Here is a 66110-nt window from a genome sequence, read left to right on the forward strand (position 1 = left end):
GTCAACGTGGCTAAATTTAGATGCAAACGATCTTAACTCCACACAGTGCCTTCACTCCTCTTACGCCCCCTGGAAGCTGGGGTGAGCCCAGTGCACCGCCCCCAAAGGGGTCCTCACAGGGCGGGTCACTCTGGTACGGTGCACCCAGGCAAGCTGTGCCAAGCAGCTGTGGACAAACAGGGGACCAAACTGACATTTTTGATCCTACTCAGGAGAGGAATGGCAGGATCCCCGGATGCAGGAAGGGTGAAGGATGCAGGAAGGGTGATGCTGTGTCATTTAGAAGCCAGGAAAGGAGGAAGTGTGTGGCATTCTTAGAGAGTCATTAATTAATTAATTAATTAATTAATTAAATTGGTTCGTCTCTAAGGTGCCACAAGTACTCCTTTTCTTTTTGCGAATACAGACTAACACGGCTGTTATTCTGAAATCATTCATTAATGTAATCAACCCCGAGGCTATACCGCTCTTCAGACCCCATGCCAGCCTTGAGAGGAACTGTGTGCGTGCAAAGACTGACCCCTCTGCCTTTGGGATAGTCCTCGCTCATTTGAAGACACTTGATTTCCAGTACACCCAACAGACTCCTCGTCTGGATTCAGCAGAGTCCACTCAGCTGGTAAATTACCCTTCTGTCCAACAGGCAGGCCGCAACCGTAATAATTTTATCTTCAAGGGCTTGTTTAATATTTAAGTGACCAAATGCTGCTTATGTTAGATTTTCCCACTGCGGTCTCAGAGGGATTTTGCTGGATGAATGCTCTGAAAAGTAAGGGGTGGGGGGGATAGTAAAGGGAAGTAAATTAGCCCTGGTCTCCCCTTACCTCCCCTTCAGGGCCATAGGCAACGAGTTATATGGGCCCATGGTGCCCGTGCTCCACCAATATGCAGGAATGTGGGCCCGGCTCCCCCAATATTTGGGCTTATATTTTCAGACCTGTCCCGTCCATAGGATGGACTGGGGCAACCCCCCCGAAGCACGGGGCCTGGGTCAGTTGCCCCGGTCCGTCCTATGGACAGGACAGCTCTGCCTGGACCCGTTCTGGGCACCACCAAAGATTACACAAACCTGGTGCCCTTTGTTCAGGGCCCTAGATTGGGCCCAAATCGGACTCTTCCACACCTCCTTTTCCTGCTCCTCCAACTCTTGACTCCATGCTCCCCACCCCCGCACATTACAGGAAATCTTCCTGCCATGAATTGTGGACTAGGTACGACATTCAATCCGGGACCACTTCATAAACGAGGATCCCTAGGGACGCAGGAATAGGGAGACCAGACAGCAAGTGTGAAAAATCGGGACGGGGGTGGGGGGTAATAGGAGCCTAGATAAAAAAAAGACCCCAAAATCGGGACTGTCCCTATCAAATCAGGACATCTGGTCACCCTACACAGGAACAGTTAGAGTTTCTGCACACTGATATTAAGAAACAGGCCATTTGCTTTGGTGATTTCCTTCAGCTTCCAACCCCAAGGGTAACATATGCTGTCTTAACACCATGTCTACTAGCCGTTTGGCACAGGTCTTCCCTGGGTGGAGAGGGAGGGGGCAGGGAACAGTTCCGGTAACCCCCAGCAAGCAGCCAGCCTTAGGATCCAACTGGTCCCGGTTTCCAGAGGACATATGCTCTGTTTCAGTAGGAAGATCCTAGCACTTGGCTCTATGGAACGGAGTTGGTAAGGAGAATTTGCTTGTGCTATGTGCTAGCAAGTCTATACTGGGGACTCCAGTTTAACAGGATTCTGGACTGCCAAGGCCCCGTGATCCATGTGTGATGCAGCAGGGAGTGGGGAGTATGGACCTGGGAATGCTGTAGGGGAGTTTTGCTGGGACTGTCTGCATTGGGGATGGGAGACTTTCCGTGAGGGAAGATACCTGAGCATGTAACATGAGAGCCCAGGAGAGGGGTTGGGGCCAGGTGACACCTTCTGCCCGGGAAACTGGACAAAGGCTGGAGGAGCAACCAGGGGGAGGGAGTGTGAGACGGCCGGAGGGGGTTTCAGTTTGGAGCTGGCTGGGGAAACGGAGGGAGCCCCAGGACTGGGGTCTAAGCTCCCTGCCCCCCGCAGAAGGACTTGACTGAGGGGTCCTGGTTGTACCTACAAGCTCTGTTTGGGACTGTGTTCCTGTCGTCCCATAAACCTTCCATTTTACTGGCTGGCTGAGTCAGGGTGAATGGCAGGAAGTGGGGGTGCAGGCAGGGCCGGCTCCAGGCACCAGCTTTCCAAGCAGGTGCTTGGGGGGGCATTCAGAATGGGGGCGGCACTCCGTGTCCCGCGGTGGCAATTTGGCAGCAGCCCCGCCGCTGTTGCAGCAGCAGTAATTCGGTGGCGACTGCTTGGGGGGGGGCAAAATTGGTAGAGCCGCCCCTGGGTGCAGGGCCCTGACTCCCCCACACTCTGTGACACCATGCACACGGGAAGAGGTCCTCGTCTGTCTGGAGACCTGCCAGTCTCTTGTTCTGGCTAGAAGGCTGGAGCAGGGATTGCAACGGTGCGGGCAGGAGGCTGTTTCATCACTCTTCCGGCTCTTCCATAGATTCATAGATATTAAGGTCAGAAGGGACCATTACGATCATCTAGTCTGACCTCCTGCACAACGCAGGCCACGGAATCTCACCCACCCACTCCTGCGATAAACCTCTCACCTCTGTCTGAGCTATTGAAGTCCTCAAATCGTGGTTTAAAGACTTCAAGGAGCAGAGAATCCTCTAGCAAGTGACCCGTGCCCCATGCTGCAGAGGAAGGCGAAAACCCTCCAGCGCCTCTTCCAATCTGCCCTGGAGGAAAATTCCTTCCAGGAAGGGGTTGGAATCGGGGCGGGGCAGGGGTGGGAGGGGGCAGGGCCAGGGCAGAGGTGGAGCCAGGGTGGACCAGGGGCAGGGTCGAGCACCCACCAGCGCCAGGAGAAGTTGGCGCCTATGAGAATGGCCAGACTGGGTCAGACCAATGGTCCATCTAGTCCAGTATCCTGTCTTCCGACAGTGGCCAGTGCCAGGTGAATGAATTCAGAGTGAATGAACAGAACCTGGCAATTATCAAGTAATCCATCTCCTGTCATCCAGTCCCAGCATCTGGCAGGCAGGGGCTGAGGGACACCCAGAGCATGGGTTTGCATCCTGGACCATCTTGGCTAATCACCACTGATGGACCTGTCCTCAGTGGATCAAACCTTTGCAGAGCAATGTCACTGTTGATTAAACTTTGTTTTCACGGTAGAATTCAGCCTGGAGAAACCTAATCTTGTAACAAAAACTGGCCACACAGCTCCAAAAAAAAAAAAAAAAAATAGAAAAAGAAAAGAAAGAAAAGGTTTACCTTTCGTGTTGCCCTAAGAGTGCACTGCACACTTGAGATCGAAATCGTAGATGGGCTACGCAGACAAAACTACACAGGATCATTTTAGGGGACAAGGCAAAGATGCCACATTTATTATGATAAGAATTTGATCTATAACCACTAGCTAATGCATAATACTTTTACACACACACACACACACACACACACACACACACACACACACACACACACACACACACACACACACACACACACACACACACACACACATATATCAAATGTTCTGCAGCTGCTAGGCAGTTACCAGTCCTGAATATAGCTTGAGTTTGTGGCTTGGGTTCATAGCTTGTGGCGGCTAACTGACCAGGAAAGCCGGACACAAGGAAGGGCTGGGTCTCTGTTGGGCGTGCACCGATGCCCTTCCACGTTGACAGCAGAATGTTACCCTCCAAAGTCTTCCATCTCACCCATCTTTTTTGTAGGCTTTAGTTTGAAACCAGAGTCTATAGGGTTTGCTGTGTCACGCTGCCTCTGGGTCGGGTGTGATTGATCACCTGTCAATTGCAGACATGACTTTCAGCCTGGGGCCTGGCTTTGGTGTTGTACCTTTGTTCTTTTCTTTTTAGGGTGGACTCTTCTTGCTTTGTCAGGGCTGTTGTCTGCATCTTCAGCCTTTGGTGTTTACACTTTATTTCATCTGGATGGGCTGGGGCTGATTCCATCATCGCTACATACCTCATTCACACATCTAAACTACACTAATCAGATTACAGCCGGGTTTTGCAAAATGGAGCGAGCATTTTAAAATGGAGTTTGAGTTACAATATGGACAGGTGTAAGGAATGGCAAACAGTGAGCAGAAGTTACAATGTTGAAACCGTGCAAGTTTCAGTGATTTAAGCAGCAATTGGATTGAAAGTGAAACTCAATTAGCCAGTTATTGGAGTAACCGGTTTTATGAATGAATGTTGTTTCATTCATAAAATTTTGCAGATGAAGTTATATTAATAAAGTGATCAATTAAAAACAATTTCATTGATCAGTTCTACAGTCGCAACTTCTTGTTTGAGACTTTTCCTGTTAAAACACGAGATGAAATATTCAGGAGTTTCTTCAGCCTCTGCTTTTGCACTTGTAACACCGGAAAGGAATGGGCAGCATGCCAAGACTTCTGGAAAGGGAAAGGTTCGTTCATTGCCAAGTGAACAGCAACCGCTTGCCACCTACGGGCAGCACACTGGGGCGGGCAGGCGCCAGGCACAAGGCCAGTTGTAATACTGAGGATGCTCATCACAAACCGGGAGAAGGGAGCAGCGAGGCACAAGGCCCAGAGGGTGGAGTAGCAGGCAGTGTTGGGGGTGGGGTTACAGATCCAATAATGGGGGCATCACTGGGGGAGGGGGGCAGTAAAAAGACCACCCCCATCCCGTTCCATCACGCCTGGGCCCCCAGCCTGCCCTGACGCCTGCTTCCAACGCTCTCCAGTCACCACCGGCCACTGGTCTACATGGACAAGTGCATAGGGCAAAGGGCTGGGGGGGGCACCAGGGCAGAAGGCCGAGGGGTGATCCAGGGCACAGGGCAGGGGGGGATCCAGGTCTCAGAGCTGGGGGGGGCACCTGGGCAGAGGGGTTCCAAAGCACAGGGCTGGGGGGCGCAGCAGGGCCGAGGGGAGATCCAGGGCACGGCGCCGGGTGGGGCAGCAGGGCAGAGGGCCGGGGAGGCACCAGGGCAGAAGGCCGGGGCGGGATTGAGGGCAGAGGGCCGGAGGGTTCCAAGGCACAGGGCCGAGGGATGCACCAGGGCCGGGGGGGATCGAGGGCAAAGGGCCGGAGGGTTCCAGGGCACAGGGCTGGGAGGGGGCGCAGCAGGGCCGGGGGGGGGGGGCACCAGGACACAGGACCCGGGGGGCGCAGCAGGGCTGGGGGGCACCAGGGCCAGAGGGGATCGAGGGCAAAGGGCCGGAGGGTTCCAGGAAACAGGGTCAGGCGGGCGCAGCAGGGCCGGGGGGCACCAGGGCCAGGGGGGATCGAGGGCAAAGGGCCGGAGGGTTCCAGGAAACAGGGTCAGGCGGGCGCAGCAGGGCCGGGGGGCACCAGGGCCAGGGGGGATCGAGGGCAAAGGGCCGGAGGGTTCCAGGGCACAGGGCCAGGGGGGTTCAGCACGGCCGGGGGGGGCGCAGCAGGGCCAGGGGGGATCGAGGGCAAAGGGCTGGAGGGTTCCAGGGCACAGGGCCAGGGGGGCGCAGCAGGGCCGGGGGCGCAGCAGGCTGGTGGGGTCACCAGGGCACAGGACCGGGGGGGTGCAGCAGGGCCGGGGGGGGCACCAGGACACAGGACCGGGGGGGGGGCGTAGCAGGTCTGGGGGGGATCAAGGGCACAGGGCCAGGGAGGGCGCAGCAGGGCTGGGGGAGGGCACCAGGACACAGGGCTGGGGAGGCGCTGCAGGGCCGGGGGGGCAGCAGGGCCGGAGGGTTCCAGGGCACAGGGCCAGGGGGACGCAGCAGGGCCGGGGGCGCAGCAGGCTGGGGGGGCACCAGGGCCAGGGGGGATCGAGGGCACAGGGCCGGAGGGTTCCAGGAAACAGGGTCAGGCGGGCGCAGCAGGGCCGGGGGGCACCAGGGCCAGGGGGGATCGAGGGCAAAGGGCCGGAGGGTTCCAGGGCACAGGGCCAAGGGGGTTCAGCACGGCCGGGGGGGGCGCAGCAGGGCCAGGGGGGATCGAGGGCAAAGGGCTGGAGGGTTCCAGGGCACAGGGCCAGGGGGGCGCAGCAGGGCCGGGGGCGCAGCAGGCTGGTGGGGTCACCAGGGCACAGGACCGGGGGGGTGCAGCAGGGCCGGGGGGGGCACCAGGACACAGGACCGGGGGGGGGGCGTAGCAGGTCTGGGGGGGATCAAGGGCACAGGGCCAGGGAGGGCGCAGCAGGGCTGGGGGAGGGCACCAGGACACAGGGCTGGGGAGGCGCTGCAGGGCCGGGGGGGCAGCAGGGCCGGAGGGTTCCAGGGCACAGGGCCAGGGGGACGCAGCAGGGCCGGGGGCGCAGCAGGGCCGGGGGCGCAGCAGGCTGGGGGGGCACCAGGGCCAGGGGGGATCGAGGGCACAGGGCCGGAGGGTTCCAGGGCACAGGACCGGGGGGGGGCGCAGCAGGTCTGGGGGGCACCAGGGTCAGGGGGGATCGAGGGCAAAGGGCCGGAGGGTTCCAGGGCACAGGACCGCGGGGGGGGGCGCAGCAGGCTGGGGGGGCACCAGGGCCAGGGGGGATCAAGGGCACAGGGCCGGAGGGTTCCAGGGCACAGGGCCGGGGGGGTGCAGAAGGGCCAGGGGGGCACCAGGGCACAGCCACAGGGGGGGCACCAGGACATGGCACTGGAGGACTCTACGGCACTGGGGCGGGGAGCCCTAGGCTGGGGGCCCGAAAACACAGGGCCCCCAAGGGCAACCCGGGCACGGCCCCAGTGGAAGGTGTCCCCTCCATCCGGGTCTTTGTCCACCCGTGAGCCACTCTCATCCGGGTATTTGGGGTCGAAGCTAAAGCCCGGCCTGGAACGACTGCGCATGCGCAGCAGCAAACCGCGTTACCCTGCGCAGGCGCTCTGAGCAGGAAACGAGTCTGGCGCGGGAGGTGGGAGTGCTGCGCAGGCGCCGTGTGTGTGAGACCTGTGCTCCAGAAGACCGCACGCGCACCACGCCAGAGTGCTGAGCAGGCGCACAAAAAGGAGGTCCTGCCTAGGCGCAGTGCGTGTGGGCGAGCGCGGCGTACGGACGCGTACTCACGCGCAGGCGCCTCTCAAGGAGGCGGGGGGGGGTACGCGCGCAGGCGCAGTGCGGCGCTGGGCGCTGGGCTCGGGTTTAAAGGGCCAGGAGCGGCCCGGCCTGCGCTGCCCCCGGCCGGGAAGATGGTGTGTGGCGGCGGCTTCGCCTGCTCCCGCAACGCGCTCTGCGCCCTCAACGTGGTCTATGTGGTGAGCGCGGGCCCGGGGCTCCGGCGGGGCCTCCCTCAGCTCGGGGGCGGCCTGGGGGGAGGGGCCCCGCGCGGGGCCTGGGGAGCCGCCGCGCCCCCCCCCTTTGGCGGGGGCGGGGGAGGGGCCGAGAGCCAGCCGCGCCCCCCCTTTGGCGGGGGAGGGGCCGCCCCCCCTTTGGCGGGGGAGGGGCCGCCCCCCCTTTGGCGGGGGGTGCTGCAGGGGTGTTTGGCCTGTCTCTGCCCAGGCGATAAGCTCTCTGGGGCCCATGGAGGCTCTAATGTCTAGGGCAGCTGCCTTGGCATCTTCCCTAGCCCTGGGCTGCATGAGGAGAATTGGGACATGCCCCTCCTCCCAAACCAGCACGGGTTAGTGCCGAAGTCCACATCTCTCTGACCCCACGCAGGCCGGGGCTGGACTTCACTTCATCCCCCGCCTCGGGCCGTAAAAAGACCACCCCCATCCCGCTCCATCACGCCCGGGCCCACAGCCTGCCCCCGACGCCTGCATCCAACGCTCTCCGGTCGCCACCGGCCACTGGTCTACGTGGACAAGTTCGACGGCTGTAACACTGTAGTGTAGCGGCTTCCGCAGCGATGGAAGGGGTTTGGCTGTCGATGTTGTGAATCCACCCCTCAGAGAGATGCTAACGAGGTTGACGGAGGAATTTGTCCATCAACCTAGCCCTTAGAGAGGTGGCTAAATTGATCTAATTTTTTTAAGTGTGGGCCCGGCCTTATTAATCTGTGAGGGGTGTGATTCTTTAATCACCTACGCCCTGCCTAGTGCATAGAGCTGATTTTCCTTCCTGAACCGGAGTAAGCCCTACAGTATAAGCTCTCTATCCCCTCCAGGGGGGTTAGCAGCTTTAGCTATACTGGAATAGGTCAAGTGACAAAACTTTCTAGTGGCGTACCCAAGTGCCTCAAACATCCAAGAAGCAGCCCGTCTGCATTGCCGCCCAAACCAGCCGGGTTCACAAGCGGCCCATGGCTTTTCTATGGAATAAGCCGAAAACAAGGTACCCCACTCTAAAAGCTGCAGTCGTGCAGTCATTTTAGTTTAATGCTTCTAAGTGCCTTTATAATGCCGGCCCGTATGCACCTGGAGGGGCACGTCTATATGGAAACGGAGCAGCTGCGGTGCTCTAGCGTTGCCATGTAGATGCTGCCTGTACCCTTGGTCTAGGTCATCAACCTCTCTGAGAGGCGGCAGCTAGGTCAATGGAAGAGTTCGTCCATCGGCCTAGTGCTGTCGACACCGGGGCTTAGGTCGCTATAGCGACACGTCTCGGGGTGTGTGGATTTTTCACACCCCTGGGAGACACAGCTCTACCAATGTAAAAGCCTAGTGTGGACCAGGCGGAAGAATTATTCACTGGTGATTGTATCTGTGAGACAAGGAAGTGAAACGTCAATAGCTCTGTCCTAACATCTTGCTGTAATAGGCATCTTACGCTGATGAGAGCCAGTTTCAGAGCGCTGGCTCGGCGAAGCTTAGTTAGGCGCTTCAGTAATCTGACGTGTTCTGCTAGAGAGTGTTAACATAAATGCCCATTATTTCAGCGCCTATTTAGCAGCATCCTCTTGATTCTCTGGGATACTCTTCTAATCTGGTTAGCCAGAGGTTGCACCCATATAACTGACATGCGTCTTCTAGGGCTGTCAGAGCCTTTTCTTGGAAGTCCTCCATCAGCGGTAGCAGTACGGAGTGCGCTGGCTAAAAGAAACTGGCGTGGTTTAGCAGTGTCTGTCGCATGGATGACATCATGTCGACAGCATGGACTTTCCACCATCATCTGTATTGGGGTAGTGACTGAGAGCCCCTGTCCTGGGCCAGGATCCCAGGGTGCTGGATGCTGGACAGACCAGAAGATCCCACTCTAACTACGGGAGGAGGGTCTCTCAAATCAAGGCTTGGGGGCGCTCCCGGTGAGGCCCCAGAGCCTGGGCAGCTCAGGTCTGGAATAAGCGGATTGGCCCAACGGTTGCTGTGAACTTGGTAACCAAGGGCTGGATCCACTTTGAGATGTTCAGTGTCACAGCGCCAATCACAGGAATAACATGGCAATCCACAAAGCTTGAGTTAGGTGCCTAGGTTCCCTATGTAACGAATGGGGCAAGGGAGGGGAACTGCCTAAACTAGCCAGGAAGGGGTGTAGGTTAAGTCCTGCCTCTCTCTCAGGGACAGGTGCCCAAGTCTGGGCTGTGTAGTAGGAAGAGAGCCTGAGACATAAAGTCTTGTATTAGAGGCCTGGCATGAGGCAGGACCTGCTTATAGGCTCTCTTCCTACTGCAGGGAGGCACCAGTCCCGGCTCGTGATCCCCAGCCAGTGACCCTCTCCTGGAGTTGGACGGCGTAGGCACCTCAACTGTTGGGAGAATGAGTTAAACCCCTGCCTCACGCCACGCAATGGAGTGGTGAGTGGAGATGGTTGTGGCCATTTTAGGACCAGTGGTTAGAGCACTCACCTGGGATGTGGGAGACAGTGCCCCCTTCTGCCTGAGGGGGAGAAGATTTGAACAGGGATGTCCCCCCTCCCGAGTGCTCTGACCACTGAGCTAGGGGGTATTCTGATGTGGGGCTCCCTCAGTCTCTCCTGCTGCTCATCGTGTATAAATATGCAAGGGGTCACTGGGCAAGCAATTCCATAGGCTGGGGAACCTACGGTCCAGTCCCCCTGCTCCAATCCACTTCAGTCGGCAAAGGGAGCCCCACATCAGACTATCCCACCACTCAGTGATTAGTGCTCTCCTGAGAGGAGGGAGACCCATGTTCAAAAGCTTGTCACCTCCTTTGGTAGAGAGAGGAATCGAACTGGGGTCTCCCACATCCCTGGTGAGTGTGCTAACCACTGGGCTAAAAGTGTTGATGTGGTCTATGCTGCTGCTTCCAGCCCGATTTCAAATGGGCCCTTGTCCTGTAGGGAGCCTCTGTACACGATTCCTGGACTGGGCCCTGCAGAGAAGATAGGCAGCCAAATACTGATCTTCTTCCAGCTGATGGATCTTTCTGGGGCTCAGAGGCAGAAACTTAGTCACCTAGGCCATGTCTGCTACAAGGACTTGAGTGCTGAGGGAGTTTAGGTGCCTACAGGGGTAGGTGGCCACCAGGTGTGGCTTTGCAGATTACAGTGGTGCTTAAATCTGGGACATAGTCACCTAAACCCCAGACTTGGGTGTCTTTGTGGACCAGGGCTCAATTATTTTTGCCTTAGGTCCTGTAGAGGTTTTGAGTCTTCAGAAGCTTTTATTGCCCATAATGCCTCACCAGACTGGCTCAGAGCTGGCTTTTTAACAAAATGGCGGCAAGAATACTGACTCTAGTCGTGCTCTAAGCTTTTTTTCTGCCAGTCGCTGGGTTTGCCTGATGCATCAAGGCAGAGAGGCCGCTGTCCTCCCTGAGCAGCATGTAGGAACAGGCAGGGTTGAGCGGAAACGAATGCAGACAGAAAGCGAGAGAACGCGCTGTGAGAAGGGGGTTGGAAAATGGACAAGTAGTGGGAGGGCAGCCATGAATCAAGGTCTGCCAACAGAGATGGTTGGAGCCCTCCTGACGAGTGAGTGATCTAGCATGCAAATCTGTGAGCTGCGGTCTCTGGATCTGCCTGGTTAAACTACACTGGGGCCCCAATTTTCTGGTGCCCTGCAGTCACGTAGTACATGGTGCTACCAGTCTGACCCTGTTGCACTTCACACCAGGGCTGAATGGGTGTAAATGACATGAGATGCTGGGCAATAGAGAATCCGGCCCCAGGTGTCTATGGAAGTAGAAGGCATCTGTGCGACCGTGGCTTGAATGGAAAGCCTGGCCGTGCAGCCAGGCTGGGGTAAGCCTAGTGAAAAGGACAGTTGGTTTAAAGCACTAAACACTAGTGCCTCTTCTACACGGTGAGAGCACTGGGAACTAAGACTGCAGCGGGGCAGGCTGTGAGCGCGGCTCAGTCTTTACATCCCATCCAGTCGAGAAGTGAGAGTCGGAATAGCCCTACCCTACCCCTAGGGCGAGCTGTCGGGTGTCTGCTGGAGCCTGTGCTTCCAAAGCGAACTGCGTAGGAACAGCAAGCTGAAAGGGAGCCATGTGTCAGGGGATGACTGTTGGAATAAGTCCTCGTGTCCCACAATCCTGGCCTGTAGCAGAGCTTGTCTTCAAGCCACTGTTGTGCGCCCACCCACAGACGTGAGAAATTTGTCATGTCCATTAGCTTAGTCTGAATGTAGGTAACAGCAGTAGCTGGTCTGCTCCATGGGCCTGACTGATATAAAATAGACAGGAAGGGAGGTCAGAAACCAAACTGGGCTGAGAAGAGGGCCCAGCCCTTGTCAGATGGGAAATAAGGAGGTGGAATGCTGTAGGGAGAGAGTGAAACACGGCTGGCAGGAAGTGGACTCATCGCTGATGGAAGCTCACTGCAGTCAGTTACAGCAGGGGAAATCTGGCCTAATGTTTCCTTTGTCCCAGGCGACAGCTGTGCGGGATTCCTCCTGCAGAGGAGACCAGCACATCTCTTTTGAGCAGCTGAACGGCAAGCAGATCTGCATGTCGCTGTGCTAAAGGAGTGCAGGAGAGAAATCCCAGTGCTCCTGCATGCCCACTACCCAGCCATCCCTATCCTCAATGGTGCCAGACACTAGCCCAGTTAGAGGGCGTCTCATGCTCTTCTTTGCCAGGTGCCCCCTCACCTGCCCAGTGTGAAGACCTCTTCAGTGAGAGCGAGACTAGGAGCAATGTTCACCTGCAATGTTCTCTTGTTTTCCTGGCAACTCAGTGGTCACCAACTGCATTAGTTTGTGCAGAAATCAGCAGGGTTTCACTGACTTAAAAACCCATCTGGTCTGTGCAAGAGCTGACATTACTGCAGAATCTCTGAAACACAAGACGTTTGGAGTGCAAATGCCACCGTAACTCTGTTCTCTTTGCACCAACTCTCTGGAGGGGTGACTTCAAGCACTGTCACCCTGCCAGGTAGCTGTCCCTAGTGGCTGAGGCTCTCCGTGCTGGGAGAGGAGGTGCAGTAAGCTGCTACAGATCTTAGAGCTGCACGGCGTCCTTCTAAAGTGCTTCACAAACTAGTCACCTAGGAGCAACTAATCACTGAAATGCAGCTTGTGGTTGTTTTTGGGGGTGGGGATCTTAAAAGTGGGCAGTGAACAGACTGCTGGCAAAGAGACGGTTCCATTCAAGGTGATCAGGGAAATCCTAAACTCTAGGGGCTATTGAGCATCTGTAGAGAGTACGTGAGACTTATCTGAAAGTCCCATGCACAATATCAGAAGATCAGCCAGGCCAGGATTCAAACCTCTAGTTCTAGGCAACCTAATCGTTCACAACCCAGAACACAGAGAAAGTGGGTGAAATCCTGGTTCTGTTTAAGTGAAGGGGGTCTTGCCACCAACTGCACTGGAGCCAGAATATCACCTGGTATTTCTGGTGCTCGTCACTGTAATATCTGTGGGTATGTCTGTACTGCAGTAAATCATGGCACAGCTGCAGCTGACTCAGGCTTGCAGGGGCTATAAAGTTGCAGGGTAGATGTTTGGGCTCAGGCTGGAGCCTGGTCGCTGAGACACCATGAGGGGTAATGTGATGGAGGAGAAGTTTCAAGAGAAGCAGCCTGTGTTAATGTCTATATATTTTATTGCTGACCTGGTCATATTAATGTGCACAAGCTAAACAGCTGCTTAGTTAAACAGCATTGCTCTGTCTTGTTGCCATTTGACTGACCTGGAAGGTGCAAATGCACAAAGGTGCCTCTTTAACTGGATTTGGTAAGCCAGCGCGAGCCTCTCTGGAGGTGCTCTTAATTCAGTTCGATTGGCCTATTCTGATGTAGCTCAAGTCAGTAAGGAATCAAACTCTGCAAAGCCAACGTAAGCCCTTCAAACTGGGGTTTTTTTTGAGTGTCTGCAGAAGGATTTGCACTAATTTAAGAAACCAATTTAGTTTAAATGGATGCTCATTTGTGTATAAACGTGGCCAAAAGATGGCAAGAGCTAGCCAATTCCTCCCCCAGTTGGCACCCATTTTATGAGCTCAAATGGTGAGTGGATCTTTCTGGGACGTATCGGTCTAGGAGATGAAAAAGGGCATTTACCACACTCTTACAGGAAGTCAAAGTAGTCAAGGTTAACTTTAATGTTGTGATAAAAGCATCCATGCTATCTAATGTGGCTTTGGCTCTGAAGTGTGGGGAATAATGAGCCAGTCAGTCACAAGCCAACTGATTAAAAGGTGGCAAGCTCAAAACCAATACACCACACGCATGTAGTTAGACAATGGAAATTGAGGCCACAAATGTAGCAAGTTTCAAAAGGGACTGGATCCTTCTGTGGATAACAAGAATCTCTGGAGTTATAATTAATGCTAACAATTTAGAAGGGATATTAACCCTCATGCTGCAGGCTCTAGTAGAGATCAGAATGAGACCTAGATGGCAGGAAATAGATTATCCCTCATTTACCTATTATGGGTTTCTTGCACTTTCCTCTGAAAGGTGCTGGCTGCTGTCAGACAGGAAACTGGACGGATGGACAGTGAGGCCAATCCAGTCTGGCAGTCGCTAGGCTCCCAAAGTAGAGATCCTAGATTACAGAGGTACAGAAGTGCAATAGGGAGCATGTAAAATGTGCAGAGATGCCCCCACCCCCAAAGATCCAAAACTGGAGCTGGCGTCCATTCTTCCAACATCTGATCTCTTGAAATGGGTGATTAAGAAGCCAACTAATTGCAGGCGTGCGTGGGTGGACTGTGAGCTTGGATCTTCGCATGAAAGGAATGGGGGAGGGCCCGCTAGCTGGGGTGGGGGCGAAGGGCTGGAATAAACAATGGTTAATGGAAGGGAAACCAGCAGGGGTTGGACAAGAAGCTGAAAATAAAAACCAGAAAAGATAGGTTTCAGAGTAACAGCCGTGTTAGTCTGTATTTGCAAAAAGAAAAGGAGTACTTGTGGCACCTTAGAGACTAACCAGTTTATTTGAGCATAAGCTTTTGTGAGCAACAGCTCACTTCATCAGATGCATACCGTGGAAAATACAGAAGACGTTTTTATACACACAAACCATGAAAAAAATGGGTGATTATCACTACAAAAGGTTTTCTCTCCCCCCACCCCACTCTCCTGCTGGTAATAGCTTATGTAAAGTGATCACTCTCCTTACAGTGTGTATGATGATCAAGGTGGGCCATTTCCAGCACAAATCCAGGGTTTAACAAGAACGTCGGGGGGGGGGGGGGGGGAAACAAGGGGAAATAGGTTATCTTGTATAATGACTTAGCCACTCCCAGTCTCTATTCAAGCCTAAGTTAATTGTATCCAATTTGCAAATGAATGCCAATTCAACAGTCTCTCGCTGGAGTCTGGTTTTGAAGTTTTTTTGTTGTAATATCGCAACTTTCATGTCTGTAATCGTGTGACCAGAGAGATTGAAGTGTTCTCCGACTGGTTTATGAATGTTATAATTCGTGACATCTGATTTGTGTCCATTTATTCTTTTATGTAGAGACTGTCCAGTTTGCCCAATCTACATGGCAGAGGGGCATTGCTGGCACATGATGGCATATATCACATTGGTGGATGTGCAGGTGAACGAGCCCCTGATAGTGTGGCTGATGTTATTAGGCCCTGTGATGGTGTCCCCTCAATAGATATGTGGGCACAGTTGGCAACGGGCTTTGTTGCAAGGATAGGTTCCTGGGTTAGTGGTTCTGTTGTGTGGTATGTGGTTGCTGGTGAGTATTCACTTCAGGTTGGGGGCCTGTCTGTAGGCAAAGACTAGCCTATCTCCCAAGATTTGTGAGAGTTTTGGGTCATCCTTCAGGATAGGTTGTAGATCCTTGATAATGTGTTGGAGGGGTTTTAGTTGGGGGCTGAAGGTGACGGCTAGTGGCGTTATTTTCTTTGTTAGGCCTGTCCTGAATAAGTCACAAAACAAGGCCCCAGTCCAGCTGATGCTTAGGCATGCACTTCCCTTTCCCTGCATGAGGGTCCTGTTGCAATCAGCAGGGCTACTCAGGTGAGTAAAGCTAGGCAGCAGGCAAAGTTCACTGTCACTTAAATGCTGGGCTAGAGGTAGGCAAGGTTTAGTGGATAAGTTTTAAGCCCAGACCAGGAAGGGGACAGTACTGTTTACAAAACCAAATAGCAGGTCTCAAAGCGCTCTACAAAGGTACGTATCATTAGCACCATTTTACAGATGGTGAAGCTGAGGCCCAGGGAGGCAGAAGATGTCACTCAGCTGGGAACAGAACCCAGGTCTCTGCAGTCCACTTGCCTGCTCTCCCTCCCAGTAACATGACAAGCCCCCAGCGCTCCCCCTTTGCAGCCTATCTGTTTGTTTAGACTGTCAGTTCTTTGGGGGCTGGGATCTTATCGAAGCCCCTACTGTGCTATGCAGGAGCTGAGAGGTGCCTCTGCCAGGATGCGGAGGTCATTGGAGGGGCGTGGAACTGGTGTGCTGGGTGGCGTGGGGGAAAGGGCCACCCACATCCCAGGCTGACCTTCTCCTCTTGTTTTCCAGCTGGTTGGGTTGCTGCTGATAGGCGTGGCTGCCTGGGGGAAAAGCTTTGGCATTGTCTCCAGCATCCACATCATCGGTGGAGTCATCGCCGTGGGTTTCTTCCTGCTGCTCATTGCCATCGTGGGCCTCATCGGGGCTATCAACCACCACCAAGTCATGCTCTTCTTTGTATCCTTCTGTGCCCGGCCTGGGAGGCTGGGGCCATGCCGCGCTCCTCACAACTCTGCCCCGTGACCCTCGTGCCGCTAATAATCTTCTGGTTCTCTGTGGTACAAGAAGCACCGCTGTCTGGAGCGAGAACGTGGCCTTGAGTAACCTCAGGGCCCGGCTACATCTGCTGACGAAACTCCTGTTGTTGCTGTGCAGCTCCATGAGGGGGAACCCTGCTGTTGTCAGGCCCCCTCTGAGCTGGGTTAAGGGTGGTTCAAACTCTCTAGCCAGTCTGGTGGTAGTAATGATTGGGAATCCAGCCCGAGAGGCTGAAATCTAGAAGTTGGGTCCTTAGGACCCTGCTAGATGGTCTCGCTTGCTACAGCGAAGCAGCAGCCTCTGCTGGGAATGCCAGACATTCCCTTCAGGCAGTGGGCCTGGCTTTAGGGTGAGGATCTCTGGCCCCCACTATGCTGCAGCTCAGACTAGCATGATCGCCATGATCTGTTCTGGCTCTGACATCTATGAAGGGGTGGCGTGGCCTTCCTTTGGAATTCCCCTCTGCCCCCAGCTCAGGTCGAGGCACGTGGTACTACATGAATGCTGCGACCGTTCTCTCCAAAGGTGGGGAGGTGGCTTGGCGGGAGAAGTAGCTAAGAGCAAGTGGGTGAAACAGGTGGGGGTGTCTGGACTGGACTGGAGGAGGAAGTGAATGTGCCGTGAGAATCTGAATGAGACTGGCTGTGGGTAAACTCGGGCTGGGGCTGTTTGAACTCTCACTAGGTAAAGCACTTGAGTCTGCATGGCAGGGACAGCCCTGCGGACGGCCAAGGGCGGAGCGTCGGCAGAAGGAGTCTCCTTGCTCTCCCACGCGGGGGCGTGGGGCGGCCCGTGGGCACTCACAGAGGGAGCAGCACTGGGGTGTCTGTCTTGCCACGCCCCCTAAGAAAAAGGAGGCTGGCGTCCCAGAGCAAGCCACTCCTCCGATGTGCGTCTCTGCAGGCCGGTCCGCCAGAGCAGATACCCCGTTTGGCCCTGCCAGCTGCTGTGGGCAAAGAGCTTCATGGCGGGAGAAATGGCAGCTGAGAGAGGATCTAATTTGCTGTCCACAGTAGCAGGATTTCCATGGACTTGTTCTAACGTACCAGGGGCTGGGGGAAGGAAAGCCGTGTCTGGTGGACCCTTGGGAGTTACAGTTCTAGCCCCTCTTCCAGATTCTCCTTTTTATCTATAAATAAAACCCATAGCGCATCTCTCTTCTTCCCCGCCCCTCTGGCAGCCAGGCTGACGTTCTGCTCCCCTCACGCGGGGGTGGGGTTTTTCATCTCCATTTGGCTATCATGAGGCTGGCAGATGTAGCTGCTGCACTCTGAATATGCTCTTCCTCAGGGGAGCCTGTCACATCACTGGGGCACTTCAGCAGCGGGTGCTGATTGCTAGGGGCTGCCGCAGGCTCTGCACCAGGCAGGTGCTTGCCAGAAGGGACCTGGGGACCTGTCTTGGCCTGGACTGGGGCAGAACCTGTACCTACCTAGACCAAGGCCAGGCATGGCTGATTGCCACCTATAAATGGGCTGATATTTCAGTGAAGGGGAAGTGATGCGAAGAGGAAACCGCAGTTCCACTTGCAACCTCAACTTTTGAGAAAAGGAGCTAATATTCAGCTGAGCTGGCTGGGGATTGTAGCAGATTTGGAGACCTCAGCAAGGGGGAGGGGACCTCCGCCAGCCTCTGTGAAGGCCAAAATCTTGTTAAACAAGGTGGGGTGGGGAGACAAATGCTCCCTAGGCACCAGAGGGCAAAGGCTAGGTCTCGGTGGGGATCGTTCCAATCTTGGGGTGGGCAATACCCCTGACTTTAGGGGGGCCACAGCAGGAGGAAGGTAGGAAAAGCTGAATTCAGAGGTCATCATTAACTCTCCCCTGGCCAGCAGGGAAAGGCTGAGGCCGCACAGGAGTTCAAGTCCCTTAGGCCAGGTTCTGCACAAGCTGCTCTCGGCCGCAGACCAATGTCGGGTAGGCAGGGGCCTTTCTTTTGGTCCTATTCTTGGTGCAGTTATACTGGTGGAAAAGGGCTTTGCTGGAACAGCTTATTTCCCTTGGCCAACAGGTGTAAGCAGTGGGGCCCCTAGGAGCGTTTGCCAGCATGGCTAGACCGCAAGCCTGGGAAGGGGAGACTAGGCCTTAGGGTGGAAGCCCTGGGGGGCTTTGTCCTGCTTGCACCCTGCCTAGCACAACCAGAGATCAGTCTCATCCTGCAGCTGCCTTGCGGGGAGGGACGGGCAGGTTTCAGCACAGGCCTCGGAGGGCCGACCTGGCCAAACCCAAGTGGCTCAGTGTGGGTCCCCCTGCCATTCACTCCGGTTTGGAGGAGGTGGGGCCCTGAGCTTGGGGTGGGGTGGGGGATCTGGCTGTTGGAGGAGAGGGAAAGAGGAGGGTCTGGGGGGTGGAAAATCTTTCCCCTGCGAGACACACACTTTAATTGGTGGCTCTGCTGGCCCCAGGCCTGGCCCAGGAAAGCAGTGTGAACAAACTGTGCAGCACCAGCAAGCTGAGGCTGCTGGTTTTGTGTCTGTTGCCTTCTCTGACTCAGCTGTATACTGGGCTCTGCATTTACATGTACGTGGGCGGTGGGTGGGGCGAGGCGGTCGCCTGTGGATAATAATCTGTGTTTAAAGGGCCCTAATTAGCCTTTGATGGTCTCCCCTCAGGAAGGGAAGGGTAAGCTGCCAGCTCGGCTGCTCTGGGGGGGCTGGAGGAAGATGGGCCCTTTTCTCCTCGCAAGGCACCTGCGATGGTGGGGTCCTTGCATGGAAAAAGAGACCTTTGCTCCAGGAACTACCCACCCTGTCCCCTGAACAGGGTGTTAGAGCAGGACCCTGCCACTGGGGACTCCTGGGTTCCACTGCAGCTGTGCCCTGGCCTGGTGTAAGATCAGAGCTAGGTTTTCTGATTACACAAGTCGCTTCACTTTCCTCTGTCTCAGGTTCCCTACCTGTACCATGGAGCTGGCACAGCCCCCCCACCAGGGCTTGTCTGCAGGGGAGACCCGCCCGACAGGCCTGCTCTGGAATAACCCATCCTGTGGATGCAATTCCAGCATAAAAATCTACAGTGGAATAGTATCAAGAGAGGGGCGTTGCTCCAGATTCACCGTACTGCTCGGCAGGCTCCCATGGAGACAAAGCCGAGCGCCGTCTCTTTGTAAAGCTGCAGCCTCCTTTCCCCAGTGTTCCCCTCTGTACATTTAAACAGCCCTAAACTGACCCTCTCACTGTCTAGCTAATCCCCTCCTGCGCCATCCTCCAGTCTGAAGTTCAGACGTTTGCTGTGGGAAGCACCCAGCATGCTTGGGGAGTTGGCAGCATAAGCACCGGTTGCACAGATAGGAGGTGTCCTCTTGGGGGAGCCACACAACTCCCTTGGAAATAACTGGTTTCAGAGTAGCAGCTGTGTTAGTCTGTATTCGCAAAAAAAAAAAGGAGTACTTGTGGCACCTTAGAGACTAACCAATTTATTTGAGCATGAGCTTTCGTGAGCTACAGCTCACTTCATCGGATGCATACCATGGAAACTGCAGCAGACTTTATATACACACAGAGATCATGAAACAATACCTCCTCCCACCCCACTGTCCTGCTGGTAATAGCTTATCTAAAGTGATCATCATGTTGGGCCATTTCCAGCACAAATCCAGGTTTTCTCACCCTCCACCCCCCCACGCACAAACTCACTCTCCTGCTGGTAATAGCCCATCCAAAGTGACAACTCTCTACACAATGTGCATGATAATCAAGGTGGGCCATTTCCTGCACAAATCCAGGTTCTCTCACCCCCCTCCAAAAAACACACACACAAACTCACTATCCTGCTGGTAATAGCACTCTCCCTACAATGTGTGTGGTAATCAAGGTGGGCCATGTCCAGCACAAATCCAGGCTTTCTCACACACCCCCCTTTCCCGGGGACACACACACACACACAAACTCACTCTCCTGCTGGCAATAGCTCATCCAAACTGACCACTCTCCAAGTTTAAATCCAAGTTTAACCAGAACGTCGGGGGGGGGGGGTAGGAAAAAACAAGGGGAAATAGGCTACCTTGCATAATGACTTAGCCACTCCCAGTCTCTATTTAAGCCTAAATTAATAGTATCCAATTTGCAAATGAATTCCAATTCAGCAGTTTCTCGCTGGAGTCTGGATTTGAAGTTTTTTTGTTTTAAGATAGCGACCTTCATGTCTGTGATTGCGTGACCAGAGAGATTGAAGTGTTCTCCGACTGGTTTATGTGTGTCCCCGGGAAAAAAGGGGGGGGGGGATGAGAAAGCCTGGATTTGTGCTGGACATGGCCCACCTTGATTACCATGCACATTGTAGGGAGAGTGGTCACTTTGGATGAGCTATTACCAGCAGGAGAGTGAGTTTGTGTGTGTATGGGGGTGGGGGGGTGAGAAAACCTGGATTTGTGCTGGAAATGGCCCACCTTGATTATCATGCACATTGTAGGGAGAGTGGTCACTTTGGATGAGCTGTTACCAGCAGGATAGTGAGTTTGTGTGTGTGTGTTTTTTGGAGGGGGGTGAGGGGGTGAGAGAACCTGGATTTGTGCAGGAAATGGCCCAACTTGATTATCATGCACATTGTAGGGAGAGTGGTCACTTTGGATGGGCTATTACCAGCAGGAGAGTGAGTTTGTGGGGGGGTGGGGGGGTGGAAGGTGAGAAAACCTGGATTTGTGCTGGAAATGGCCCAACTTGATGATCACTTTAGATAAGCTATTACCAGCAGGACAGTGGAGTGGGAGGAGGTATTGTTTCATGATCTCTGTGTGTATATAAAGTCTGCTGCAGTTTCCACGGCATGCATCCGATGAAGTGAGCTGTAGCTCACGAAAGCTCATGCTCAAATAAATTGGTTAGTCTCTAAGGTGCCACAAGTCCTCCTTTTCTTTTTGGAAATAACCGTGAGCTATGGCGCTAGAGTGTGGCAGAGGTTTGTTCTTCTGCAGGGGATTTTGCAGCTGGCAAAGGAAGCTGCCCGGGCAGATGCTGTTGCTGTCACTGTCCTGTTCCACCCCGGAGGCTGGGTAAGGGGGCAGGAGCCTGGGAGGAGATGGCAGCGTCTCTCCCCCCCCATGTTTCCTTAACACTGACTCTTCCTCAGTACATGGTCATTCTGGGGCTCGTCTTTCTCTTCCAGTTGGGAGTCTCCTGTTCGTGTCTGGCCCTTAACACAAGCAGAGAGGTGAGTCAGCCTCCCTGCCCTACCCTTGGCCACAGCGGCTTCAGCGAGATGCGCTGGAGAGTCCGTACATCCGTCTTCGCAGGGAAACAGGAAGGGGCCCTGGCAGCTGCCCTGTGGCTTCCAACTAGTGGGTTCAAAGGTGTTTGGTGACTGGCAGGCTGCAGATTGTCCCAGCTAGTGAGAGTTGAAACCCTCTTCCTACGAAGCTCTGGGCCTGGTAGATGGCTCATCAGCTCATCAGTGCAGTGAGGTGGATCCTCTGCCTGGTTTGGCTAGTTACAGCGCCCAGTTGTCTCCCCTGGAATCAGGGCCTGCAGGCCAGCCAGACCCGCGTGAGATCCCACACTCTGCCCCGAAGAGCGTAGCCCAAGGGCTTGTCTTTACTGCAGATTTGACCCGGGGGCACCCCTTGGGTTGTATCTCCCGTTGAGCCCCATTTGCACACCCTGACGCAGGGGCGGTGGTGCTTTAACTCAAGTTGGTAGCCTGTCACGGAGAGGTTACAGGTTGCCTAAATATACTGTGTCACCTACTCGCCCCCTAGCTAGCCAATGTGTAGTGCAGACATTGGCTAGTTCTACTGGAGGGCGGATAGTCCTCAACACCTTCCCACAGGGCCGCTCGGGTGGCTGGCAAAGACAGCCATGTTTGCCCACAATTCACTGGAGCGCTTGGCTCAGGCTGTGCCCCCAGCCGTCTTAGTGCCAGGCCCCACCCAGTCTGGACGTACGGAGCAGGCTGGCGGCGGGGCCAAGGAGAACTCGGGTTGACTCGGAAGAGGACAGACCAGAAAAGGGGTGGGGAGAGGAGACTGTGCAAGAGACACACTCTACATGCAGCGAGGATGGGGCTTGTTGGGGGGGCTGGTTTAACTCTGTTCCTCGGGGAATTGCTGGGACTCTTACCCTGGAGCAGAGGTGGGTCAGCGCTGAGTTCTTGGGAACTGCCCACGTTCACTCTGGATTTTAAAACCATCTGACCCTTGTCCCACTCCTCCATTCCTGCCGAGCTGGGTTGATCGTAGTAACATCAGAAGAGCTGCGTCAGCAGCGCTTCACAAAACACCCATTTCACGCTGGCCTTACAGCTTGTTTCCTCTGCAACACGCTACCCCCACCCCCTCTTCCAGAGGGCACCCTCAGCCTCTTGCCACTGTGCCATGGGACACCGGGAGCTGGCATCTCATTATGGAAACAGCCCGAAGCCAGCTGTCAATGCTGGGATGGGGCGGGAGCAGTAAGGGCCTGTTGGATTATTTTAGATGGATTATATACCCTACAGGTGTTACCATAACCCACTCTCTGTCCACCATTAACCAGTGTTAAACAAGGTCCAGGGCTGGCGAGCAGAGACCTCCGCCTGCTTCGTACCATGGCAAAACACCATTAAAAATCTTCTTAACCTTTCATTAAAAATGAGAAGGCAGAACAGCTCCAACCTCTGAACAATAAAGTATTCACTACGGCTCTCCTGCTGGCCCCGACCCTTGGTCCCTTTCCCTTTAGCTGGTGAGAGTTTTTAAGAAGGAAAAACCCCTTTAGGTTCCAGGCTCTTAGATCAGTGTGTCTCAACGACCAGTCCAGGGACTGGGGCCAGTCCCTGAGCTCTCCCTGGCAGTTGAGGAAGGCAGCAAGCCAGTTCCCGCTATTAAAAAAGGCAAGGAACACTGTCTAGACGGTATCAACGCTGGTAAGAACTGTCCTGCGGGGAAAAGAGGAGTTAGCTGAGCTGCCTGGAGCTGCTGCAGCTGTTAGAGTCCGAGCCCGTTTCATCCCAGCAGGGATGTGGGATGGAGCTGGTGAAGGCGGCGATGTCCTCTGCATCCCCCAGGCTTGGCTGGGACCTCTCTCGGGATCAGGCTGACGGAGGGCTGAGATCCCAGGAGCTGGTGGGGGTGGCAGCTGTGATGGTGATCCTTGCTGATTTTTCTCCCCAATCTCTTTCTTTATAGCCCCCCCCCCCAAGGGAGCAGTGGGTGGGGCGCAATGGCCTGTCCCCTCCTTGCTTTGTCCATCAATCAGCCCGACTTTCCAACATACTGATTTTTGGTTCCCTGATGTCTGGTTCCAGGCCTGATCGCAACCCAGCCCTCGAGTTAGAGCAATGGGTCTTCTGGGGGGCTGGGGGGCTCCTTCCCCCACCTCTGTCTGCCAGGTGGGCCAGCTCCCCTCCTAGGGCTCCCTCTTCTCACGCTTCTCCCCCACTATCCATGTAAAGCTGGTCCCCCCTGCCCCTATCCACTGAAGGAGGGGCAAGGGGGAAAACCTCTGGCTGCGGGGAACAGCATCCTTTAGTTGCTAGTCAAGTTGCTGCGGTGGGTGCAGCTGTGGCCGCCAGGGCCCTGGCCCAGAGGGTGTTTGCTGGCTGTGCTGTTCGTGGGGTAACCCCAGGGGCTCTGCCCACAGGAGAGTCTCTTCCGCGCTACCTGGGACATGCTGAGCAACAAGACCCGCAACGAGATCGAGGTGAATCTGAACTGCTGCGGGCTGCTAAACAACACCAACGACCCAGTTGCCATCAAGACGTTCCAGATGGACTACAACCACTGCACAGCCGTGAGTCCCAGGGCGGGGCAGCACCTTACCCCAGCGCTTCTGCCTCTGGCCTTTCCCGGCTCTCCCAGGCTGCCGGTCGCTCACCCCCAGGGGAAACCTGCTGGGAGATCTCGGGCCTGGTTCTCAGGGGCGGCTGTTGAGACATTCGGGTTCCAGGGCAGTAACTCTGACTCCTCCCAGCTATACTAAATTCAGGGAGAAGCCCCGGCTGGGCACAAGTCTGTACGGCTGGGGCCGGCGGAGGATCAGGCACATCTGTCAGGGGAGGGAATCCCATGCACGCCCGGCCCCCTTGTGCCATGCTCTCCTGGCTGGGGTTGTGGTGTGCTAAGGGGGGATGGTTCTGCTCCCCTGTAGCCACGCTGCTCTGACCACGAGGGGAGCGTCACTGTGGGGCTTTATCATCCTCTCCAGATGTGTAAGGACAATACGACAAAGGGCCACGTGCCCAGCTGTCCCAAGTGCGGGGAGACGATGCTGAAGCATTCGGATGAGGCCCTGAAAATCCTCGGGGGAGTCGGACTCTTCTTCAGCTTCACGGAGGTAAGTCCTCCAGCCGGGGGTGGGGTTGGGGGGGACCCCAGGTAACCTCTCAGCAAAGTGCTTACACAGTGGTCCTTAGCAGCTCCTTGTGACTCAACGGGGGGGGGACCAGCACCACCAGTGGGAGCTGCAGCCTGTGACACAGGGAGCCCCCATCGTGCCTAATCCCCCCCCCCTTCTCTCTCTGTTCTCCTAGATCCTCGGAGTCCTGCTAGCCATGCGCTACAGAAACCAGAAAGACCCCAGAGCAAATCCCAGTGCCTTCTTATAGACCGTCCACCCCCCACCCCTTCCCTTCCCCAGCTGCGAGTCCATTAGCCCTGAGAATCCATCTCCCTCCACTGCTTGGAAGGAACACGCCGCCTGCATCTGCCCCCCTGTCCGCACCCGGGCCACTGTTGTGTGACCAAAGCGCTGAGCGGATGAACGCGGCTCCATCCTTGATATGAAGCCTTTGGCAAATGGCTGGTGGGGGTGGCGTTCAGTGCGAGGCCGTTCTCGTGCAGCGAGAGCCCGGGCTCAGCCGTGCCAGAGCCAGCCAGGAGCACTGGGCACAGCTAGAAATGTGAAGCTGCTAACCTGTAGTTAGTACCCTGCTCTGACCAGTCCCCCGGCTATGCCTGGCACGTAGCCAATTGCGGAGAGGCATGTTGCCCTGCTGAGACCGGCCATGCCAGCCTGGCCAGGAGCAAACTCCAGGGCTATATTTACCTGGTGGAAACTAACCTGGCCACAGCTGCGCTGACCCCACGAGGAGAGGGAGGGACTTGCACAGCTTAGAGACCCCAGAGCCAGAGCCAAAAGCCAGGGCCCCGTAATCTCGGAAGTTAGTTACGTTCCTTTAAGGGCTGGGGCAGGGGGCTTTGTCTCGGATTTGTATTAATCCAAAAGGAGAATGTACAGCCTCTCACAGCGCTAAATACCCTGAAGAGGTTCATGTGAAAGGGGGTGCGGGGGGGGGGGAGGACTCTAACAGGTACCAGGGGGCTGGTGCGTAGCAGGAAATTTTGGCATTTTTATCCTTAGAATAAGCAGAATCTTAAGAGCCAGGGTATAGCCTTTCAGCAGGTGGCACTTGCTCTTGCCCCACCCAAGGGCTTTGCAGGGACATTTCTGAGCCTTGGACCAGCTCCTCAGCCCCCCTGCAAAAGCATCCTCCAAAGCCTCTGACGGCCAGGGCCATCGCACACCCCCTCTCCCCCAGCTGTCCGACCCTAACCTCCCCAGGGGCAGCAGAGACCAGCCACCTTCCCGGAACGGCAAGAGCCTCAGCCGAGCTGGGGTCCCACCCTCCTCTGCCACAGTCAGCTGGAGCGTGCTTCTGCGCTGCCATAAAGGGACCGGCCTGCTGCAGAGGGGCCATCCCCCGCCTGGATTCCTTGCCCAAGGTGATCTCTGCAGGGCCGGCGAGGATCCCCCTCTTTGCCAGCCCCCGGTTTTTGCTGCACCCCCCCGGTCTTTGGTTTTTGCTGCACCCCCCCACCTGAGATCTTAGCCCAACAGCTAGACACAGCTTGACTGATGCCTTACTTAGAGCTGGGTGCTACACCTCCCCGTAGCAGGTGAGTTTGGCTTGAGAGACTGACTGGGAGGGCTGGGCTGGTCTGGTCCCACTACACTCCCACATCCACCTGCTGGCTCCAAGGGGCAGCATCTACCCCTCCCTCTGGGTCGGACAGGGGTTGCATGTGCTGTTCAGGGACCTGGACACCTTCACCCCCCAGTTCACACGGAGTAGCTCTCTGGGACAGACCAAGGCCCCTGGCCCCAAAGCCCTGGCACGCTGGGCGAGGCCCTGGCCTCCTCGAGCTGGAAAAGGCGGAACCCAGCTCCCTGGCACAACAGCGTTGGCCCAGCCACTGCTTGGCTGGACTCAGGCTGCCCGTAGTGTGGGGCTGGAGCCTCACCAAAAGCTGCCGGCTGCTCCCACTCCCCTCGCAGGCCGTAGAGGGTCCAGGCAGAGCTGGATAAACCCCCTCAGGAGAAGCACCATCCTGAACCAACACTGGATCATTTTAATTCTTCCTGCCCTGCCTCTGTGAGTCCCCTCACCCTTGTGACTAGTGTGGTTAGAGCCCACAGGGGCTGCATGCTATTTATTTATAAGTCTAGCTGGAAACTCTAGGTATGTTGTAGTAGAAGGTGTTTTCCCACAGTGTGACTGAGCCCTCCCTGCACCAGGCTTGGGGCAAGGAGACTGGGGCCTTCTGCAGAACCAGCCAAAGCACCCGATTCTCCATCCACGCTTCATTAAAGGGCCGCCTGCCCTTCAGCCTCTGGGCTATGCCCACCGGAGACAGCAGCGGGCAGCAGCAGAATGCTGCTGGCTCCTTTGTCAATTAACCCCTGGAGGGAACTCAATGAGCACACCCACACCTCAGTGTTAAATTAGCCGTTAGCCGGCCCCTGGGCGCAGCCCAACGCAGCAGGGAGACCAGGGCGCTGAAGGAGTCAATTTCCTCTCTGGCACCCGCTTGGATTATTTGCCAGCTGAGCCAGCCTGGAGCTCAAGGCTTCAGCTGATGACAACAGCACGTCCCCCACTCCCTGGGGAAGTCACCAGCCCCCAGTCCCGCATGTCTCCCGCTGTGCGATGCCTGCCCCAGCTGGAATGTAAACAGAGCCACAGGGCAAGGTCCCGCACCCAGGCCCTCGGGGGCACTGGGGACTCCTGTGTGACTCAGCCCCGGGCAGTGGTACTAGAGGTTTCAGTGTTTTAGCTGGGCTCGCTGGTTCGGAGGGTGCTTTCCCAGCAGCGCTCGTGGGTGCAGGTTCCCCTGGAGGTTGGGCAGAACTTGGCTGGGGCGCTAGTGAAGCAGAAGCTGCTCCCAGAGACTTGTGTTTAAACAGAAGGGCAGCAGGACGTCAGCCTCTCCCCCCGTCTGCTCGGCCGGGGGATCCGTGCTGGACCCGTGTATCAGTGTCCCTCGGAGTGGCTGGAACCGGCACAGCTCCTTCACTGTTGTGTGTATCTTACTTTATCGATCAAATAAACACCTTTCAGTGACCCTCCGGCTCCGCGGTATCACTGGGGGAAGGACATGCCTCCTCCCCCCTTGGAGTAAAGGTGCAGTGCCCCCCCAGAGGCAGCAGTGAGACCTCCAGCTGGCAGAAAGCAGGAACATGAGCATGACCCCTTCCTTTGGGGGGGGGGGGGGGGGGATGCCAGGTGAGAACATGTACACAGCTCTCAGAGTCCTGTCTCTGACCACGGCCACCCCGCTGCAGCCTGGATGGGAGCAGGGGGCATGGTTCTGTCCACTGCTGCAGAGGAAGGGGTGCCCGCTTCCTGGGGTTGACAGCCCACCCCGGATCTCAGACCCAAGGGTGAACAAGCCAATCAAGAGCAATGAGGGGCAATGCCCAGCTGCCTCCACTCCAGTGACCCCTTAACCTTGCTCTGTAACCTGCCACAATCACTGGTCCAGCAGCGAGCAGAGGAAGGGGACCTCTGACCCCCACATGATGAGGGGGTGCGGTCCCAGCTTTTCAGCCGCACCATTCAAACCCAAGACACGTTCAGGCAAGCCAAGGGACAAAGCAGGCTGGGCTGGGGCTGGACACGAGAGCAGCCAGGTGTGTCCGGGCGCTGCCCTCCCAGCCCCCTGCCTTCCCTTTATTGGGCTCTGGCCATTTTTAGAGCCGATAAAAGAAAAAAGTTAAGTGTCCAAGAACAATCATTATAAATATAAACTTGTCGATCCCCTTCCCCCCCGGGATTCCCCAATCCACCCTCAAGGAAGCAACTCCCACATGTGCACCAAGAATCCGGCAGTTTGCCCTGGCCACCGCCTGGTAGTAGAAAAACCGCGCGCAAATATTTCTTGTAAAAAAAAAAAAAACAACAACCCACCTGCCCCGAGCGTGGGGAGCGGGAGGGGTCCGTCACGCTGCTCTCAGCCCCTCGCGCGGGGAGGAGGCGGCTGAGACCAGCGGCAGGAGGCTGGAATGTGATAAGGCAGCAACAGTTATCTTGTAAACGGTTACAAAAGGCGACTCAAAAGTGTCCGTGAGAACTCGGGGTGAGGCCCCGCCGGGCCCCTTCTTAACACAAACTGACCTTAACCAGAGCTAGGCCTGCCCAGGACCACGCGCCTGGGGAGGGGGGAGACGCCACCGGAATCCCAGCGTTCCCCGGGGGGAGACGTCTCGCTGCCTGCTCGAGTCCGTCTCCGTGTGCATGCCGGTGGCGGCTCCCCCCCCCGGGGGCGTGGGGCGGGTGCAGAACAGGCGCTCTCCCAAGTCCTCCGTTGGGTCCCCGTGCGGGGACGGGGTGGGGGTGGGGGGTGCTGGGGCGTTACCCCTCCACCAGGCTCTTGTCCTGGAGGTAAAGGTGATGCAGTGCGTTGAAGGCCGAGATCCGCTGGTAGGGGTTAAAGGTCAGCATCTCCTACGGAGGAGAGGAGAAAGGGTTAAATGGGACGGACCCCACCCTACCCCCACAGAGAGGGACTTCGGGTCTGAGGCTCCCCTCCAGTGGATCAGCTGGGGGCCACCTGAGCCAACTGGGTGTTCAAAGAGTAAGGATCAATTAACAGGCCCCTGTGTCCTGTCTCATCTGTCAATACCCCCCTCCCCAACCCGCAGCCCCTTGCTCTCCCAGCCCTGGGCTCCCCACCCTCCAGCTCTGCCGATGCCCCTGGGCATGTCATTGCCAGAGCCCCCTGACCTACCAAGAGAAGCTGCGCCCCCAGCTTCTCCATCTCTGGCACAAACATCTCCACGGGCTGCGGGGAGCGTGCCGTGAAGGCGCAGTGCGGCAGGGCCACGTCTAGGGGCCAGTCGTCCTCTGCCGGGAGCCCGATCATGCTGCGGGGGGAGAGGAGAGAAGAGAACGACTGGGACGGGGCAGCAGGGAGGGGGTGGGACATGGGCACTGCCAGCCCAGAGCAGAGGTCCACGCAGCCCACTGTCCCATCCAACCAAGGGCAGGAGGAAGGAGAGAGGAACCCTGCCCGGGATGCGAGGGAACAACCTGCCCTACTAACTCCAGCCAGCGTTTTCCCTCTGCCCTGAGGCTAAAGGACTCTGATCCCTTGTTTAAAAACTAGGTATTTTTCTCTCTCTGGCTCTCTCATTGTCCACGGGGCGGGGTCGGATTCTCTTCTGAAGCCTGCCGAGCTCTCGGCCTCGTGAGCCCTTGTGGCGGTGAGTTCCACAGGCTAAGGCTGCATGGGATTCCAAGGATACCACCTTTCCGTTTCCTTGACAAGCCCTTTGTGAGCCAAGCCCAGGCTCCTGGACCCACTGGTGACTCCCTGTCCCACCTCCTGCCCCCTACACGGCTCCAGCCTCTTCAGACAAGACCCTATCCCGGCGCAGTTCCGATCTCTGGGGAGGCCAGGGCTGACTGCAGTCTCACCCGCGATTCCCAGCAGGATATCTCCCACCTCCCTCCAGCCTCGTATCTGCAAGGAACAAAGGGGCCTTTTTAACCCCCGCTACGGTAACCCGTGTTCACCTTAAATTAATTAAAAGAATGAAATAATTAGATAATTAATAAATAAATTAATAAGAATTAAATTAATTAAAAGTTCACAGCGGCTGCTCTCTGGGCCAAGGGCCGGCTCTGTTCTGTCTGCGCAGCGCCGTGCACAAAGGGGTCCCGGTCCGTGACGGGCGCTCCTAGGCGCTACCGTAATACACCTAGTATCTAACTAACCTGGGTTCCAATCCTGGGCAGACCAGGCAGGGGTAGCTCGAAGCCCCGTCACCTCGTCGAGGCAAACCCGGCCACCAGCACTGCTACCTCCCCCTCGGCCCCAGGGTTGAAATGCACCTTCCCTCCTCTAGCACAGAGCTGCTCGCAGCCCACGGTGCTGGGCCCCGGGCCGCTTGCGCGAGGCAGCTCTCTGGACATTCTGCACCCCATGCGGCAAAAAAAACCCTCGACTAACATATGGCCGGTCGCCTCCTTCCTTGGCCACCCGTGGGGGGAAAGGCTGGACCCAGCTTGATCTTGAGCGCGGCAGGGTGGGTCGCTTACTGAGCGTCCCAGAGAGTTAACAGGACAAAGGAGACAAGCACCCAGCAGCCCCCCACCCCACAAACTCCTGTGTTTATACCTCCAGAAGCAGCTGCCCCGCCCTGTCCCATCAATCAGCAGCTGTCACCCTGGCTCGGCCCTTAGTGCCTCATTCAAGAGCTGCTTGAATGAGTCCCATCCCCCTCCCGAGCTGAGATCCCAGGATGCCCCCCGGCCCCACATCCAGCCCCATCCCGCAAGACACTAGGGAAGCTTCACAACTTACTCAAAAATCTTGCCCAGCTGGTCGGCTTCTGAGTTGCCACAGAAGAGGGGCCTGCAGGGGAGAGAAGGGCTGGCTTCTGAGCTGAGAGTGGGGCGTGCTCCCCGCCATTAGCCCCATCCCCACTCCCTTTGGGGCAGAACCCATATCAGAACCAGAGCCGGGATTCTCCTCCACTGCGGCATGCTCAGCTGCTCCGTCCCCACTCAGAGGTGGCTGCATGTGCACACACTCCCATCCACATCACCCTCCCGCCCCACTTAACAGGCTCAAAGGCCTAAGAGGCTGAACAATAGCGGGGGGAGGGGGGGGCTCAGAGGGGCCAATAACAAGGGCAGTAACAGGCCAGGGCCCAACTCCCCCTCCCCAAGCTAGCCATGACCTGCACAGAAGGGGCTGGCTGGGCACCAGGCTCATTCTCACACATCCCCCCACCCCTGGAGAGGCCCAGAGCCGAGCCCACAAGGCCGGGAGGGGAGATCTGGCAGCGAGGGGCCCCTCCCCGTCTATCAGCACAGAGCGGAGCCGATAAGCCAAGCAGGGGGGTAGTTCCTGGCTCAGCCCTAATCAATTGTCTCCCAGCTGCGCTTGCTAAACTACGGCAAGGAGGGGAAGGGGGGAGGCAGAGACCAGCAGGTGGGCTCCCCATCATGATCTGCTGCTAGCTGGAGCCCAGAGCCGACCCAGCCGTGCCCATCATAGTCCCCAGCAGGGCCATGTTACCGCAAGGCAGCGTGACCGACTGGTCGGAGCAAGAGCCTGGGAGTCAGGGTTCCTGGCTCCGTGAGACACTGGGCACGACGCCTTCCACCCAGAAAAGGGACCTGACAAGACCAACCCCCTGGCATCAAGCACTTTGGGGTCCTTAGTTAAGTGGTGCTGGGGAGATGCCACCCTGGGGGGTTGTGGATGGGTGGGGTTCAAAGTTATACATGGACATCCAGCCATGCCCTGACCCGCAACACACCCAGCCATGCCCTGACCCGCCCGTGCCCACGCCACCCATGCCTGCCCTGTGTCTGCAGGCACCCCAGTGCCGGCTCCCCGGCCCTGCTCAGCCCCTGCCCAGCTCCTCCCCACGCACACTCACTTCCGCCGGAACATCTCGGCAAAGATGCAGCCGACGCTCCACATGTCCACGGGGGTGGCGTAGGTCGACTGGAGCAGCACTTCCGGGGCGCGGTACCACAAGGTAACCACCTGCATGGGCACAGTCACGTCAGGAGTGAGGGGGGCGACAAGGGGGGCGACAACCCAAGAGGGGCCCCCACAGGGCAGGGAGGACCCCTGGCTAGGCAGCCCCCAAGGCCACACGTCCTGATGCTTCTCAGACAGACTGTGTTCTCCTCCCCGGTTAGAAGCCTGCTGGGGTTTAGGGCTCCCCTCCCGCAAGCAGCCTACGAGTCCCACATCTCCTGGAGGGTGAGTCTCTCCAGGGCTGGTTGGAAGCTCAGAGCTCCCGGTCCCTGCTAGGCAGGAAATGCCTTTAGGCTGAGTGTCCCCACCCACCGGTCCCAATTCCTGCCTATGGCACAATATTTACCCTACAGATTCCACGCACCCCACTGGCTGGGGGGAAGCATCATGGGGGCTGCCGGAGCCTGCAGCTGCACCTCCTCCCCCCACAGTGCAGGGACCCACCACACTAGAGCTCATCTTCGTGGAGATGTGACGGGGTAACCCCCGACAGCAACAGACCCAGCCTGCCCGGGCGGGGCTGCCCCAGGCCCCGGCTCCAGGCCCCGCGAAGAGCTGGAAGTTAGCAGCTTGGAGAACCCCAAAATCTCTCAGCCCCCTGGCAGGGCAGGGGGCCTCAGAATAGGGCCTGGATCTCCAGCCCCCAGAGAAGGAGGAGCTGCCGAGTCAGACCACTTTGCTGCTCACACGGCCATGAGCTTCAGCTATATTATTCCCGCCCGTGCTTGGAGGCCCTGGGAGCTCAGACCAATGATGTCTGAGTGCGCCCAGCCCCTGCCAGGTTCCCGGCACACCCCGCTCCCACCAGCATCGGCAGCAGGGGGGCCACTCGGAACAGCGGGGGTTTCCCCAGGGTCCCCTTCGGGACAGCGCCTTGTAGAAGCTGCGTGAAGATCCCACTGATGGGGGTAACCGGAAAGCACACGTGTCTGGACGGTTCCGAACCCTGGGGAAATCCCCCCTTCAGAGCAGAGAGGGGACCCAGCGGGCTGCTGCCCCATCTGCTCGGAGCACAGACAGCGAGAGCAGGCCCAGGTCGGCCCGGGGAAGGAGCCCGTTGCCCAGGGCAGGATCTCGGGCTCGGGGCCGACCCAGGGGGAAGATGCCTGCAGCAGAGGAGGAGGCTAACTCAGGCTCACACGGCTCCCAGCCCTTAGCCCCACCCACGGCAGCAGGTCAGACACTGACCAATCCCCTCCCCACGGCGGCAGGAGCCCCAGCGCCAAAGGCAGAATATTCCAGGAAGGAGCCGGGCATCTGCATCACAGGCACAAGCGCGGGACTGCAGGGGAGGAGGCCCCTCAGTATTTCAAAGCCAGGCTCCAGGAGCCAAAGGCTGCCCGGCCAACCCCCTCCACATGCACAGGCCTTAGGGCCGGGAGTGCTCACCACAGGGGTCAGGGCCATCTGGCAGCTGTAGATCCGGGCCAGGCCGAAGTCCGCCAGCTTCACTTGCCCACCGCTGGTCACCAGGATGTTCTCCGGCTTCAGGTCACGGTGCACGATGCAATTCGAGTGCAGGAAGTCCAGGCCACTCAGGAACTGGCGCATCAGGTCCTGGCCGAGCAAGGGGAGAGTGCAGGGTCAGATTCCCCGCCTGCCCCAGCAGCGCGTGTGGGGCTGGGCCCAGGGACACAGGACGGGAAGGGCCCTCCTGGAGCATTGAGTCCAGCCCCAGAGCCCGTCTTGTCACCCTATTCGCAGAGCTATCCAGCTCCAGCTCCGGACCAGTTGGATCGTTTGTCCCCTACTGGAGGCTGTTGCAGACCCTGGGCCAACATTGTCTTTTGCCTTCACAAGCTCGTCCCCCCCCGGGCAGCCCCCGGCTATACTGATGGAGAGCACTCAGATGTGTTTAGGCTGAATGAGCCCAACTCCTGGAGCCTCCTCTGGGCGAGCAGCTCTCCCCTCCCCGATCACCCTCTTAGCCCTTCTTTGCCCCTGTCACGAGGGCAGGGGGTGCCGCAGGGCGGGGGCACCACGAAGGTCCCTACAGCCAAGGGCTCGGTTCCCCATGTACCTTTATCTTCTCCACTGGCAAGCCTGGGGCTGGCGCCTTGTCCAGATACGTCTTCAGGTCCTGATCCACGTGCTCAAACACCAGGGTCACCTTGGTCTCGCGCTCCGTCCGGGTGGTGGCACAGACGTCCATCAACCTGCGGCGGGGCGGAGAAGGGAGCTTGGCGGGGGCTGGGGATCCGAGGGAGGGAGGGAGGGGCCAGGCAGGGATCTGACACATGCTCTGGAAGCGGGGCTCCTGCTCGCAGCTGCAGGAACCCAATGATCCGGCTCGACACAGCGCGAAGGACCAAGGCTGTCTGGGCCCAAAGCGGGACTGATGGGACCCCCCAGGCCCATCTAGAGGGATGGATCACAGCTCTGCCAATGCCCCTCACTCCTGCCCCGCAGCCCCCTGCTATCCCGGCCCTGGGCTCCCCTGCCTCACACACAGCTGTGCCAATGTCCCTCAATCCCAACCTACAGCCCCCTCTCCTGCCCCCCATGCTTTATATCACATGGTAATTTGGGGACAGGCTTCCTGAGCCCCTGTTGTGAGCATGCCCCTGAGCTCACAGTATCAAACCCCTGCCCAATAACAGAGCTGCAGCCAGTACTGGGCTGATTCGATTCCCCAGCTGCAGATCCTGCCGCCAGATAGCCCAGAGCAGGGCTCCAGACTCTTATCTGGCTAACTCAATCAGCGATTCCCGCGGCCCCACGGCTTCAGCACAGGACCCAGAGATCCTTCTCCCACTGTACTGCCCTCTGGCACAGAGAGGCAGGCAAGGGGCTGGGAACTGCCTGGGAAAGGTCTGTGAAGCTGGTAGCAGGGAGGAGACGGGGGGGACCGGGCTGGCTCACGGGCAGACAGAATGGAAACTCCATGTGCATCCCTCAGGGCCCACGACTCAAAGGGATGGAGCCCAGCAGAACCGGCCCCTGCAAGCCCCTCTGACAGGGGGAGCCGTCGCACCGAGGGCAGCGGGGTCCCCATCCCCGGAGATCACTGCGGGGCAGTATGCCTGGGCCAGGCCCTTCGCAGTGGGGTCGGGACGGCTCCATGAGCCCCTCTCACCGTAGGAGGCCGCCAAGGAGCATTCAGACAGCAGCAGGACGGTGCTCAAAAAGCTACAGTCCCTTGAGAGGCAGCTGCCCTCAACCCCCAGCGCACCCCCTGCCTCCAGGCATCCACCCCCCTCCCCAATGCTTTGCCACACGTCCCCCCCAGCCCTGCCCCCGCCCCCTCCCCCCAAGGCCCTGCTACCGAGGCTGGATTTTTAGAAGCTCCCTAAAACGTCTCCATTTACCCCCAAGCGTCTTATACAGCCGGGAGAGGGGCAGGATGGGGACCCCACCACCAGTGACCTCCTTCCCTGGAGCTCTCCCCACCCTCCTGCCTTCACCCCAGGGTTTCTGTAAAGCCAGCAGTGCCCCAGGCTGGCATCAGCAGAACCCCCAGCGGAGCGGAACCGACTGGCAGAGAAAGGCTAAGGCAACGGGCCTCTGAACACCTGGGGGCCAAGGCCGGGCAAGACTCAGAGCAGCTCTCACGCCTCCTCCCCCTGTGCAGGCGGGCCCCTCAGCGGGGGGAGGACGGACACCCTCTGCCAGTGGAAACCCGCCCTTTTGCCAGCTGGGCCATCCCACGGCCCAGCTCCAGGCGCTCTCCCTCCCCGCGGCTGGCGTTTCAGGGCTCTCAGGGAGGAGGCAGCTTCCAGACCGCGGCTCAATTCCTAGAACCGGCCGCACATTTCCCAGAGCTGGCAAAACGAGCGCAGAGCGGCCTGGGGCTGCATCCAGCTCCCAGGGATTAGCTCATACAGGAAGAGAGGCCCCAGAGAGCAGGGCAGGGTTCTGTCCCCGGCACGGCCACTCCAACCCCGCGGGCCGGACTGGCCGTGTGTCTCCTACACAGACCCCAGATCGGGGACCCCTTCCCGCTCCTTGCCTCCCACCCACACCCCAAGCCCCCTTTCCCTTTCCACCCACACCCCCAAGTCAAGGGGAGCCCCCACCCCCCTATGGGATACTGATTCCCCTTCTTGCACAGCCCGGGATGTTTATCCCAGGGAGGCACAGAGGGAAGCACCCCAAAACCAAACTCCCGCCAACGCAAACTAAGCGCCCTCCGGCCCCACGTGACCGGGCACCGTGGGCACTTCCTCCCCGGGGTCTCGGCTTCCTCCCCGGGGTCTCGGCTTCCTCCCAGCCCCGCCCCGTCCGCACAGCTGCCCCCCAGCCCCTCACCGGACGACGTTGGGGTGGTCGAAATGCTCCAAGCGCTTGAGCAACGCCACTTCGCGCACGGTGGAGAGCGGCAGCCCGTTCTCGTTGGTCTGGACGCGCACGTTCTTGAGGGCCACGAACTTGCCGCTCTGCAGGTCCCGGGCCTTGTAGACGGTGCCGTAGGCGCCGACGCCGATCTCCGCCACCGGCTCGTACTGCGCCCGCATCTCCTTCGCCATCCTGGCACCGCGCCGGCTAGGAGGGAAGGGGGCGGCAGGTTAGGCGGCGACTCCGGCAAAGGGGATTACGAACTCTTAGCCACCCCGCCTGCTCCCTCTTGCACGCCACTGCCCAGCCCCCCCAGATTCACCCCATCGCCCACCCCCACCCCGACCCGGATACCCAGCCTGCCGCCCCCAGCTCCATCCCAGGCTCTCGGATACCCCCCCTCTCCTGCCCACGATAAATGCGTCACCTACCACCCCACCCCTGAAACGCACAATATGGGGCTCCCGTAGCAGAGCCGGGGCGACCCCACAATTGCCCAGCGCCCGGGACCCCAGAACGGCTGCCCCACAACCTCAATAACCCCACCACAAAGACACCCCCCCCCGACACACACTGCAGGTGTCCCACGCCCCCCTAAAACGGCACCAACCCCCCCCTTCTCCCCCCAAACCCACAGCCACCCTACAACCGCAGCGTCCTCGGCCCCAGACCCCTTGGGCAGCAGCACACGAGGCGTGGGGCTCGGCCCCCAGGAGCGACCCTACCAAAACAGACGCCCCACCTGGCCATTTCAGCGCCGAAGCCCTGCTCCGGCCGCGCCGGGCAGAGGGCGGCCCCGGTCCGGTGGCTGGCGAGACTCAGGGCCGAGGGCTCGCCCCACCCCGGCCCCACACCGGCCCCGGCCAGCCCTGCCCCCACCCCGGCCCGCACCATGTGCTGTGGGGGAGGGGACGGAGCCTGGGCTGCCCCGGGAATCCCGATGCGGACCAGCCCCCCCCGCCGCGGCAGGGGCTAACTGGGGGGGTCAGTGCGGGGGGGGCACAATGCCCAGACCGGGGGGGGGCTGGCGGGGGGTCGGGGGGGGCTGGCGGGCCGCGCGCGGGGCGGGGCTCGGGGGGGAGGCCCGGCCCGGGGGGGGGGGCGCGGACTCACCCCGAGGTGGCAGCGCAGCGGTCGGGGCCGGGGGCCGCGGGTGTCGGCGGCGGGGCCCGGGCGGGGGCGGGGCCGGAGGACCGGAACCAGCGAGACGGGCCGGCCGGAAGGTCGATGGAGCAGCTCCCCCTCCCCGGACTCCTGGGTTCCCTGGTTCTGGGGAGGTGGGGAGCCCGGACTCCTGGGTTCCTTGGGGGGAGCCCGGACTCCTGGGTTCCCTGGATCTGGGGAGGCGGGGGAGCCCGGACTCCTGGGTTCCTTGGGGGGAGCCCGGACTCCTGGGTTCCCAGGTTCTGGGGAGGTGGGGAGCCCGGACTCCTGGGTTCCCTGGTTCTGGGGAGGTGGGGAGCCCGGACTCCTGGGTTCCTTGGGGGGAGCCCGGACTCCTGGGTTCCCTGGATCTGGGGAGGCGGGGGAGCCCGGACTCCTGGGTTCCCTGGATCTGGGGAGGCGGGGGAGCCTGGACTCCTGGGTTCCCTGGATCTGGGGAGGCGGGGGAGCCCGGACTCCTGGGTTCCCTGGATCTGGGGAGGCGGGGGAGCCTGGACTCCTGGGTTCCCTGGATCTGGGGAGGCGGGGGAGCCCGGACTCCTGGGTTCCCTGGTTCTGGGGAGGTGGGGAAGCCCGGACTCCTTGGTTCCGTGTGGGGAGCCCGGACTCCTGGGTTCCCTGGATCTGGGGAGGCGGGGGAGCCTGGACTCCTGGGTTCCCTGGATCTGGGGAGGCGGGGGAGCCCGGACTCCTGGGTTCCCTGGTTCTGGGGAGGTGGGGAAGCCTGGACTCCTTGGTTCCATGGGGGGAGCCCGGACTCCTGGGTTCCCTGGTTCTGGGGAGGCGGGGGAGCCCGGACTCCTGGGTTCCTTGGGGGGAGCCCGGACTCCTGGGTTCCCTGGATCTGGGGAGGTGGGGAGCCCGGACTCCTGGGTTCCTTGGGGGGAGCCCGGACTCCTGGGTTCCCTGGATCTGGGGAGGCGGGGGAGCCCGGACTCCTGGGTTCCTTGGGGGGAGCCCGGACTCCTGGGTTCCCAGGTTCTGGGGAGGTGGGGAGCCCGGACTCCTGGGTTCCCTGGTTCTGGGGAGGTGGGGAGCCCGGACTCCTGGGTTCCTTGGGGGGAGCCCGGACTCCTGGGTTCCCTGGATCTGGGGAGGCGGGGGAGCCTGGACTCCTGGGTTCCCTGGATCTGGGGAGGCGGGGGAGCCCGGACTCCTGGGTTCCCTGGATCTGGGGAGGCGGGGGAGCCCGGACTCCTGGGTTCCCTGGATCTGGGGAGGCGGGGGAGCCCGGACTCCTGGGTTCCCTGGATCTGGGGAGGCGGGGGAGCCTGGACTCCTGGGTTCCCTGGATCTGGGGAGGCGGGGGAGCCTGGACTCCTGGGTTCCCTGGATCTGGGGAGGCGGGGGAGCCCGGACTCCTGGGTTCCCTGGTTCTGGGGAGGTGGGGAAGCCTGGACTCCTTGGTTCCATGGGGGGAGCCCGGACTCCTGGGTTCCCTGGTTCTGGGGAGGCGGGGGAGCCCGGACTCCTGGGTTCCTTGGGGGGAGCCCGGACTCCTGGGTTCCCTGGATCTGGGGAGGCGGGGGAGCCCGGACTCCTGGGTTCCTTGGGGGGAGCCCGGACTCCTGGGTTCCCAGGTTCTGGGGAGGTGGGGAGCCCGGACTCCTGGGTTCCCTGGTTCTGGGGAGGTGGGGAGCCCGGACTCCTGGGTTCCTTGGGGGGAGCCCGGACTCCTGGGTTCCCTGGATCTGGGGAGGCGGGGGAGCCTGGACTCCTGGGTTCCCTGGATCTGGGGAGGCGGGGGAGCCCGGACTCCTGGGTTCCCTGGATCTGGGGAGGCGGGGGAGCCCGGACTCCTGGGTTCCCTGGATCTGGGGAGGCGGGGGAGCCCGGACTCCTGGGTTCCCTGGTTCTGGGGAGGTGGGGAAGCCCGGACTCCTTGGTTCCGTGTGGGGAGCCCGGACTCCTGGGTTCCCTGGATCTGGGGAGGCGGGGGAGCCTGGACTCCTGGGTTCCCTGGATCTGGGGAGGCGGGGGAGCCCGGACTCCTGGGTTACCTGGTTCTGGGGAGGTGGGGAAGCCTGGACTCCTTGGTTCCATGGGGGGAGCCCGGACTCCTGGGTTCCCTGGTTCTGGGGAGGCGGGGGAGCCCGGACTCCTGGGTTCCTTGGGGGGAGCCCGGACTCCTGGGTTCCCTGGATCTGGGGAGGTGGGGGAGCCCGGACTCCTGGGTTCCTTGGGGGGAGCCCGGACTCCTGGGTTCCTTGGGGGGAGCACGGACTCCTGGGTTCCCTGGATCTCAGGAGGCGGGGAGCCCGGACTCCTGGGTTCCCTGATTCTGGGGAGGCGGGGAAGCCCGGACTCCTGGGTTCCCTGGTTCTGGGGAGGCGGGGGAGCCCGGACTCCTGGGTTCCCTGGTTCTGGGGAGGCGGGGGAGCCCGGACTCCTGGGTTCCCTGGTTCTGGGGAGGCGGGGGAGCCCGGACTCCTGGGTTCCCTGGTTCTGGGGAGGCGGGGGAGCCCGGACTCCTGGGTTCCCTGGTTCTCGGGAGGCGGGGAGCCCGGACTCCTGGGTTCCTTGGGGGGAGCCCGGACTCCTGGGTTCCCTGGTTCTGGGGAGGCGAGGGAGCCCGGACTCCTGGGTTCCCTGGTTCTCGGGAGGCGGGGGAGCCCGGACTCCTTGGTTCCGTGGGGGGAGCCCAGACTCCTGGGTTCCCTGGTTCTCAGGAGGCGGGGAGCCCGGACTCCTGGGTTCCCTGGTTCTGGGGAGGTGGGGAAGCCCGGACTCCTGGGTTCCCTGGATCTGGGGAGGCGGGGGAGCCCGGACTCCTGGGTTCCTTGGGGGGAGCCCGGACTCCTGGGTTCCCTGGTTCTGGGGAGGCGGGGGAGCCCAGACTCCTGGGTTCCCTGGTTCTGGGGAGGCGGGGGAGCCCGGACTCCTGGGTTCCCTGGATCTCGGGAGGCGGGGGAGCCCGGACTCCTGGGTTCCTTGGGGGGAGCCCGGACTCCTGGGTTCCCTGGTTCTGGGGAGGCGGGGGAGCCCGGACTCCTGGGTTCCCTGGTTCTCGGGAGGCGGGGAGCCCGGACTCCTGGGTTCCTTGGGGGGAGCCCGGACTCCTGGGTTCCCTGGTTCTCGGGAGGCGGGGAGCCCGGACTCCTGGGTTCCTTGGGGGGAGCCCGGACTCCTGGGTTCCCTGGTTCTGGGGAGGCGGGGGAGCCTGGACTCCTAGGTTCCCTGGTTCTTGGGAGGCGGGGAGCCCGGACTCCTTGGTTCCCTGGTTCTTGGGAGGCGGGGGAGCCCGGACTCCTTGGTTCCCTGGTTCTCGGGAGGCGGGGAGCCCGGACTCCTGGGTTCCTTGGGGGGAGCCCGGACTCCTGGGTTCCCTGGTTCTCGGGAGGCGGGGAGCCCGGACTCCTGGGTTCCTTGGGGGGAGCCCGGACTCCTGGGTTCCCTGGATCTGGGGAGGCGGGGGAGCCCGGACTCCTGGGTTCCCTGGTTCTCGGGAGGCGGGGGAGCCCGGACTCCTTGGTTCCGTGGGGGGAGCCCGGACTCCTGGGTTCCCTGGTTCTGGGGAGGCGGGGGAGCCTGGACTCCTAGGTTCCCTGGTTCTTGGGAGGCGGGGAGCCCGGACTCCTTGGTTCCCTGGTTCTTGGGAGGCGGGGGAGCCCGGACTCCTTGGTTCCCTGGTTCTCGGGAGGCGGGGGAGCCCGGACTCCTTGGTTCCGTGTGGGGAGCCCGGACTCCTGGGTTCCCTGGTTCTGGGGAGGTGGGGGAGCCCGGACTCCTTGGTTCCGTGGGGGGAGCCCGGACTCCTGGGTTCCCTGCTTCTTGGGAGGCGGGGGAGCCCGGACTCCCGGGTTCCGTGGCTCTGGGCAGGTTTCGAGGGTCCCTGTCTCCCAGGAGGGGCGGAGTGGGACGAGGCTGAGCTCCCCTCCCCCTGGCCCAGGCCCGCTCCCTTTCTAGGCCGGGATAACAGCCCTACTACTGCTGCCAGCCCAGGGCCACTGGCCGCCTGCAGTCCCGGACACCTGCCCCTTTTGTGGTGTGAGGGAAACCCTGGCGCACGACTCCCTGGAGTGCGCTAGGCTGCAGCACCTATTCCAGCTCCTCACGAATATTTTGTTAAGATTTTGGTTGCACTTTTCCCCTCACCTCCTTATCTATGCACTCCCTGTCCGTGGCCCTGCTAAGTCAGGGGACCTCCTGGTCAACCTCCTCCTGGCCCTGGCTAAAGTAGCCATCTATAAAACCAGGGTGAGGAGGTTGGCCAGTGGAGTCTCCTGCGACTGTGGGGCCTATTTCTGATCCTCTGTCCGTTCACGCCTCCAGGCAGAGTTCCTGTGGGCGGCGTCCGCTGACTCCCTTGACACCTTTGAGGAGCAGTGGGCGCTGTCCGGGGTCCTCTGCTCAGTGTCCCCGTTGGGTTCCCTTTGTTTGACCCTTTGACCGCACTCCTGTCCCTGTTGTTCATTAGTTGTCCCCCTTAATTACTTGGTTTTCCAGGTCCTGTGGACCCCCCCCCCTTAGCCAGGGAGGGGATCCTTTAGTAGTGGGCGGGCTTTGCCCGCCCACTTCCTGGATCCCTATAAGGCCACCGGCTGCCTGCTCTGTGTGCCAAGGGGCCAGCCGCCCCCATGTTGATCCCCGCTGACAGCCATGTCCCCTGGCGGCTGGGGGAGCCAGGGTATGACCCATCTGGGCCTCCCTGCCAGAGTCCCACCCATCCTTGGTGCCTGAGGTGTGGGATGCTACTCTGAAGGGGCCCAGCCTGGCATCCCCCAACACCCACATCATGGCCCTGGAGGGCAACTCTGAGGCTCTTCCCCTGCCCCTTGGTGGCCCCCAAGGAAGCAGCACAAGCCTCCCAGGGACCCGCCTGTCTGGTGTAACACGCCCATCCCCTTTGTGGGCTTGAACTCTGGATCATCAGCACCCCGACACAGATCTCCTCTAGCATCGCTAGCCCCAGTAGTGAGCTGTTATCTTCCTGGTGCTCCAGCCTAGGAAGAGAAGACGCAGCTAGGAACCCCAGTCTTGGACCAGGACCCCATTATGCACAGGTCTGTGCCAGGTCGCAGCACCGGCATCACTGGGTGTTTCAGGCAGGCTTCCCTTGAATCTGTTGAATCAAGGCCACCAAAGGTGATTGGGCCGTGGTGCTGCTTCCAGCCCCCAGAGCTCGTGCTGGGGCTGGGGCTGCCCCAAGGGAGCTCCTCTGTCTCTCTCCATGCAGGCTTTTCTTCCTTCTCTCAGCCCCTTGGCAGCAACAGATTCCTCTGTGACTGGGATCCGTGTCACCCCCTGGTCCTCTCTCCTCCTGGGCCATCCCAGCTCGGGGATTCAGTCTCATGCCACTAAAGCTCTGGATGCATAATCACTGCTGCATGTCCTGCCGACCTCCCCCTGCATCCCAGCCCACGGGGATGGGGGTCCTCGCGGCTTCCCAGCCGTGGTGCACACCGCATCTCGCCCACAGCTGGACCCCGTCAAGGAGAACCCCTGGAAGCTGCTGCCTCATCTTTCCATTCCCATGCCCCTGGATTCTGTTGTCTGCTGGTCACTAATTGTGGCGGCCGTGGTGGTGATTTAACGGAAGTTGTCAAGGCTGATTCCCCACCCTGGCACTCCGAGGGGAGGGATTCTAAAAATTAATACTGGCCACTCCAGGCTCGTATTAAACTCCGCAGGTTACAGCTTTTCTCTGACCTTGGATGGGTAGATGCTGCCACCACCCAAGTGCAGAACCCCTTTGAGAGCCCGGGAAGACGCACTTGGGAATTCCTGTGGGGTACCCTCAAGCAGTGGTGAGCTGGAGCCGGTTCGTGCGAACCGGTTGTTAAATTTTGAACCCGGTTTAGAACTGGTTGTTAAAGGGGTGGGCAAACTCCGGCCCGCAGGCCACACCCGGCCCGCAGGACCATCCTGTCCGGCCTTCCCGAGCTCCCGCCTGGGGAGGCTCCCCTGGCTGAGAATTTTTACTGACCTGGTGGCGCTCCGGGCCTTCAGCGGCAGACCCGGAGCGAGTGAAGGGCCCACCGCCAAAGACCCGAGTTGACTGAAGGAACCGGTTCTTCAGGTTTTGGTAGCTCATCACTGCCCTCAAGCCCTTTCGCCCCCCCCACCCCTCCTGGGAAGAGCTGAGAAAGAAAAAAAAAGGAAGGAAATCAGCTGTTGCCACCAGTTAGTTAAACAACCTGTGCACAACCCTCTTAAGACACAAAAATCCAATCCTGTTCTTAAAAAAAGCTAAATTTTATTAATAAAACCCAAGAAAGAAAATACATCTGGGAACTCAGGCTATTGCTAGATTTTAAAAGAGCAACTACAAGGATTAAGCACCCAGAATCGCTTTCTTGAGGTTCGGCTTAAAGGTTACAAGCAAAACAAAAGCACCTGGGGATGGCGCAGAGGAATCCACAAGCCATAAAGAAATAAAAGGGATAAACCTAATTGCTCCTTCCTAGACCTTTCCTGACCTACTGACATAGCTGGGGTTTTACATGAGTAGTTTCTAGGTATGATGCTGAGGATTTTTTCATACCTGGCCCCAAGCTTTTTACAGCACAGCTCTGTCCTGTCCGCCTCTCCCTGGGAGAACAACAGACAGACGAAAGGGGAGTCTTTTCTCAATTTTAAGAAGTTCTAGCCTTCCCATTGGCTCTTTTGGCCAGGTGCCCACTCACTTCCTTTTACCTCTGCCTCGCAGGGGGACTTTTAAACCCTGTGCAGGTACAGGAATTAGAGAACCGCTACCAAGAGGGATTTCATAGCTACTGGGTGTCCATAAAAGGAAGCTCCCCCGCCCTTCATTTATCACAGAGGTGGCTCCCCCCCCCCCCCAGCATCCTAAAGTGCCTAAGCCGGGCTGGTCAGCAGCAGCATCGCCCAGACAATCACATAAAACAAAGGTTTCAGAGTAACAGCCGTGTTAGTCTGTATTCGCAAAAAGAAAAGGAGGACTTGTGGCACCTTAGAGACTAACCAATTTATTAGAGCATGAGCTTTCGTGAGCTACAGCTCACTTCATCGGATGCATACCGTGGAAACTGCAGCAGACTTTATATACACACAGAGAATATGAACCAATACCTCCTCCCACCCCACTGTCCTGCTGGTAATAGCTTATCTAAAGTGATCATCAGGTGGGCCATTTCCAGCACAAATCCAGGGAGGAGGTATTTTTTCATATTCTCTGTGTATATATAAAGTCTGCTGCAGTTTCCACGGCATGCATCCGATGAAGTGAGCTGTAGCTCACGAAAGCTCATGCTCAAATAAATTGGTTAGTCTCTAAGGTGCCACAAGTCCTCCTTTTCCTTTTGCATAAAACAAAGGCTTCTTGCAGCCCAGACCCAGCCAGGAACGAAGGACTCGGCTCAGCCCGTGGCCCTGTGTCATACCGGTGGGGTTTTGCAGTGCACGGGTGATGCTGCCAGGTTGCTCTCCTCTCCCTCTGGTTTCAGCTGCCTCATGCGATTTTGCCATATTGTTGGCAAGATGTGGGGCCCCTCTGGCTGCCAGTCCCAGGGTGTTAACCCCACCCTGCCAGGCTTCCTGCGGGGTGGAGCAAGTGCTGCCATAGCCTTTCTAAGAGTCTAAACTGAGGGAATCTGGGATCCTGGACATTCAACCTCCCATCAGCCAGCTCAGGGGATTGCAGTTGCCAGTGGCGTTTGCATCCCCAACCGCCTGCCAACCCCACAGGCAATGCAGCCCCCAGCTAGCAGCCAAACATAGCAGCATCTGCTCATGCAAACTGCAGCCCAGCAAGCCTCCCTCCATCCTCGCCCTGGCACTGCGGTTGGCAATGCTCCATGCCATGCCTGCCCTGGCAATTCTTCAGCCCGGCCTGGAGCAAAGGAGCATGGCAAGGAGGCCGACACAAGGACCACTTGGGGACCTGACTGTAAACGGCCTTTTGGTCGTTAAGCTGTGTGACTAGCTGAAGCCACTTAAATCAGCTCAAGACATCATTGCTCCTTTCATCTGGGAAGCTGCCCGTTGCCATGACTCATGTTGTTATTTAGGGCTGGCCACGCGGCTTCGGCTCCAGGGCTGTGGACGAGCCAAAACTAGCATCGGATGTGCCCAGAGAGTCAGCAAAGTGGGGTGGAGGGGAAGATGCCCCCTCATGCGGGATCCAAGCTGGTACCACCTGGTGGCAAAGTGGTGGAGCTCGCTGCAGCGAGCCAGGGCTCTGGGGTGGTTTGAATGGGTGTCTGGCATTTCCTGATAGTAACAAAAGGAAATGGGGAAAGGTCCCCATACATCAGCAGTGCCAGGCAGGGATCTGGTCTCCCCTTGTCTGCCAACCTCCTGGCGCACCCCAAGTACCCTAGGGACTCGGAACCGAAAACTGAGCCTTCGTACATTTCACATGGAGTCTGATTTTAGCAACGGGTTCAAGCGGAGGTAGGGAGTGGCAGCAAAGACAGGGAGGAGATTTCCCAAGGTGTCTCCCAGCTATTTCTCAAGGAATTATTCCAGGCTCTTTGTAACCAAAAAAGGGTGTGGTGGGGTTGGGGTTTGTTTGATTTCCGGTGCATGTGTTCAGAAGAAAGAGGGGTTAATAGTGGGACACCCTAACCAGCACTGGGTGGGGAGGGTCTGGGCTGCCCATCCCTGCCCACAGCCTCTCCTGCTTTTCCAGCATTGGCCTCTCCACAATCAGCTTTGCTGATGCACCTCAAGTCTGATCTTCTGCCCCGGTGATTCCAGGCCTGGGCTCCCTGTGCACCGCTTGGCTAACGCCCCAATATTCGAGGCTCTAACGTGGCTTATAAACCCGCTGCAATCTCTGCTTCTGAGGACGCAGGTCACGGCAGGGAAGGGCTGAAATAGAGACCCAGCGTTATGTGCTGCCCCTCTGGGCCCCAGGTTGAATCGAGTCCTGTTGTTACAAGGAAGGTTCCTGCTCAGAGGAATCCAGTGAGTTCGGGGCTCATTCCTAAGGCTCTGTCTACATTACTGTGTATGCTGCGAAACGTGTGTCGCTCAGGGGGGGTGAACATTCCACCCTCCTGAGCAAGTGACATAAGTCACACCCCACACAGCTCTATGTTGGCGGGAGAGCTTCTAATGCCCTATGGCATTTGGGGGGTTAACCCCCGTGTCCCCTCTGACGAGCGTCGAATGGCTACTGCAGTCTCTGCACTGCCCCATGCTTTGGGATGGGAGTTCCTAGAACCCCCTGCAGGAGGCGCTGGGCTCTTCCTGGTTCTGCATTAGAGGATGAGCTCCAGGCCAGGACCCTAAACCCCGGAGGCCTGCCAGCTCTGCGGGGATGTCACCGACCCTCTAGGCCTTTGCAGCAGAGCAGATTCGGGGAGCTGCATGGGATGCATCTGATTGCGGCCCTCCCTTCCAGCAGAGCCACATCCTTGCTCTTAATCCCCAGTCAAGTGGGATTTCCCCTCCACAACTTCCCTCCCCTGTTCCCCAGTTTGGGGTGCGGGGGGACAGTAGAAGGGGAGGAGATCCAGCTCTGCAAAGCTCAACCCCAAAGTCTCTTGCGTTTCATGGTGTGCTGGGCCCCCCTAGTGGACACCTCGGCCCATCGCAGCTTTCAGACTCCCTGGGGGCAGAAAGGTCCCAGGGATGGGGAGTTGGGTATGGTGGGGGCTTGAGATGGACCCCACTGGCTGGGGTGTGTGGCCTTGGTGCTGTACCTGGCAGCCCAATTAAAAGGTCCGATGCTGGGAGAGGTGAGTGCAAGGGGCAGGCAAGTTGAAAAGCACACGGCTTAAATGTCCCTGCCATCCACCTATGGCTGGGAGCTGGGGCAGGTGTCCACGGCTTCATGCAGCCAGACAGACTGGGATCATGGGTAGCAGGCCAGGCTGCAGATGGCAAAGGGGGGGTGTCAGTGTGGTTTTGGCCTCCATCATTTACTGTTAGCAATGCAACCCCTCTGCAGCGCCTCCTCTCGGCTGCCTGGGAAGATTCAGAGACAGCCCAGTCCTCAACCCCCTGGCCAAGAGAGGGGGATCCAGCCCCAGGCTCTGCTGATGGGTCTGTCGGCTGCTCTGAATGGATTTAGTGCCCAGGCTCGGTGCGGTGCTGGGGTCCGACGCCCACCCAGGGCCTGCGCTGTCCTGGGAGCCAGACAGGATGGTGGGAAATTAAATGAGTCAGAGAAAAAGAAACTGGCTGGCCACATGCAGGAGAGATCACAGGGAGGAGGGAAAGGAAACTGACAACCTCCCACTGCTGCAGTGAGTCAGGGGTTCCTGACCCTTCCTCCGCTCGTCTTCAGCTGAGGGGCTGACGCTCCTGCCCGGCTGCCGTGGAAGTGAAAGCCGCCATGTCGCTGTTTAACCAACGAGAGGCTGATGCAGGGCTTGGGGGGGGGTAAGGGGGGCAGGCAGGGGCCCACCCATCGGCTGCGGGGGGCCGTGCATGCGAAAGGCACGGTGGTACGACAGCACTGTACCAGACAGGCGATGTTCACCCCAAGCCTGTGTAGCACTCAGGAGTCCACTCAGTCCAGCCCAGTGGTTCCCAAACTCTTTGGCCTCAGGACCCATTTTATGACCTGTCACGACCCAGTAAACAGGCTGGCAGTGGAGGCCCTGGGGTGGTTTAGGTTGGACCCTGCCCCCTTGGTTGGCGGGGGTTAAGTCCTGCACGGCACTCAGCCCACAATGGCAGCTTCTGCAGCTTCCATCCTGTGGGGCTGGCTGGGCTTGGCTCTCCCCGCCAGGGGGTGGGGGGATGTTGCAACCTTCGGGGTTGCAGCACGACTCGCTGGAATGTGGCCGGGTGCCCCTGAGGGAACACACCACCTTGCCGGGGACGTGCCGAGCGACAATGTCACGGGAGACGAAGGCGAGCAATGTCCTCAGCTCCTGCGTTTCCTTGCGGGGCCGTGCTCGAAGGGGAGCGTTCCCTTTCCATGACCCCTCTCGCTGGGCTGGCAAGCGGCACGTCACCGAGCCCGTATCTGGCATGCCGCCCGGGGCTTGTACCCGGCGATCCCTCATCCAGCACGGCTGGCTTCCCCAGACACTTTGTGCCGGGGGTCCCCCAGGAGCCATCCTGAGGCAAATTCATCCAGCTGCCTTTTAGCACCTTTGATCTGCCCCGGCCTTCGTGTGGCGTTGACGTTCCAGACGCGGCCGGTGCCCAGAGTCACAGGACGTGAGGGAGAGCAGCCTTGTGGTTAATGCACTCACTGGGGACGCAGAAGCTGGGACTTCACTTCCCAACTGTGCTACAGACCTTGGACAAGTCCCGGGGAGCTAGATCTTCCACGGGGTGGCCCTGCTCCCATTTAGGTGCTTGAATAAATGACCAGATTTGTCAGAAGAGCTCAGCTGGCCTCAATCCTAGGTGCGGAGCCCTGTTCAAAATCCCGCCCACTCTGAGCCTCAGCATCCCCCCGCTGGAGAACAGTCCTGCCTTTCTTCCACCCTTTGCCTTGTCTGGTTAGTTCCTTTGGGGCAGGCCCTGGCTCCCCGTCTGTGGCTGCACTTGGCACAACGGGCGCCCCAGTCTTGGTCGGGGCTGCCACAGAATAATAAGTGGTCACAACTGGAGGGCAAATCCGAATAAGGATGGAAGGTCTAGTGGGTAGAGCAGGGAGCCTGGGGAGAGGAGTCCTGACTTCCAGTCACTTAGGCCCAGATCCTCCAAGGAAATCAATGGAAATTAGGAGCCCAGATCCCATTGGGGGTTCGTAGAGTCCAAGATCACCTAGTCTGACCTCCTGTATAACACAGGCCAGAGAACTTCCTCAAGATAATTCCCAGAGCAGAGCTTTTAGAAACACATCCCATCTTGATTTAAAAATGGCCGCTGATGGGGAATCCACCACGCCCCTTGGGAAAGTGCCAGTGGTCTGGATCCACTGGGTCTGGAGCTTAGTCGCACTGTGCCTTAGTTTCCCCCACTGTAAAATGGGGATAATGCTCCACGAGCTCCCAGGGGTGCTGTGAAGCACTCAGATGCCAGGGTGATGAGGGCCTTATAAGGACACATCTAGACAGGGATCAGGCATGACAGAAGGCAAAATCCACAGCGGAGAATTTCCTCTGCGCCCTCACGGAAGGGTTAATGGCTTGTGGATCGGCTCCTCTCCAGGGAAATGACTTGAACAGCAGCTCTGGCCAAGCGCCTTCCCCATCCATTACCCTGATTGTGTTCTGAGCTCCCGAGATGGCTATCGGGGGCTTGCAGAAATTGAACTGGAACCGTTCTCCTTGAAAGATGAGCAGCCAGGCCTCCTGCTTTCTCCTTCGCCGCGCGCCCCAGCCTTATCGCATGAGCAAAGCACCACGGTTTGCTCCCCTCAGGGACAGGAGCTTTCCAAAGACCCGAGTGGACGGATAGTGGAAAATCCCTTTGGCCCAGGCTGGGATCAATGGGGGGGCAGGCTCTTTCTCTGAGCTGCAGGCCCCACAGCTGTAAAGCCAGGGGTAATCATCCTTCCCGTCTCCCACCATTTGTCTCTTCAGTCTTGGGCAGGGACTGTCTCTCATTCTGTGACTGTGCAACACCTGACACGACAGGGCCCGTAGGCTGCCCGGGAGTCAGCCGCAGAGCTAGGAATCCAACTCAGGTCCCCGGCCAGAGCACAGCCCACTAGGCCATCCTTCCTACCTGCTGCTCCCTTCCCAGAGCCTCTGCCTCCATGTCTGCCCCTTCCTAGCTCCGGGCCTCCCTGGGGACAGGGGACCGTCCTTGCTGCAAAGTGCCCGGCACGTTGCGGGCCCTGCCGCAAACCAGCTCACGAAAGCTCATGCTCAAATAAATTGGTTAGTCTCTAAGGTGCCACCAGTCCTCCTTTTCTTTTTGCGAATACAGACTAAAACAGCTGTTACTCTGAAACGAATCAGGAGCGTTCAATGATTAATTACACGCCCAGCTCCCGCTGCAGGGTGTCTCCCACTCCCCCTAGGCTGGGGGGCAGGTGGTCACAGCTGGACCCAATCGAACGAGACGCTCCATCCCAGAAGAGACGAGTGGGGCAGGGGGGAACATGGTGTCCCAAGAGCTAGCTGATAAGGCTGGGGCAACCTGCCACCGCCCTGAGGCCAGCTTTTCAGCACCACGAACAGGGCCCTGGCTGGCTCTAGTGGAGAGAAATAGCTGGAGAGTTCCAGGGCTGCTCTTTGCTTGTTTGCATTCAGAGGTGCGTCCCTCCTGGGGACTCTGCAGAGAGTTGGTTTTACGCTGCCTCCCGATGATTCCTTTCTGGCTCTCCTGTGCCGGAATCGGAGTGGAGGCCGCGTCCTCAGCCGGGGTCCTGCCCAGGGGTGGCGAGTTGTATGGGCCCGTGGTGCCTGGGGTCCAGCAAATTCAGGGCCCGGGGGGCCTGGTTCCACCAATGTTTGGGACTCCAACACTCCCTCCCACACCACCTTCTGCACCCCAACCCACTGTCCCAGCCCAGAGCCCGCACCCAGCACCCAAACTCCCTCCCAGAACCTGCACCCCAAACCCCCTCCTGCACCTCAACCCCCTGCCCCAGCTCAAAGCCTGCACCCAGCACCCAAACTCCATCCCAAAGCCTTAGGCAGGTGGGGGGGGCGGGACTTGGACCCCTTCTGGGCAGCACCAAAAATTATACAAACATGCCACCCCTGGTCCCGCCACAGGACAAACATCCACTCCTGTCACGAGTGGGCAGAACTCAGCGGCAGACGGTGCATCCCACGTTGTTCCACGCATGGGGGTGGGGGCTGCAGATGAACATCTAGCAAAACAGCACCTTTATTTGATGATTTACTTGGGGATTGGTCCTGCTTTGAGCAGGGGGTTGGACTAGATGACCTCCTGAGGTCCCTTCCAACCCTGATCTTCTATGATTCTATTCACGATTCATAAACTAGGTGTGTTATGGCAGCGCCTTGGGACCCCAAACGGGGCCCTGCTGTGTCCAGTGCTGTACGGCCGTGTGACCACCGAGACAGACCCTGCCCCCAGAGAGCTCATCAGTCCTTTTCTGGAATGGCTAATTACAAACCAATTGGCTGCTGATTGGCTGGCCTCCTCTGATGTATTATTAAATTAGTGCCAATGATAATTATTATCACAGTTGCACCTCTGACCCTTCTGTGGCCTCTCTGAGCGCACCCCCCACAAACGCCGTCACCTCTCCTGGGGTGAAATTCCTAGAGCGGGCGCTGGACTGGCCCACCCTGTGCATCCACCGTGCTTTTCCCAGCAGGTCCAAGCGGGCTCAGGTCTCGGGGCCCCCTGCAGCGCTCTGTGGCCAGCAAGATCAAAGCATTGCTGAATTCTAACAGTAGGAATGAAGCGTAACGTGAGAGGGGAAAGGATTGGCAAACAGCAAGTATGCAGATCTGCCTTCCCTAAGGTCCTGGGATGATGGGCCAGGAAGGTCTAGCTTCTTCAGCAGGTATTAGCCTGGACAGCCACCCATCAACAACCCCACTGCCATCCTCTGAAAAAGGGAAGGGCGTCACTATTCATCCCGCCGGATGTCCTTTTGCTCTGCTGGTTTCCACCCAAACTCAGTTTTGTAGCTCAGCTGGAGCAAAGAATCATTAAGAAAGGGATAAATAATAAGACAGAAAACATCATATTGCCTCTATATAAATCCGTGGTAACATCCGCATCTTGAATACTGCGTGCAGATATGGTCGCCCCATCTCAAAAAAGATATATTGGAATTGGAAAAGGTTCAGAAAAGGGCAACAAAAATTATTAGGGGTATGGAACGGCTGCCGTATGAGGAGAGATTAATAAGACTGGGGCTTTTCACTTTGGAAAAGAGACGACTAAGGGGGGATATGATAGAGATCTAGAAAATCATGACTGGTGTGGAGAAATAAGGAAGTGTTATTTACTTCTTCTCATAACACAAGAACTGGGGGTCACGCAATGAAATTAATAGGCAGCAGGTTTAAAACGAACAAAAGCAAGTATTTCTTCACACAACGCCCAGTCAACCTGTGGAACTCCTTGCCAGAGGATGTTGTGACAGGCAAGACTATAACAGGGATTGAAAAAGAACTAGACAAGTTCCTGGAAGGTAGGTCCATCAATGGCTATTAGCCAGGATGGGCAGGGATGGTGTCCCTAGCCTCTTTGCCAGAAGCTGGGAATGGTTGATAGGGGATGGATCACTTGATGATTCCCTGTTCTGCTCATTCCCTCTGGGCACCCGGCATTGGCCACTGTCGGAAGACAGGACACTGGGCTAGATGGACCTTTGGTCTGACCCAGTCTGGCCATTCTTACTTAAAGAGATAGAATCCTCCCCGCTAACAGCCTGGACAGCGTCTTTTAACAACCCTGAAGCATTTACCCCCCAGTAGCAGGTCGAGCAGTTGTTTCACTTCCTGATGGGATTTTCTTACCACCCCCGACCCCTCTGCCGCCCCATTAAAACTGAACCAACATCTTCATACAGGAAACACCCCAGTGACCTGGTCTCAAACGACGTTCCTACGTTAGTACAGAGCAACCCAAATGATCAAAAGCCCCATGGTATTATTATCACCAGGGGGTCGTGGTGCCAAGATTTCCTTCCCAACTGCCAAAGTTCCCAACTTTCTTTCTGTTTGAGACACGCCCCGATCACAGGCTTTAAGTAAAAACATCCGTGATGGGGTATAGACTCCCCACTCCAATCCTGGCTCTGAGAGGGTTAATGCAGACCTGAGAGGCCAATTAACCAACCTGGCGAGTGGCCAAGGACTAATTAAAGATGAAGCCTGGCTGGGGAAGGAGCTGGGTGGTGACTAAAGGGAGCACAGATGAGAAGGAGAGAACGCTGCAGTCCCTGGCTTGGAGGTAGAGAGCAAAGAACCCAGAGCCAGGGAAGAGGATGCCCAGGGGGAGAGCTGGCCTGGGAGCTCCTCTCCTGAGTGGGGAGGCTAGGAGAGAAACGCAGCTGTCACTGGGGTGGAGTGACCTCCGATGAAAGGGCAGGACCGGCAAAAGGCTGAGGCCTGCTGACAGGCTATGGCAGGAGAGAGTCTGGGGGCAGGTTATGGGTTATAGGATCCCTGGACTGGAGCCCAGTACAGTGAGAGGGCCTGGGTTTCCCTCCAGCCACTGGGGAAGCGGGTGGGAGGCCCCTGGGAAGGGGGAAAGGATTGAGGGACTGGGGGACTGCAGGGCCCCCAGTCAGGGCTGAAGACCTTTTGTAAGGACATTGGACTTTCTGTTACCCCAGAAGGGGTGAGCCCAAGTTGGAAGGTTGAGTCATGAGAAGAGGCAAGACCATCCCAGGGCTGAAGTGGCCGTCTGCCGGAGGAGTTCAGCTCAATGAGGAAAACGCTGCCGTGCCACGCCCAGCCATGAGGGGGCGCTCTGTTGATAAGCCCACAAAAGCATAAGAGCCAGCAAGACTAAACTAGCCAAGTTCATCATTTCCGTAGCTCAATCGACAGAAGGTTTGCCAAACTGGACCCGCCCACTGGCCCATCCAATATGGTATCCTGGCCAATCCCCTGATGGATGCAAACTTTCCAGAATGCTACTGGGCTAGTAATATAGTCCTGGGATGGGGGGCTCCTTCGTGACACCAAAGTGAAGACATGGAAGCTGTGATCCAAGCCCTGGGGTTTAAAGCTCAGAGAGCAAACGGATTCCAATAGGGTTGTTTTTTTTTTTTTTTGGCAAATTAAGGTCAAAGCCATCAATCGTTTATAGAAAGGAAGGAAATTATTCCAACTACCTTATCAAAATGCAGGGAAACGATATTAGCTGGGCCCATAATGAAGTCATAGCATGTGACCCTGTGGATATTATCCTGAGATAATACTTGGGAATTGAGAAATTAATGACCTGCAAATATAACTGGTTTCACTGGCCACTTTGGGCTAACAATACCTCCACAGAGTCATTTGGCCTCGGGGATGAGTTATCTATGGCTGGGTGTCTGGGGAGGCCTTTTTCTTGGCTGTAACTATAAAATTCCAGACACAAGCCCTAAATTAGTGAAGTGGCTTCCTGTGCAAATCCTGCCCTCTGAGACCTTCCTGCTACAGGACAGAATGTAAATTCCAAGTGTCAAGGGAATCAAAAGAAAAACAACAAGATTTGATAGAGGGACAATTTAGGATTGTGTGAATTCCAAGGTTTGCAGGGGTCCTTAATGCGTGGGGGTCATTACAATGCAACGTGACACTATGCCACTCAATGCAGTGCTAGGCAACACAACACAATACAGTGCAACTCAACACAATGCCATGCAATGCAACACAGCACACTGTGGTGAAACACCATACCGTGCCATGTAACACGACAACGAAACACAACATCAGACAATGCAATGCAACCCAACCACTGTACGGTGTTGGGTTGCATTGCATTGAGTGGCGCTGTTTCATTGCATTGCGTGAAGCACAATATTCTGCCATGTGACATGACACAATGAAACATAACGCCATGCAACGCAACGCAACACAACACACTGCAATTCCACACAGCACAATGCAACACAACACAGCATAATACAACGCCCCAGGTATAACACAGCCTAAAACAAGAAATGGGGGGGGGGAAAGACACACAACTCTAAAAGGGCTTATCAGTTTCACCCCAGATTTTATTTTAAAAACCTTCCTTTATAGTAGTGACTACACATGGGCAAGTTTAGCTTTTGCCAGAGAGAGTGGAAACGAGGATGAAACTGTATTTTAGGCTGGCCTATTTCTTTCATCTTTAACGAAAGTGTCAGTAGGGTGGTTGGCAATTGCTGTGTTTTGATTGCGAGTCTTGCAATATTGGGGATTTTTCTTGAAGTCCCAGCTCCTGGAGCCAGACACTCACACGAGAATCCCAGCTTTCGTATTTGAAAAAGGGCGGCCTGAAAACCTGCCCCGAGTGTGACCCTAAAGGCTCAGAAACCCCGAAGAAAACTAAAAAGAAACCCAAACTGACTAGTTTTTAAAACAATCTCATGATTTCTAAGCCAATCTCACGATTTTGGGGCCTGACCCATGCTGTTTGGAGACGTATGGCTAGCCACGCTGCTCAGCACAAATGTGAATATGAGAACGGCCAGATTGGGTCTGACCCGTGGTCCATCTAGCCCACTATCCTGTCTTCCGACAGTGGCCAGTGCCAGATGCTTCAGCGGGAATGAACAGAACAGGGCAATTATCAAGTAATCCCTCCCCTGTCATCCAGTCCCAGCTTGTGCTCATCAGAGGCTTAGGGACACCAAGAGCGTGAGGTTGCATCCCTGCCCATCTTGGCTAATAGCCATTGAGGGACCTATCCTCCATCCACTTATCTAATTCTTTTTTGAACCCTCTTATACTTTTGGCCTTCACTCAGCATCCTCTGGCAATGAGTTCCACAGGTTGCCTTGCTCACTGGGTTCCTCGACTGCTCACCAGAGCTTCTGAAAGAATGACAGCTCGGCATGCAGCCAGAGGCCACCAAAATTAGGCCCAGTGCCATGTGGGCAGACCTTTGTGCCCTGCCTGGGTGGTCCAGCGCTTAGGGGGCCAGCCAGGGAGCTGGGAGATGCTCCTAGCACAATGGGGTCTCGGTCAATCCTATGACACAGACGGGGGCGGAGGGGGCACAAAGAAATCGATGGGACATTAGTGGATAAGGTGACCTGCTCACAGCCAAGCCACCAAACCCTGATCGAGTCTGGTGTAGGCGCCCTGACTGGGGAGGGATTTGGAGGAGGGTAGCCAGGCTGGGAAATTCACAGCCAAAGTTCCCCTAGTCCAGCCAGGCTGCGGCCAGGGACCTGGATGTGTGTGGGAGAGAGACAAAGACAGAGCCTCACTCACTCACTCTGCGCTCCAGGTTTGGGGAGGGCAGCGGCAGGGCTCCTTCTGGATTGCTGGGGAGGGGAACCGTGGGCTGGCTGGGCTCCCCACACCTGCCTCCTCCTGGCTCCGGTCCCTCCTTCCTGGAGAGGGGGAAAGTGGGACCTTTCCTCACCCCTTCCCCGTCTGGAAGGCTCCCATCTTCCCGGTCGGGGGGACCCCCTCTGGTCACTTTCACATTTCCCGGGGACTCCCCCCACGTGCTCCCCACGTTGGGGGGGGGGGCAAGCAGCGTAGCGCAGCAGCCCTCGCTTCTCCGCCCCCCCCCCCCCAAATGTTTTATTTAACACGCTGCTGTACCGGAAGAAGAAGCCATATTTCTCCTCTCCAGCCCCGAGCCACCGCCAGCCCCGGCCATGGCCAGCCCTGCGCCCTAGCCTTCCCGGCGGTGGCTGGAGAGGGGGAGCTTGGCGGGGGGGGGGCGCTGGCCCCCCGGAAGGAGGGGGAGCGCTCCGGGCGGCCCCGGCGGCTCCTGTTGCGCGCAGAGCCGCGGCTTTGGAGAGACAATACCCGCGGCGCAGGGCGAGCCCCAGCCGGGGCGCGGAGAGGGGGGCGCGGGGCTGGGCGCCCGGGGCTGGGCGCCCGGGCAGGATGCGGCTCCTGCGGGCCCCGCGTGTCGGCGGGTGAGCGCCTGCCGGGAGGAGCGGAGATGCCCGGAGCCCTGCAGACAAAGGAGCCGGCGCCCCGAGGGGAGGAGGCGGAGAGGGGCGCAGGCCCCCGGGTTTAAGACCCTTTGGGCCGCCGCTGGATTTGCCGCTGGGGGATCGGTCCCCGCATTCGCCGCCGGCGGGGGGTCCCGGCCTCCGGCTGCGCCGCTCACCATGACCCGGGGGAGGCAGCTGGACGCGGGCGGCGGAGGGGCCCAGGCACCCACCGAACCGGCCCGGCCTTAGGAAAGCGGCCGGGGGGCCGCCCCCCTTCCCTGCCCCGCCGGGGTCCCCTGTCCCCCTCCATCACCAGTGCGCTCCCCGGTCCCGGCGCCCCCGGAGATGTGTCCCCCAGGCGGTGCGGCCCCCTCTCCCCCTTGTTGCCCCCTCGAGGCCCCCCCACAGGCCCCCTCCTCCTCCCCTTCTCCCGATGCGGCGGGCGCCGCGCAGGGACAGAGCTAAGCGCCCCGGGCGCCCCCTCGCCCCGGGCGCCCCTCGCCCCTGCCCCGGCTCTCCAAGGCGCTGCAGCCGCTGGGCCCGGGGTACATGATGTTCAAGTACCGGATCCGCATGTTCTTCAACGAGCTGAAGCTGCTGGTGCTGATGCGGCGGGGCCGCCCGGAGCCCGAGCCCGGAGCCGGGGGGAGCCGGGCGCTGGGGGGCAGCGGCTGCGGCTGGCCCCCCTTCGCCGACTGCTCGGCCCGGCAGGACGATGAGGCCGAGTACTACGGGGGGGTGGCCGAGCCCCGGCCCCGCAGCCTGGCCTTGGAGGAGAAGGAGCCGCGGCCGCCGCCCCCCGGCCAGCAGCCCGGCCAGCAGCCCGGAGCCGGGGGGGGCCTGGACACCGTGTCTCTCAGCAGCAGCCTGGACAGCGGCATGAGGACCCCGCAGTGCCGGATCTGCTTCCAGGGGCCCGAGCAGGTCAGTCGGCGCCTCGCTGGGGTTACTAGGGCTGAGGGGTGAAGGGGGTTGCCAGGGGTGAGAGGTACTTGGGGTGAGGGGTGTCAGGGAGGTTACTGGGGGTTACTAGGGGTGAGGTGCCAGGGGGTTACTAGGATTACTGGGGTGAGGTGCCGGGGGTTACTAGGGGTTAGGAGTGTCAGGGGGTTACTAGGAGTAAGGGTTGCCAGGGGGGTTGCTGGGGGAAGGGGTGTCGGGGTTACAAGGGTGAGGGGTGTAAAAGGGTTACTAAGGGTGAGAGTTGCTGGGGGTGAGGGGTGTCAGGGGGATTACTGGGGGTTAGTAGTGGTGAGCGTTGCCAGGGGGGTTACCAGGGGTGAGAGTTGCTGGGGGTGAGGGGTGTCAGGGGAGTTACTGGGGGTTACTAGTGGTGAGGGTTGCTGGGGGTTACCAGGATTATTAGGGGTGAGGGGGTCGGGGGTTTACTAGGTTTGAGGGATACCAGGGGATGAGGGTGCCAAGGGATTCTCACGGGCAGGGCAGGCAGGGTCTGTGCCTCGTGGCAAGGGTGACAGGTTCTGTGTGCCAGGCAATGCCAGGGTCTGTGCCTCGTGGCAAGAGAGCCGGGTTGTTATGGTGAAGATGTCCAGGGAGGGTATTTGAGTTGTCCTCCTGGCTCTCTTAAGAAATGCCAAAGCCCAGATGAAGATGGTCTTAGTGGGCACTGTGTGTCCCTTATTTTGAAGAATGGTTCCTTGCAGGGCCATGTCCCCTCTAGCCCACCCGCTGCTCCCCCCTCAGATCCCGGGACTGGGTCATACCCACCCTTGGGGTGCCACGGATGGACTTAGCGCTGCTTAGGGGGTGGGTTGGCAGGACGGGTCTGGGCATCTGGGGGGATGTGTCCCGATGGGTACAATCAGTGGGATGGAGGAGTATGCAGCTTGCACTGAAATCCTGGGGGGATAAAGGACACTCTGGAGCTTTCAGGGGCTGCACTGGGGTTACAATAATGCCCAGGCATTAGCCATACCTAGCTTGTGGGTGTGTTGTTTGGGGCCGGGGCGGAGAAGCATTGTGTCTCAGCACATGCAGGCCTGGCGCGGAGCACCGTACTGATGGCTCGCCGGCTGCCCTGAGAGCATGCGGTGTCCAGCAGTCCCTCCCCTCCCCCCCCACAACCAAAATGCAGCCACCTCTGGAGGAGCGCAGCCGCCGCTGAGCAGTGCGTGAGGGTGGATGCGTGAAATGGCCCTGCAGCGGGATGTCTAAGGGATAGGGTAATTCCCTGCATTGGAAGTGGGGTGCTGGGGATGGCGCTGTGAGTCTTGTGAGAAGAGTTGGAGGCTCTTGAATGGCCAGAGGCAGGTAGTGGCTTCAGAAGTGTCTTGTCCCAATAGCAGAGGGGCCTAGGCAGAGTCCTCTGTGGCAGGGGGCCTCAGGGGAGATCTCCCCCTGCTGAATCTCCAGCTGGCCACAGGCACCTGGCAAGTATCCCATGTGAGTAATGTCCGGGCCTAACCCGGCAAGATCTCCTGCGATCCTGGCCAGCGGGTGCTCTGAGACGCTTAAGACCCGGTGTCTGAAACTCCAGAGGGGAAGCGCTGCTTGCCTCGGGGAGCCGGGTGTGACTGCAGACAAGCTGAACTACCTGGGCCAAGCTGATGGGAGTGCCCCTCATCTGGACGGGCAGGGGGAGCCTGGGGGAGGAGGGGAAATGAGAGAAAAGCAGGAGGTTGGAACCATGGGGTAGACGGGAGGCTCCCTCCGTCCCCACCTGTTGGCCCCATTTCTTGGCAGACACAGACCTGCCTGCGCCGGAGGAAGGCGGGATATTTATGCTGGGATTTGGGAACCGTTAATTAATCCTTCCCCTTCGAGACCAGGCGGCCGCAGTACTTACCGCTCCCAACTCCCCTGCATGGAAGCCGCACAGAGCTTGTTCTTCTGGTCCTGGTGCTGCCGGATGCCCCGGGGCAGGGGGACTCCTGGATTTGAACAGGCCTGGGCCACGGAGTCATGGGAGGGAGCAAAGTCTTTCTAGGAACCGCCGAGGCGTGGCTAGAGCGAGGCACGTGGGTCCATGCCCCCCGGCTGGAGCTGGGCAGATTCAAGGAGCAAAGAGGAAAGGAGTGGGGCTGGGGATCTGGGGTGGGCGAACCCCAGTGGGAACCCCCTCCCTCTCCCTGGGGGAGTCCTTGGAGCATTTTAACCCCTGCAACTCCGAAGAGGGAACGAGGCCAGCGGGATTTTTATGGCTTTGAAGATGAGATTTAAGGAGTGATTTAGGGTTTGCACTGGGGCTGGGGGTACCGAGAGAAGGGATATTGACTGGGGTCATTTGGAGCTAATGCACCAGTAACTCCCTCCTGGCCGATCGGCGTAACGGGGGTGGTAAACGCCACCGGTAAACGTGTGTGTGTGTCAGGGCGGGTTGCATCTCTGCCTTTGCTGGATACACCAGAACGTGCCGGTGGGGACATGGGGGCGCTTTTGCGCACATTCATGCATGGCCCCCCCTGTGCCTATGCAAACACGTGGGCGTATGCGTGTTGGTGTACGTGTGCGACTGGACACGTGTGCGCCCACACGTCTCGGTGTGGAGGTGCCTACGTGTGACATGGATGTGCATTCACACCCGTGCTTGTGGCTCTTTAGACTCCAGCGGGGGGCTCCCGCCTGGATAGTCCCAGTGCCCCTGCAGCCTGCCAGGACCGTGCGCCGGGGCGGGGGCATAGAGCACTCACTTGCAGAGAGGCAGGGATGCCCGTGCGCCCAGTGGCACAAGGCACTGGAAGTGAGACCGCCGAGCCGGATGTACAGGGCCCTCCAACTTCTGCCCTCCGCCCCCGGCTCTGTCTCCCTAAAGTTCAGCCTGGTGCATAGATCTGGCCTAGAGGGTGATTCAGTGACATGGGACGGGGGTAATTGCGGACACGTCCCACCATGGGGGGCTGGGGACGTGTGGGAGAGACAGGGAGTTCCGTTCCCCCCCACACCCAAGCACCACCAGAGATTGGACCCCGGACAGATCCAGCACGTCTCCATCCCATCTAAAGCCAAAGCAACTCATCAGGGGCTGCCGGGCCTGTTGCATTGGTGCCAGCTCGCCCTGGGCTTGGTGACCGAGACGGCCCAGTCCCCGCCAAGGAGGCTGGGCTTTCTGGCCTCCCGAGGTCCTGGTGTCTGAGAGAGGAGCTGTCCGGGCCAGGGCCAAACACATGGGCCAGCTGGTGCGGCAGGAGGGATGGCAGCTTGGCAGGGACGCCCAGAACCCAGCCAGGGAAGCACTGGGCGCCGGGCTGCTCTTGGGTAGGGGATTGGGATCGTGGGAAGCCCCTGCAGGCACAGGCAGGCTAGTTATATGGGCCCATGGGCCTGTGCTCCACCAATATTCAGGAACGTGGGCCCTGCTCCCCCAGTGTTTGGGTTTATATTTTCAGAGCCGTCCCGTCCATAGGACGGATCGGGGCAAACGCCCCGGGCCCCACGCTATGGGGGGCCCCGTGCTTCAGGGGGACGCGGGATCCTTGGCGGCCTGGGGGGTTCTCAGGGGGCCTGGCACCAGCAGCAGCGAGCGACCCGGCCCCAGCCTGCCCTGTTCGCCTCTTCCTGCCCCTGCTCTGCCCCTTCCCCCAAGCCCATGCCTGCTTCTTCCCGCTCCGCCCCACCTCTTCCCACCCCTGCCCTGCCCCCTCCCCACCCCCATTCCACACCTTCCCCCAAACCCCCACCTGCCTCTTCCTGCCCCAACCTGCCCCATCTCTTCCCACCCCTGCCCTGCCTTCTCCCCACCCCACTCCACCCCTTCCCCCTAAGCCCCCGCCCACCTCTTGCCACCCCTGCTTCCCACCAGGCCCCAGGCCCCGCGCTGGCCCCACAGGCTGCCCTGGAGCCCACATCTCCTGGTAGTGTGGGGCCCCCCAAAGTGTGTTGCCCGGGGCGGTTGCCCCGGTCCGTCCTATGGATGGGACGGCTCTGCTTGGACCCGTTCTGGGCACCACCAAAAATTCTACAAACCTGGCGCCCACAGGTTCCTTCTGGCCCCACCCACCAGGGCCCTGCCCCATCTGGCGTCCCACGGCTCCAGCATGGGAGCTCTCGCCCCAGCCCTTGCGGTGACTCCCCAGGCAGCTCCATCAGTTCGATAAGGTATTTCCTCTCCTCCTGGCCCGGCCCCTTCGCCCCCGCCCCCATTCCCTGCACAGGGCTGACCCCTCTCCATCCACAAGTCGCTACATCTCCAGGGCATCCTGCCCGTGCCATGGGGGCTTCCCCATAAGAGCCAGTTCGCAGTCTTAGGGTTCATCCTCCGACTGTCTCCAAGCCGAGCCAGGTTAATTCCTCCCCAAAACTGTCTTTGTCGCTCATCTCTGGGCTCCATGCTCCATTGGTGGGACCCCCTGCTCTGAGCAGGGAGGCCTACGCCATCCTGGATCACATGACCCGTCTCTGTGACTCAGTTTACCCCTCAATGAAATGGGGGGATGTGGTGGGAGGCGTGAAACGGGGCGGGGAGGAGGCTGCAGAGATAGAAGCAGACCCAAGCCCCAGAGGGTGGTTCTGGCCAGGGCCCGAAGGGTTGGGGGGAAAGCCCAGGGGCCCCCTCCCCAGCTCTCTGTGGTGGATGGAGCCTGGCAGGGAGTGAGTCATCAGCCCAGGGTGGTGCACGTTGAAATGTCACTTTAATTGGAGCCCTGTCGTGGCTCCAGGCGATGGGTGAGACATTCCCCAGCAGCACGTGCCATGCGGGCTCCATCGCCCAAGGACAGGCATCACCACAGGCTATGCCAGGACTCGGGGGTAGGCTGGTATCCAGGCCCCCTGCTCTAACCCACTAGCCCCCACTCACTGGGAATTGAACCCAGGAGTCCTGGCTCCCAGCCCCCCTGGCTAACCAGCTACCCCCCACTCCCTTCCCAGAGCTGGGGAGAGAACCCAGGAGTCCTGGCTCCCTCTCCTGTGCTTTAGCCACTAAACCCTAATCTCGGGGTCCGTATCCTCCCGTGTGGATCCCCTGTCCTGCTGCGGCCTCTGTCACTCTGTTCTACCCCTTCACCTGCTCTTCTCAAAATGCGAGCCCTGGGGCCCAGGGACTGTCTCTCGCTCTGGGTCTGTGCAGCGCCTGGCACGACAGGGCCCCAAGCCTGGTTGGGGTCGCTGGGGTGCCACCATAATAACAGGAAATTACTCACTGAGCTGTGAGCAATGTGTGTATCCTGGCGGCACCCACCAGGGGCCTGGCGCTGCCCACCTGCTGGGCAAGGGACAGTCCCAGGCTTGGGAGGCGTTCACCTACGCCTTTCCGAGTCCCGAGGAGGGGAAACGCTCCGAGAGCATCAGACAGTCCTGGATCCTTCGCTGCCCCATGTCCCACCCTGGTGCCAGTCGCCTTTAGCCACGGTGGCCCAGGGCAGCCTCCCCTGCAAAGGGGACAGCGCGTGGGGGAGGTGTTGGGGTGGGAGCTGGCAGGCAAGGGGGGATGGAGGGAGAGGAGGGTGCTGGTGCCACGTGGTAAGAGCCGAGCGGACTAGCGGGGGAGGGGGCGGGCCGTGGGGTGCTCAGCGGGGAGGAGGGCCGTGGGGTGCTCAGCGGAGGGGTGAGGCAGTGGGGTTCTCAGACATGGCCCAGGACCTCATTGCGCTAGGTGCTGTATGTTATTTATTAGGTTTATTACGGTAGCACCGAGGAACCCCAGTCGAGGGGCAGGACCCCATCGCGCCAGGCTCTGTGTCTTATTTATGCATTAAGGGAGTGGGATTTTCTGTGTGGCCCAGGGGCTGCTCCTGGGGGACCAGGATGGGTCGCTGTCCCAATCCGGCGTCCGGGACTCCTGGAGCTCACAGTCCCACCCGCCTGCCCCGTGCGCCATCTCCAGGCATCACGTACAAGGGGGCCCTGCCCAGCGGCCCAGAGTTAGAGGTGCCTTCACCCCCATCCTGGCCGGGGTTAGGGGGTGGGGGGCACTCAGACACATTCTCAGATGTGTATGTGGGGGGGGTCCTCCATTGTTCCCCTGGAGCGGAGAGGGGATGCGCCCCTGTTCTCCGGGGATTCCCCTGCTGTCTGGTTAGCCCTCAGGTGCTGGCCCTGCCGGGGTGGTTCCCTCCAGAGCGCCGAGCCGAGCTGCACGCTAAAACCGTGACTCCGGCCCCGGATCCCCCCGAGCCCAGAGCAAACCTGCAGCGAGTCGGGCGATCATTAAGGAACAGCGCCCGTGAGAAACGGAGCAGGGGGCGTGGCGCCATTTTGTTTGTCCCACGTGGCCTTAACAATGGACCGGCGCAGGCTGTCCGAACTCCCCCTGGGGCTAAAGCTCCCAGGGGCGCCGGCTCCACCTGAGGCTCCGTTCTCTGGGGGCTGCTGGTGATTCTTGGCCGTTTGGTTTTTCATTTCTCCTGCAGCAGTGACGGGCGAACGCTATTTCCCTCCGGCGAGCTCCCCCGAGAACTGCGCTCTTGTGAAATGGCTGCTGTCTCCTATTGCTCTGCATGGAGCAGAAGTCGCAGGGGCCCTCGGGGATGCCCGGGCTGTCAAGGGCTGGGAACCAAGGGCAGGGGTGGCCATCTTGAAAGAGGGCAGCGTGCCTGGAATGTTGTGGGCAAAAATAAATGACCATTAGGCCTAAAAAATGCCTTTCAGAAGCTACCTGTGGCACCAGAGCCCTCCCTCTCTCTATCTCCATATTCAGGCCCGGCCCTGCCCTTGCTGCAAGTTAGAGCAGCCTAAAGGCTGCTCTCATTTGTGCTCTGCTTCCCCAGCCCCGTGGAACCAAGAATACCCAGAGTGCAATGCGCTTTGGCCATGGCCCCCAAGCCGCCCCCCTATGCCAGGGGCTGGGGTGCGGTGTGTGTGAGCAGAGCTGTCAGGCCAGCTTGGGCACCAGCCAGGCTGTTGCCACCCTCTTGAAGGCCCTTTGGGCGGCGCCGAGAATCCAACACTTTGCACCCTCCGAAGCAGACATCGGTTTGTGCAGCCATGGGCACCGCTCTCGAGCCTACCCGGCCTTGGTTAACCCCCAGCTGGAGTCTGGGTGGGATCACACAGGTATGGCAGGGGGTGCTCCTTGGATGCCAGGAGTAAATGCCCCGGGCCTGCTGGGGAGAAAGGGCGCGGGAGACTTTTATGCCAGATGGGGCATTTGGGGAGCCAGAGCAGGCCCCGGTGAGCTATACCAGGGATCAGAACCCCCTACCCTGGCTGGGTCCGTCTCTCTGCAGCCAACCAGGGTGGCAGGCGGGACGCACGCACCGGTGTGGGGTCACCCAGCCGTGAAACTGGCAGAGCGTGATCCGCCAGGCGGTAGCCAGTCGAGCTTGGCGTGTGGGCGTCCTCTGCCTCGTGGTACGGGGCCGGCGGGGAGAGGACCTCTGGAGGGCCGGTGATCCCTCTCTAGCTGTTGCAGTGACCAAGGCCCCTCTGGGTCAGCCGCTGTCTGTGGGTCTGTCCCCCACCTCTGGGGCCTGGGCTCTGCCGGGTTCGCACAGCCTGTCCAGAGCCATGCTGAGTGCAGCGCCCCGGGTACCTCAGTTTGGGGGGACTGGCTGGGTCCGGGGGACTGGAGTCCTGGCTTGGGGTTTCCCGTGGGGAGGAGGCTGCATGTCCCTGGATTATCTTCCCCATTGGGGAAGGGGTGTCAGCAGTTGTGCTGTGGGGTCCCGGCTCAGCAGGAGCCTCAAGGCAGCCGAATGCCTCACAACGGGCGCCACCCATTGCCCATCACACCCGTGCCCCCAGTGTGCCCTGGGCTGGGTTCTCTGGTGCACGGGAGGGGGGGCCAAAGCCGTGGGTAGAGCGGCTGGGGGAGGGGAGCCTCATGGAGAGCCCCGCACTGTCTGCCGATCTGGCAGAATAGCAAAGACGCTAATTAAGGGAGAGGGAGGGGATGAGATGGGGCTGCCGGTGAGGGGGGGCGTGGGCAGCAGGGATGCCGGGGAAGCTGCAATCGGGGTCTGTCTGTGACCAGCTGCCAAGCGGGAAGCGCGGGAAGGAAAAGCCAAGTGCTGGTCATTACTATGCCAAAGTCGCCCGGCAAAGGGGAGGTGACGGGGTCGGGGCACTGGATCAGCCCTGCCGAGGGGACGGGCCTGCAGAACAGGGCGAGAGGTGGGGCTGGGATACCAGGGGGCTGCGGATCAGGATTGAGGGGCATTGGCAGAGCCGTGGGGGCAGGGCTGAGGGGTAGGGAGGCTGCGTGTAGGGATTGAGGGGCTCCGGCAGAGCTGGGGGGCAGGGCTAGGATGGCAGGGGCTGTGCGTGGGGAGCCCAGCACCCATCACCCAGCTGCCCTGAACATTGCCTGCTCTTTTCCGAGACGCTCTGTAACGCTGTTGCATCTCTGAACAGCCGCCCCGGCCTCCCGCTCCCCAATGGGAAGGGATCCCCCCGGCCCAGCACAGAGCATAGCCCAGACTTCCTAGGACAATGACCCCGTCTCTGATGCTGCTGAAGTCAGCTGCCAGCACAGAGCAAAGCCCCCGGGGTTTCCTCGCCTCTCAGCCCCCCTCTCCACTTTGCAGACTGTCATCACTTCTCCTTAGAAGAGGGACTGTCCCCAGCCCCTGGCACAGCCAGCCCAGGCTCCTCTCAGCCCCATGCAGCTGGGGACGGTCCCACCGTCGGACCAGCCTCTGCAGCTCCCGCTGGGGGGAGCAGTCTGCAGTCCCGTGCGCGGAGCTGCGGCTGGGGTAGGGCTCCTGGG

General features: G+C 59.1%; 3 protein-coding genes across 4 annotated transcripts in view; 2 read left to right on the forward strand and 1 right to left on the reverse strand.

Moving 5' to 3' along the window:
• Positions 1 to 7101: 7101 nt before the first annotated feature.
• Positions 7102 to 27276, forward strand: TSPAN31 (tetraspanin 31). Its single transcript, XM_084610065.1, has 6 exons — positions 7102 to 7261; positions 15775 to 15942; positions 21090 to 21170; positions 23576 to 23725; positions 24140 to 24268; positions 24465 to 27276. Exons 1-6 carry the CDS (start codon positions 7196 to 7198, stop codon positions 24537 to 24539), a joined length of 669 nt encoding a protein of 222 aa, XP_084466191.1. The 5' UTR covers positions 7102 to 7195; the 3' UTR covers positions 24540 to 27276.
• Positions 27277 to 27797: 521 nt separating this feature from the next.
• On the reverse strand, positions 27798 to 37190 carry CDK4 (cyclin dependent kinase 4). 2 transcript variants are annotated; one of them, XM_084610046.1, is made up of 8 exons: positions 37102 to 37190; positions 35962 to 36195; positions 33734 to 33869; positions 33103 to 33270; positions 31607 to 31716; positions 30520 to 30570; positions 28942 to 29077; positions 27798 to 28658 (listed from the first exon to the last, which is right to left on the reverse strand). In XM_084610046.1, exons 2-8 carry the CDS (start codon positions 36177 to 36179, stop codon positions 28566 to 28568), a joined length of 912 nt encoding a protein of 303 aa, XP_084466172.1. In that variant the 5' UTR covers positions 36180 to 36195; positions 37102 to 37190; the 3' UTR covers positions 27798 to 28565. The 2 variants fall into 2 exon arrangements, with proteins under 2 accessions (XP_084466172.1, XP_084466171.1); XM_084610045.1 differs by lacking the exon at positions 37102 to 37190 and adding an exon at positions 36731 to 36897.
• Positions 37191 to 56174: 18984 nt separating this feature from the next.
• Positions 56175 to 66110, forward strand: part of MARCHF9 (membrane associated ring-CH-type finger 9) — an 18322-nt gene continuing 8386 nt past the window's right edge. Inside the window, exon 1 of the mRNA XM_084610054.1 lies at positions 56175 to 57430. Within this exon, the coding sequence (XP_084466180.1) occupies positions 57056 to 57430 (375 nt within the window). The 5' untranslated portion in view covers positions 56175 to 57055. The remainder of the gene's footprint in view (positions 57431 to 66110) is intronic.

This window comes from Lepidochelys olivacea (genome assembly GCF_965140295.1).
Source record: "Lepidochelys olivacea isolate rLepOli2 genome assembly, chromosome: 20".
NCBI classification, from domain to species: Eukaryota; Metazoa; Chordata; order Testudines; family Cheloniidae; genus Lepidochelys; species Lepidochelys olivacea.

Excerpts from the sequence above, each read along its gene's own strand:
- CDK4 (XM_084610045.1), bottom strand. The coding sequence starts at position 36,882 with ATGGTGCGGGCCGGGGTGGGGGCAGGGCTGGCCGGGGCCGGTGTGGGG. Across the intron at positions 33,271-33,733 it reads TGCCAGTGGAGAAGATAAAG|GACCTGATGCGCCAGTTCCT; the intron begins GTACATGGGGAA and ends TTGCTCGGCCAG. Across the intron at positions 28,659-28,941 it reads TGGGGGCGCAGCTTCTCTTG|GAGATGCTGACCTTTAACCC; the intron begins GTAGGTCAGGGG and ends TCTCCTCCGTAG.
- TSPAN31 (XM_084610065.1), top strand. The coding sequence starts at position 7,196 with ATGGTGTGTGGCGGCGGCTTCGCCTGCTCCCGCAACGCGCTCTGCGCC. Across the intron at positions 7,262-15,774 it reads CCCTCAACGTGGTCTATGTG|CTGGTTGGGTTGCTGCTGAT; the intron begins GTGAGCGCGGGC and ends CTTGTTTTCCAG. Across the intron at positions 24,269-24,464 it reads TCTTCTTCAGCTTCACGGAG|ATCCTCGGAGTCCTGCTAGC; the intron begins GTAAGTCCTCCA and ends CTGTTCTCCTAG.